This window comes from Dasypus novemcinctus, chromosome 9 (assembly GCF_030445035.2).
Source record: "Dasypus novemcinctus isolate mDasNov1 chromosome 9, mDasNov1.1.hap2, whole genome shotgun sequence".
NCBI lineage: Eukaryota > Metazoa > Chordata > Mammalia > Cingulata > Dasypodidae > Dasypus > Dasypus novemcinctus.
The window spans coordinates 45270-117358 of NC_080681.1; the positions used below are offsets into that span (position 1 = coordinate 45270).

At 40.4% G+C, this 72089-nt stretch overlaps 3 long non-coding RNA genes across 3 annotated transcripts; 1 reads left to right on the top strand and 2 right to left on the bottom strand.

The window, feature by feature from the left end:
- Nucleotides 1-14800: 14800 nt before the first annotated feature.
- On the bottom strand, nt 14801-34252 carry LOC139439637 (uncharacterized). The gene is made up of 4 exons (XR_011649571.1): nt 33365-34252; nt 29380-29466; nt 16160-16208; nt 14801-15090 (listed from the first exon to the last, which is right to left on the bottom strand). It is a non-coding gene; the product is annotated as an uncharacterized lncRNA (long non-coding RNA).
- LOC131279670 (uncharacterized) lies at nt 14977-23241 on the top strand. Its single transcript, XR_009187047.2, has 4 exons — nt 14977-15076; nt 18095-18119; nt 22650-22708; nt 22796-23241. It is a non-coding gene; the product is annotated as an uncharacterized lncRNA (long non-coding RNA).
- Nucleotides 34253-38392: 4140 nt separating the features above from the next.
- Nucleotides 38393-45943, bottom strand: LOC131279671 (uncharacterized). The gene is made up of 3 exons (XR_009187049.2): nt 45723-45943; nt 40450-40538; nt 38393-39653 (listed from the first exon to the last, which is right to left on the bottom strand). It is a non-coding gene; the product is annotated as an uncharacterized lncRNA (long non-coding RNA).
- Nucleotides 45944-72089: the final 26146 nt, after the last annotated feature.

Below are 72089 nucleotides of genomic sequence, written 5' to 3' on the forward strand. Positions count from 1 at the left end.
CAGTTTAATAGTGAACCCTGTGGTGGATGGTGGATTTTTGTTAACAGTACGAATATGAGGACATTCTTTATGTGAATTATAGCAAATGTATAATACAAATACATGGTGCTGATAATAGAGTGTTTTATGGGGAAATTTTTCTCCATAAACTATACCTAATGCAAGCTTTAGACCATACTTAGTAGTAATATTTAGATGTTATTTTATCAATTACAACGAACATTCCACAACAATGCAGGATGCTTGTGGTAGGATAGTATTACCCAAAGGGGTGCTGATGCAAAGTACCAGAAATATTCTGGTTTTTGTAAAGGGTATTTATTTGGGGTAGAAGCTTATAGTTACACGGCCCTAAAGAGTCCTACTCAAGGTACCCTAAGTGGTAGTGGTATTTTCTCACCAAATATCTGTTACTACATGTTGAACAAGATGGCTGCTGATCTCTTCAGAGTTCAGCCTTCCTCTTTCCTCTTAAGACTCCATGGGTCTAGCTTCTTCTGATCTTAGCATAGGCTGGCATAAGACTCATCTCTCTTCAGGGCTCATTTCTTTCCAGGCTCAGTTCTAGTCTCTTCACAAGGTCAGCTGTTTACTATCAGGGGAACAGCTCTTCTCTCTTCCCAGGGCCTCTGCCATGTCTATGGAGCTGTCTCTCTCCCTCTGTGTATATTCTCTGTGTGACTGCCTTTGTCTAAGAGTCTGTTTTATCAGCACCCCCAAGGGAGTGGGGAACTCAACCCTGCACACCCTAATGATGTAGTCAAATCAAAGCGCTAATCTTGATTTAATCAAGTAAATGCAAAGTCTTTGAATTTAAGTCAGTCAAAGGGTATCAAGTCCAGAGGAAAAGGCCAGTTTACAAACATAATCAGTATCCCTTTCTGGAATTTATAAATAATATCAAACTGCCCCAGGTGTTGTATGGGAATTCTGTACGTTACACATGATTCTCTTGTAAACTCCCAACTTCTTTAAAAAAATACAAATGAGAGAAACTATATCATCAATTATTATTAACTACTTTCTATTATTGTTTTAGTATTAATCTTTTGTTAAAGATGGTGACGAGATAATAAATGTCACACTAAACAAATTTTCTTGTGCCTTAAATATATTTGTTTTAATGATCCAGATATTCTTTTGTTTCTGGTACTTTATCATCACAATAAATAATGAAGCTTTTTTGTTACTGCTACTTTACATTATAATCAGTAATGAAGCTGTCATTTAGTAGAGCTTACTAAAAGAGGCAGTAGAGCATTATGACTCAGATTCCATACTCTGGAACTAAACCACATAAACTGAATTCCCACCTCTGCCAATTAATTAGTTGCATGACCTTGGGCAACATACTTAACCCTCTCATCAGTAAATGAAGAACCAATGTTATTTCCCATTTATCTTACTCATTGGCTCCTTTGCAGTTGTTTTAGCATCTGGCCTTTATATGCTTGCTTACTCCAGAAAGGGATGCCATAGTCAAAAGAGAAAAAAGGACCAAAACAGTGCTTTTGAATTTCAGAACAGGTTTTTAAAGCAAATGACAGAATAGTATTGAAAGAAAAGGGCTTTGAGTTAACACAGGCTGCTCATTTTATGTTTTACTTTGTTTAAAAGTCTAAGCTCTAAAGGTCTCAGGGCTTAAAGAATTTTCTTCCCTTTGAACAAGATATTGAGAATAGAAAAGAGGCAGGCTGGCACACTCCCAGACTTGATGGAGTACCCATGATTGTTTATGTGGAGGGAGAAAGAGAGAAAGAAGACAATTTGGGCAATATGTCCTATGTACCAGCCACTTGCATCCCAGGATAAGGGCTGGTAGGAGAGACAGAATGTCCAGTTACTGAAAACTCAGAGCCCTATGCTTGTCTTAGGAGGAAGAATCATGCTTTTCTTGGCATCCAGCATGGTGTTTGAGCATCAGGAAACATGTGACTTGTGCAGTCACACGGGACCCTGTGCATGGTTTAATGCCTGTTGCCATCCTGAGATTCTTAACACATTTTAAACAAGGGACCTCACATTTTCATATTGAACCAGGCCCCACAAATTACGCATCTGATCCTGCCTATGCAAAGGGGCCTGAAACAATTCTGAGTACCCAGCATATAATAGGAGACTAAAATATTATGATGATTTCCTCTACCCAGCAATGAGAGGAGTGAAGTGGTTGACAGACATCTGACAGACCTGATGAATCTTTATACTGGGACAAGGATGCAGAACTCGCCTACACAGACTGAAAAGTAAAGATCAAGTGAAACAGGCAGATGCTCCAGCCTGATGCTTTGATATCCTGTAAGTCTCCTGGAACTCCTGGCCCCCGGGGAAACACAGAAGGAGACCTGCAGTAGCCTGAGACTGTGTTTCCCATATGCTACCAAAAGGGGGCTCAAAATAGAAATAGAAATATTTTTAAATTATGACATATTTGCATGCATGAGGTATGAGCTGTGGTTTTACCCTACAAATCCATAAATAAAAGTTTGACTTATTTTTTAAAAGGCAGAAGTGATAAGAATTCATCAATGAACATTAGCATGTATTTTCCTACCCTTTGTAAATTGACTATTTCATGCTGCTTTGGAATGTCTTTAATGACAAAGCCAAGGACTGCTTCCTTTTATTCTCCTGCTCCTCCATTTTGCTTCTTCCACTCCTGAGCAGCTCACTCTAAACTAGTTGAAAACTGCCTCCATAATACTCTAATCCCTTCCCCAAGATAAACAAAGCACCATTAGTAATCCAGGAGAAACAGCCCCAAGCTACTGACTGTTACTCTCTGTCCTCCTAGTTCCCTGGGGGCATGTTGGAGGAGCTTCTGAATGCCAGAGCAGTAGAGTAAACTCCATCTGATTCCAAGGTGAGGTCACCTTTCTTTGTCTGAGATCAAGCTGTTGCTTTCTTGGTTTCTGTCTTTTTCAATCCAATTTGGATAATCTGACCATGTACATTATAGGTGATATGCACAAAATTATTGGGGAATGTCTTCAATGGGAGTCTATTACTAGCTGATTCCTGTTTCAAGAGTAAAATCACAAAGGCAGCATCAATTTATAAACTATATGGTATTAGGCCCACCCTAAAGAGCAATACTTTTACCTTGGATTAAGAATTTTGTAACTGGCAACCAAAATGGATTTGAGAGATGCATCAATGAGGAAAAACTCATTCCTTTTCCACAGGTGTCCCCTCACCGGTTTTGGCTTTCCTTTGTTTGACCATTCTTTCCTATCTGATATTCTAAAGTCACCAAGAGGACAAAATCCTTCTGTTAGTATTACATAATATTTTATAATTCTTACAATGTATTCTTGTCTGTAATTGCAGCTGGCCTGAAAAGAAAGTGTCAGTGGTAGGTGGGCTGAGGAAAAAAATCTACATGATAATAAATGTGGGTCTTTCTTGCTGGCTTCAGTCAAGAGCCCCCTGATTAAAATTCCCAGGTAGGAACAAGGATTTGGGTATGGGGAAGTAAATGGGTATTTCAGGCAAGAACTGGAGTGATGTTTCTTGAATAGTTGGTTTCTGTGTAGATGGCATGGGTTTGTGTTCATGTGAGTGTTGTGTGTGTATATGAGTATGTGCTGTGATTCTCAGTGTAATGAATGTGATTGCCAATGTGCATGTGTGAGATCCTATGTCTGCTCTGTGCCTTCCTAGATTTCTCTCCTATAACCAGCACAATTACCTGTGCATTTCCATAATAATTTCCTCAAGGACATATACATATGTCCATATTATCAAATTATATACTTCAAATAATATAGTTCATTGTAAGTCAAGTATGCCTCAATAAACCTGGAAAATATCCCATAACAACCCAGGAAAAGGTTCAAAGGACTCCAAGTGAAAATATTATGTTACAAAATCACTGTCATTAGGATTTAATGAGAAGAATTCATTTAATACTGAATACTATAGCATACAGTATAGAATACTGAATACCCTAATGGCACTTTCATTGACGATGATGAAAGAAAAGCAGCCCTGTCTGTCCTTTTGAACATAGGAGAAAAGAGGCTTAGAATCCGAATTAATTTTGCAGAAATGCAAAGTACCAAACAGGAAACTAGGCACTGAGATATTAGGTGGTTTGATACCAAAGCACAATTTCATCATGCCTCTTCTGCCTGGCAATCTCTAATCTTCTACTATGAATTTGGCAACATTTGTCATTTTTAATTCTTGTTACTGAGCACCACACCACCAGGGCACCTGCAGCACAAGTCCATGTCGTCCATTTGTCAAAAGCCCAATTGCCATGTGTGTTAGTAACTATGATACAGACAATGCAGAGTGAACATATTCATCCTCACAAAACATCTCCTGGGAGGCTGCTCAGAGTCTGCCGCTGAACTCATCTAACCCATTGGGCTCTTCTAACATAGACCACATCCACAAGAGTCCAACTTTCAGGGTGATAAGCTTGGAGGCTTGTGCTGTAACAGTCCAGCAAAATGGGAAAGTGAGAGGTTGAGAAAGATTTCCATCCCCACTTCTCTTTCATTTGCATACTGTGTCCAATGTCCTGTGGAAGGTCTCTGACTCCACAGAGCTCAGGGAAGGTCTGAGAACCCGGGGTAAAGAGTTGAGGTGATCTTGGGTGGCCAGCCTGGTCTCAACTGGAAAAGGAAGGGTCTGGTGTGCCATGCTCTCAATTAAAGTTCTTGGTGATATCTGTGTTCCTAAACAATACCTCCAATTGGCTTGTGGATTGGAGGTATGACTCTACCAGCAGTGATGATGGTAACAATCCAAGTAGGTAACAATGCTCACGGAAGTATCCAATGAGAGAGAGAGTTCCTGGGAACAGATGCATTACACCCCTTCTGCATTGGAGATGGAGGAGAGGGGTGTGAAATCAGAAAGTAAAGGAAATATTTATTGAGATCTGCTTTGTTCTTTTCATATTTCAGTAAGATGATAGTAAGAGATCCTATAATGTCATGGTCAGGAAGACATGGACAAAGTGATTGCCTTCTTAGAGGGAAAAGGTGGACAGTCTTCCCTACATTTAGAGTAGGTGAGGACTGGAAAAGGAATTGTGGAGATCTTAGACCAAACTTAGATGGTAAAGGTGAAGCAATCAAGGCCCAAGGAATGCAATGTTGTGATAAGGACAAAATTACGTGCTGGGACAAGTTCATAACCAGGCATGAACAATAGTTCAAGCTCTCCCCTCAACCCTAACATTTTCCTTTCCTTTTACAAGGATGCCCCATCATGGTTACTGCCATGGTACATTCAGTAGCATTCTTCAAGTCAGATGATTCAGCCACAGGGATGACAATCTGCATGTAATACATGTCTTCTGTCTTTTATCATCTATTCCTGCTCATAAACTTCTCTTTGAACCTCTCCCATCTTCTCTTTTTATGATATTCATCTTGAAGGATTTGATCTCATCTAGGAAGTTGAGGTCATGGGTTTGAGAAGGTTTTTAACAACTTTCTACATCCTTCTCAACAGCTGCTTTAGCATTTCCATCATTTCCAAACCTACTATGCAGCATGGACAATCTCAAGTACACCAGAATGTAACAGGACGGGAGCTGGGCTGGGAGTCAGGTGCCTTGGGCCACTCTTTCGGAGGGCACTTATGAACTTGGTTCTGGGCTGCGCTCTCCCCTCACAGGTATGTTCCTGCAAATGGTATCTCTGGACAAGCAAGTTTTTTCTGTTCCTTACAGCTTACTACACTGTTTGAGGTGAAGGAGGAGTCTCTTTTCATAATTTCTCTTTTCCTGGAACCCCGAGAAGGCATCGAAGAAATGAAAAGAGAAGAAGAAAAGGAAAAGGAAATGTGAATGTGGAGGGAATAGGATGAAAAGGGAAGGGAATTAAGTTACACACATTACATTTCTTTCCTAATTTTCTCTTTGGCACTTCAGGAAAATCAGTAAAACTAAGGAGAACATTGGCGTTGCAACAAATGAGGGTGAACATGGAGATGGAGACAAGAACTGGCTGGTAAAAAAATAAGCACAAGCAAGTAGAATATATCCTCATAACCTCTTCTCAGGGAACAAAACCTCATTCCATACAAGCCACAGCCTCCAAAGGCTCCTTAATTTGCAGGAGAGGGCACTAGTCCCTTTTAAGCCTTATGTGCACTCACACTGCATTCTTTGTGAAGATCGCCCCTGGATTAGTTCAACACCTCAGCCCTGCTGAAGTGAAGTTTGCACTAATAATCCATTTACAGTCAACAAAAGCCTCTCCTGGTTATTAATGAGTCTGGTGAACAAGGTGGAGTGAACCTAAATGACACCAATTCAGGTCTCTGGCAAAAGGGTGAATTAGGCTGTCTTAGTTTGCCAGGGCTGCTTTAATCAATACTCGTAACCAGCTAGCTCAAACAGAGGGAGAGTTTGGGAGATTAGAAGCCCAAAATCATGGTTTGGGCTGCACGGTGCTTTCTCTGAAGTTGATGGCAGCTTGCCAGCAATCCATAACTGAACCTCTGCCTCCATCTCTTGGTCATCTGCCTCCTATCTCCTGTGCCTGAATGTGCCTAATTTTCTCCTTATAAGGTCTCCAGTCATATTAGATTAAGGCCCCCCTGATTAAAGTTGGACTCACATTCATTAGTATGACATTTGACGTTCTTAGAAATGAGTTCACGTTTGTAAGAGCGGAGGTTAGGACAAAAACATGACTTTATGGGCGGATCTGATTCAGTCCATAATAAGGACCATGGCACTCTGGGGTCCCTCACAGGCAGGTAGGGTAGGTATTCTAGGCCAGTTTCCATTTTAGGGGGAAACTTAAGTCCTGACTGGCAGTTGCCCAAGCCCTGAGGGTTCTCACCCTCTGTAGGGGCCTGTTCGGATCCCTGGTCAGCTCACGCCACCTTTCCTCAAGCTGTGGTTCTTGAGAAGGTTTTTATGTATGTATAATTCAAAGACACCTGAAAGAATGGTCAATGAAGAGTTCACTTGGGATGAGTGAAATGGGTAGAATTGCAAGTTATTTATGTTCCTTTTATTTTTTACTTTCATAAGTAACTAAAGATAAACATAATGCTTACAGCATCTTGTTAAAAGGAGTGTCTTCTGTAATGTTTTCATGTTGGAATATACTAATGTAAGAAAACTTATGTTTTTAGTACTAGAGCCTAGCTGTTTTTTAACTGGAAAGCACAGGTAAGTTTTGGGGTGTTTTAAAATGAAACTAGTTTTTAGAGAGAAAAAGGAACCTGTCCAACAGTAATGTGAAGATGCAGTCATGACTTGGACTGTGTAGGGGGCAGGGGTTGGGGAAGCAGTGTTATCACTTCCACACCTATCCTTCAGATGTCCTGCTTCTCACCTGATCAGATATATAGGACTCTGCCTTTTCTTCCTGGAGTCCTACAGTAAGACTTACTCTTCAGGCAAGAGTCACTTCAAGGGCACCCATCCAAGCAACCAGACTGAATCCCTTCAGTTGGACATTTACAGACACTGAGACACAGATAGTACCTTAAGCCGAGAGTAGCAAAAGGAATTCAGTGCCATGTGGATCTGGTTCCTAGGTATTGGGAGCCAACTTTGCTTCTCCAGGGTCTATTGCACCTTCTGAGTCCCACAACCTTCATCAGTAAAACCCCTCCTCCATCCGTCTCTGTGTATCTGGTGATTCTATACCCTGTGCTTTTATTGCAGATCCCAACATTGATAGCTACAAAGGCCTTATGCTGGAGGCCCCAGCCTGAGCTTAGAAGAGCTGTAGATCATATGGTGTTTAGAGATGCCTCTGTGCTTATCCTCTTCTACCCATACCCAAATAAATCAATTTCGTGACAATTTAGAATTTGGTTAGATAAATTTAGATTGAGTTTTAGAGAAACATTTTACATTTAATGTTAGATATTACTATATTAATCAATATTTTATCCTACTATTTGTGTTTCTTAATTTATCAAAAAAAATTAAACACATATTTAGATCAGCATGTTAAACAAAGTTAGAGCCAAATTAATTATAAAATTTGGTCTCCCTCCTGGCTCCCACCAAGGTCACTACTCTCTCATAGAATACTCAATGTTTGATAGTTGAACAAGTAACTGAAAATTTAGTGCTTAACTTCTGTCCTCAGGACAATGTCTTCCAGACATTTCATTTACTGAAATCTGTTTACTCACCTGGAAGGGATTATGGCAATAACATCACCCTTGTTCTAGCAGGATAACTTCAAATTCCCTGTCTTTTTCACTTTCTTTTCAGTCTTGCTGGAGATAAAACCATGATTCACATTTCCTTCCACAAAGATATTACCCCATTTTCACATAGCACAAAATATTGTTCTCAAAAATGTTGAAGAGATTCTAATATTCTTTCCATAATGGCACATGCTTTCCTCTAATAAATGGTTTTATGTTTTCTTTAAACCATAGTAATTTCACTAAAATTTGCCTTATCTTTAGACCTTCTATATCAATGCTCAGTGTGTAATTTTAATATGGAGCTTCAAATAATTCTTTCCAGAAAAAATGGAGTAATAATTTTTAATCATTGCTACAAGTATTTGCTTTTAATTTCTCATTCAAACACTGCAGTATTCATATATTGCCCTTTCTATTCTGATCTTAAACTTTTCACATTTTTTTCACAAATCTTTTACATTGTATTAAATTTCTTTTAAGTAATTTCTTCTTTTTAACTTCCCTTTCTATTTAGCTATCACCTTTTCACTATTTCTTCTAGTTTATATGTAAATCATGAAATGACTTTTTCCCCATTTTTTCTTATTCTTAGCTGATTTCTGTCCCTTCATATTTGAGTTTTTTTCCTATCTCACTGATGATATTCTCTGATATACTGTTTCCTTTCATCAATGCTTTTACCTTCTTTTTGAGATAGTACATTTCACTACATATGTACATCAAAATGAAGAGCATTCATTCATGTGGTAGTGTTACTCTGCCTTTTTACCTGTATTGGAAATAACATCAATATTTTTTCTGTTGGTATTTCATATGATTTTTTAAAAATTTGTAGATAGAAACAAGATTCAAAATAGCTTTCCCAACAACACAGATCTGTCTCTTTCCAAATTTTGTTTGAAATTAAAAATATATATAACAGCTTTCTTCCTGATATTTCTGGGTTCTGTACTTCTACCACTCTTAAATATGGGTCTTCACTATCATTACCTCTATTGCACCTGTTATTGTCTGTTTGTTTCTGCATCTTAATAGTGAATATCTCCTTTGAATGTATGCTCCTGTCTTGATGTGGAACAGCTAAAACCACTTTGCCAAAATCTAGTCATTCCCTAAAAGATAAAGGTCTATATATTTCCAGAATCAATTATCGTTAAGGGTATTTTTAATTGTATGTTTTGAAATGTATTTCATTTCTGAATCACTTTGTTCGTATATATTTATATGCATTTTATTTCCACAATTATTAGATTTTGGTTTCTTATACTTATTTTACATTGAATTTTCTTTGTTGTGTATACATTATAGTTGTCATTAATTTCAGTATTATTTTCTTTTTAGTTTTAAATTAATCTATTTTTCAAACATATTTGGCTTTAGCAATGGCAATTCATTTTTAAATAATATTTTAATTTATAGTGTTTTGATTCATAATCACATAAGAAAAATGCTATGTATATCTGGACTACATATATAGCACCAAGTAGCTTTATAACTATCCTCAGGCACATACACCAACAACCCCCAAAGCAATCTATATATTTTCCATGGTCCCCAAAGATTGTCCTTAATCCCTGTCCTTGCTACATTAAAAGCACTATTTTAGAAATAAACTCTACAAACAAAAAAAGTCATTTAAAATGGTTTACAGAATATTAAAATTTAGGACCATGTAAAAATATTTCAGCTATATCATATCATGATCTCATTATGAACACCTGAATACATACACATTAACAAGAAAGATGCCATTCACAATGATTAGAATGTTGGCCTCCTCAAATTAGCTAAAATTCCAGGCCTTCAGAAACGCATTCCCAGACTTCCTGTACCCTGGGGACGTTCTACTGCTCACTGAGTGGATGGCCATTAGTGGAAGTCATTCAACTCCATTAGCAGCTGCACTGCATCTACATAAATTGTAGCTACATGTCTTTCCCTGAGATCAGGAACAAGATAAGGTAGTGAACTTTCATCACTGCTATTCGACATTGTACTGGAGTTCTTTTTAGAGCAATAAGGCAAGAAAAAGAAATGAAAGGCATCCAAACTGAAAAGGAAGAAGTAAAGCTATTTCTATAAACAAAGATGGCCTAAACCTTTACAAACAAAATGCCAAAGAGTCCACAAGAATAGTAATGACACTAATAAAGGCATTCAGCAAAATTGAAAGATACAAGATACACAAGGCAAAAGTCATTTTTGTTTCTATAATCCAGCAAAGAACAATCTTAAATGGAACTTTTTAAAAATTCCAATCAAATAGCCTCTAATGAATAAAATATCTAAGAATTTAACAAAAGGTGAAGCATTTATATACTAAAATTAGAAAACACTGCTGAGTGACACTGAAGACCTAATCAAATAGCAAGATGTCCATTGTTCATCTACTAAATATTGTTCTGCTATCAATACTATGCAAAGAAACTACAGATTAAATTCAAAATCAAAATTGAGTAGACTTTTTTTTACAGAAATGGAAAAGCTGGTCCTCAAATTCCCATGGAATCATTAAATGGCTAAGCTAGCCTAGACAGTCTTCAAATAGTTTCACAATGTAAACACGCTTATCAAAATATCACTCAAATTTATCCAATGTAATATACAAAAAGCTAGGAAAACCTGACCTATTCTTAAGGGAAAACTCAGTCAGTAGACACTGAAGGATTTATCAGACAAAATGGTTGTTCTGTCTATGCTCAATGAGATTAAGGTACATTCTCTTAAATTTTTTTGTCCTTTTTGTTTTTAAAGATACATAGATCAGACAAAGTGTTACATTAAAAAATATAAGAGGCTCCCAAATACACTACTCCCCACCACCCCTACTCCTCCCACATCAACAACCTCTTTCATTGGCACGGAACATTCACTGCATTTGCTGTAAACATTTTGGAGCACTGCTATGCCACAAGGGCTGCAGTTTACACTGTACAGTCTACACTCTCCCCCAGTCCATCTGTCCTCCATCTGTCCCCATAATACCATTCAGGTCAACCCAAAATCCCAAAAATATCTGCATATCACAACTCTTCTTCCATCTCCCTGCCCTCAGCAACCCCTGTTGCCACTGTATTGACATAAAGAATACAATTTCTTCCAATGCTAGAATCACAATAGTTCTATAGTAGAATACCAGCAAATCTACTCCATTCCATACTCTCTTCCTCCATCTTGTGGACCCCAGGAGGGCAAATGTCCACTCCAAGTATAAATTGAGAGGGGGCTTGCAGCCCACATGGCTGATGGACTGTATTATTCCATTAGCAGTTGTAGACTCTCTTGGTACCCTGGTGTGGTGGTTGGCTATACTCACCTCCCTCTTAGCTGACCTGGGTAAGTCCAATGAACTGGAAAGTAGGTATTGCTACTCTGCTGAGGCTCAGGGCCAAGCTGGCACATGGTCCAGAGACCCAAGCCTCCTGAGCACACACCAACCCCAGCCCCAACCACAGGTTCAGTGAAATTGACAGAAAAGGCAATGTGTAGAGAGGTCACATCTCCATCCAACTCCATCAAAGGGCATTCTCTTTAATTGAATGGAAAGATAGGAGTTCTCAGCACAGAAAAAGAAACAAACAAACAAACAAAAAGATGTAAATGACAACTTTAGATCTAAACATAAAGTTATAGAAAATAAAAAAAATTCATTGAGCAATCTCAATTAGAGAAGACAAGTAAGGGATGAATGAATTGGTGAGATGGAATTTAGATGAGTAGAAATGATATAATCTGAGAATAGAGAGCAAGTGAGAAAGAGAGAATTGATCCAAAACTGAGCCTCATGATCTGTGGGGCAATACTAAAAGTTTTAATATTCATTCAAAACACTGGGTTCAGCAGAAAGAGGCTGGTGCCAATAAAAAGGGAAGGGGGAAAAATGACTGAACACTACTCTATGAAATAGAGATCCAAGGAGCTCAAAATCTCACCCTGATACACCATAATCAAACTGCTGAAAACTAAATATGAAGAAAAAAATCTTGAAAGGAGTCAGAAAATTTGACAATTTATTTGTAGAAGAATAACAATTTGAAGGCCTTTGATTTCTCTTTAGAAAATATAGAGGCCATAAGAGAGTGAAAAAACATCATTAAATGGCTAAAAGAAAAAACCCTCAACCAAGAATACTGCATTCATCAAAAGTTGCTTAAGGTTTAAAGGCAAAATAAAGACAGAAGGAGAGGATCGAAAACCAAGTGACTTCATCACCTGATGATATTCTCTACAAAGATGGGAAAGGAACTTCAGGCTAAATGGAAATAATTCAAGAAGAAAGCTTTCAACTTCAGGAATAAAAGACATGGATCAGGAATGGTGAGTATCTGGGGAGAAAGAATAAATTATTTTTCAACTGTTAAATGGTTAAATATATGAATGAATTTTGAAAAATTATAAAAATACAAAATGTTTGCAGAAGTTATACCCTAGACTGGGAACTCAGAAGATCACTTCAGCAAAGAAGGGGATTAAATGTTCCTATGGCTGTAAGGTGTCCACATGTTACTTGGATGGGTAAAAAATTAATTCTTTTAGACTGTGATACCTGTATTATTCTCAAAGAAACCACTAAAAAAGAATTCCAAGGGAACTCCAGAAAAATTGTATAACCTAAATGGTCCTTTTTCTAAGAGATAGGAATAAAGTAGCTAAAGCATCAGTATACAAGTTATTAAGTGAAAAATAACTCTCTTGGACAAATACCTACAAGCAGGATTGCTGGGTCTGATGGTAACTCCATTCTCCTAGCCTGTCCTTCCCCCCACCATAGTCACCTCCACCACAACAGGACTGGTGGCTTCTGCTCTTTAGATCTGAGTGGCTCTCCCCAGTCCCCCAGGAGATAAGGTAGGGGCTTCACAGGCCCTAACCCCAAAGATGTCACCTTCAGCAGGCTCCAAAGCATCTGAGCCCAATGGTTCACCTGTTTCTGCTGTCAGCTCAAGGGAACCCTGTCCCATGTGGATGCCAACTTTGCTGATACCAGAGTAGAGGATGGTGGCTGTGTCTCCCAAGAAGTCCTGTCTCCCTTGTGACAAACTCCATCTTCCAGCATCAGAAAGCCCAGAGTTGCCAGAGGAGCCAGGGGGCTGAGCCACAGCTTTTGATATGCCTGCATCCTGCACATATTTGGCTAAGGAGCAGCTAAGGTGCAATCAGAACAGTCAGAGACAGGTTCCTATGGCACTGGGAGTGCATATACTCTGGGGCTCAGTGGATGACTCTCTTCGTTCCTCCCCAGGCCTGGGTTCTGATGAGAAACCTCCATTCTAAAAGCTCAGAAAGCACCTCCATCCATCCAGAACAAACAGACCACTCCTGTGACCTCATGCACCAAAGCAAGCACCATCACAAGCTCATACACCTGTTTTCCACAGCTGCAGAGGAAGTGGTGTTCAGCCCCCTCCAGGCTGCCCCAGAGGTCCACAAGGAAAGTAAGTCACAATGGCCATTGGTCTAGTTTGTCAGCTTTTGTGGTACCCCAGAGGAAGATCCAGAGAGAAAAGGGTTTAGATGTGATCTCTGGGATAAAATAAATTCAAGGAATTGCTTAATCAAATCCAGTCACCATAAAGGCAAGCTTCCTCAGGTGCCACATAAGCAAGGGAACCCTCTGATGTTCCACCCTCAGGCAATGAGGTCACTATTCTGATTCTAGACTTGGGAAAGAAAGCAGCACTTCACAGACTTAACAATGCATTGGGGGTAGAGGAAGACTGAGTCCATCTTAGACAGGCAACACCATGCAAACTTCTAGTCTTAACTGCCTTGTAGTTAATCCTGTATCTATTTATGGAATCAACATCATGAATTCACGCCAAAATATCCACTTCATCCACCAGCCCACTTCAAAAGGGTTCACTGCAAATCTTGTGTTTTCACATCTGTAACTCTATCTTTTGAATACACAGAAGGTAGATGGGGTGAGATACAAAAAAGGACTGGACGGTCAGTTGAATCCCAAGGCTGTGGTGAGTTTACTGAATAGAACTGGTCATCTTTTGCATTTTATGGAGTGGGCTCTTGATGTGTTCATTTCTGAAAGTTCCCTATTGTCCTCATTGTCTACATACCTGCTGTTGTCATTGCTCCTAAAAGGAGATAAAGCCTTGTGAAAACTCATGGTGGGAACATCATTCTCTCTTGTGAGACTGGGTTGGATTAATTGATACAACATGAAGAGGGCTTTGGCTGAGATCTGGCTGACCTAGATATGTAAGAATTTCTGGGGTCCTCTGAGGGATACTGGCCTTCATGGAGTATGGGGGTGAAAACCCCCTCTTCATGGAGGGCCATCTTTCTTCTCTAAGCCTAGTGGGGACTCTTGATGCAGGAACATGAAGCATTTCTGAGAACAGGGCTGTGTGTTTGTCTCCCTTGGGGATTTGAGATTACTCTGAGCAAGATTGGGTTCTCGAAGGATGTGGACATCTCAAAGAAAAAATGATTCACCGTGTCCCCTCTTCTGTAAACCATAAATCATAATTTCTGCATTGAGTTCAGAATGAGCAGAAGTATCAAAATGCATTCAACATCACTAGTGATCAGTAAAATACATATTAGAACCAAAGTCTCACGCCCATATCTTACAGAAGGGGTACTCTTAGGATGCGAAAGACTTCAGCAGGGAAGGTACAGACTCCACACTAAGAGTTGTTCAAATATTTAGTCAGGGAGATAATTGGGAACAGGGAGACTTCATTCATTAACTCACCAAACTTCAGCCAGGTGGGTGACTTTGCCAGTTGATGACATTAACTGTTCTTCCAGAGTAGTTCAGTTAAAGGTGAAGCTAATTCTTTGCATAGCTGTTATCTGGCAGTTGGTCTGGAATGTCTTAGGTTCTGAGCCAGTAGAGGAGCCAAGCAGACCACTGGTCACTTGGGGTGGTAGGCCAACTCCCAGGAAGACTCACATGAGGCAGAAGGTATTGTGAAGATGCTGGGGGAGGAGGGCCAAAAATTTAGACATACTTGGTACTTCAGAAGGCCTTTATGTAGGGGAAACTACCTCATATTTTATATCAAGGATGGAAATGTAGAGACAGGAGGCTGGGTCAGGATATGTACTCTTCTTGTGGGTGAGTCACCTCCTCCAGGGCATCAATTCTTCCCCTCAGGAACTTTGGGGCAAGAGGATTTTTCAAAGGAACTGTTTCAGTACACCATGGTTGACATGTCATATAACACATACTTGTTGGCTTAAAGGAGTTTATTGTCTCACAGTTTTGGAGGCAGTGACACCAAGATTAGACTCAGTAAGGTCTGTGCCCTCAGTGCTTGCTTCTGCCTTTCCTCCCCACCATCCAGGGCAACACTGGGGTTATGGAGGTGAGGATTTCTGACCCCCCTTTCCCCAGAATAGTCACACTAATATACAGACTCAGGCTCCAGGGTAGCTCACTGTCTAGAATGCCTCTCCTTTACTTCCTTTCCCTGACAACTTGGAGCCATCTGGTTCTCTAGCAGGCCTGTTTTCAAGTGTTTCAAGGTTTGGTTTGGGTTTCTATCCCCATTATTTGTAATGCACTCCTAAGGGATTGGTAATAAACTTTCCTAAAAACAGTAACAACAACAACAACAAAAGACACCTTGGCTGTCTTTAATTCACAAGTATTGTGAAGTACTTTCCAATATTCCATGCTCTGGTCTTCCAGACAGATATTGTAGTATTTCACACTCAGTTTGGGCCTAGTCCCTTGGCAGAAGTTTTTAGCACAACATAAGAACAGTGTGCCAACTAACTATTATTTTGCCCCCAGTTTATCCAGTCTGCCTTTGCTGTCCATAAATATCTATCAATGGGAGGGTAGAAAAAGGTCAGAACTCCACTGTGGGTATTGCTCTTGGAATTTAGGATGACTTTTGTCTCATAATACTTATACATTTATGAATTACCATATGAAGAAAAGTAACTGAGTAAACAAGTGAATAATAAGAAAAAGAACACTGGATATATCAATAAATTAATATGGATTGTGTCTCTGATTTGAGCCAGGACCATTACTTACTTCTGAGGACAGCCGATGAGGCCAATGGTACTTGCTCTGTATTTCAGATCTGGAAATGAGACACAGACAATTTAGTAAATTTCCCAGCTGACATGAAGCAGAGTCAGGAATCAGCCCTGAACATGTAATTCCAATGTCCAAGTTCCCAATCACATTCATCTTCTGGCCTTGAACATCACAGTTGCTGTCAAAAATATGCTGGGTAAGGCATTAGAAAAGCAATTCAAGGCAAGTGTTCAGAAGCACATTCGACCTTTTGACTTTTACAGGTGTCAATTAACACTCAAAGTAGTTATTTCTCTATGCAACTTATACATACTATTTAAGAAACTTCAGATGACACAGCAAAGGGAATCAAAATCACAAGTTCACCATTGAAAAAATACCAATGCTTTTTTTTTTTTTTTTTTTTTTTTAACATACCGGGGTTGGGGATTAAAACTGAGACCTCATATGTGGGAAGCCAGTGCTTAAGCACTGAAGCACATCAGTTCCCCTGAGTTGGTTTCTTTTGTTTGATTGTTGGTTGGTTGGTTTTTTTTTTTTTTTTTTGTAGGAGGCACCAGGAACCAAATCTAGGACCTCCCATGTGGGAAGCAGGTGCTCAACTGCTTGAGCCACATCCATACTCCAATGCTAATATTTGAAAGTATTTCTTCTCTGATCTTTGACCATTAAAACATACACACACACAAGATAAAGAACTCAGTTAACTATCTAACCTGAAGGACAATATAGAATACTGAATATCCCAAATACAGTGCAACTACAAACAACTTCTCAAGTCTTCTTTAAAGCCCCTTGCCTGGAAATACAAAGATGGGACATGATTTGGATTACTACCTGAATCTGTGCTCCCCTAATTGCAACTCTAAGACCGTAAATCAATGCCTTTGTTGCCTTGAAGCTTAGTTTATTTCTCAGTTGACATTATATAGTGTTAGAAACAGGATTCTAAGTAACTACCAACCTGACTCTGGAGCTACTGTTGAGTTTGAGCATGGTAAAGGTAAAAGCCCCTTCAGCTCTGCCATCTCCCCAAAAGCCCTGAGTTCTTGTCTGTGAGTCCTCTGGTTCTGAAAATCCCTTTTTGGTTGAGGTTCTAGATCTTTTAGGGGTGACTTTTGAACTTTGGCATTTTGAACTTTGGTTCTTATGGTTTAGGCTGCTAACAGCAGTCCTGTTTGTATACTTGAACCTTTTTTCTTCTGGTTTGGCCTGGTGACATAAGGCCTTTCTGTACAACAGAAAGGGAAAATTTATTTGTTTGGCAAGTACTTGAATGGGACTTTTAAAATTCAACTTTGATAATGAGCTCTTCTAAGTGGGGGATGCCTCCCTAACAATCAATTTGGCTTTTGTGAGCAAGCAGATTATTTTTAGTCAGCACAGGATGGGCACTTAAACACTATTAGAATGTGTACCACCTTTTAAAGAGAGGCCTTGGCCTGATGGAGGAACCACCTAGTGACAGTGCACAGGAGGAGACCCCATCTAATTCCAAGGCAAGGTTGCCTTTCTTTGTCTGAGAAAATCATCACTTTACTTATTCCTTTCATTTTCAATGGAGTTCAGATATGAAAATTCTGACCGTGTACATTACAGATGACATATACAATTTCCTTATTTAAGAGTATTCTATTACTGCTTCAAGTTGTTTTTTACAAATAGCAACAGCAGGGTATCAAGTATATGGGCTTTTTAATTGGCAGCAGTTTTTCCTTCTAAGAGTAAGAATTTTTTGTGCCAACCAAAATAGACATGAGAGATGCATTATCTAGGAAAAGCTTGTGTTTTTCCATGTGTGTCTGCTACAATTACTTATTGGATCTTTCACTCAACCACTGTTTCCCATCTGTACCAAAAGTACAAAAGACTGTGTCAACACTACACAGCATGATCTGATCCTGAGTATTTTCTTTAATATAATTACAGGTGGCCTCAGGTACAAGAGAAAATGGTAAGTATTTTTGAACTTCTGAAAAAATCTAGATAATTAAAAAACCAGGGTGGAGCTGATGTAGCTCAGTGGTTGAGCACCTCCTTTCCATGTATGAGGGCCTGTGTTCAATCCCCAGGGACTGTGTGCTTGCTTTACTCTGAAGAGCCACCCTGATTCCAGCTTCCAGGTGAGAATGAGAAATGGGGATGTGATTATTTTCTAGTTAAGTGATGGCCATGTTCTACAGTCCTTGTAGGCAGCTGTGTTCCCTTTAGCTGGTGAGGGTTTGTGTACCAGGGCTGGAGGTATCTATTTTAGAGTCTTTGAGATGAGATTGTGAAGGTAGGGGTGGAGAAACTATTTCCCACCTATATAGCACAATTGCCAGTGACAACTTCTCAGAAAAACCACTACTACACCCTTTACATATATTTACTCATTCCATCTTCAACACTACCATACTATGACTGTTTATTCCCACTCTTCTGATGAAGAACTGAGGTGCAGAGACAATTAGCCTACAATTTCAAACATGAGTGTCCCTGATCCTTAAGCTATAGCCATAATCTAGCCCAATCACTTGGGCACAGGATGATTCTACACCTTGCCAGCAATGGAAACTGATCATTTGTGTGTATTCCTGGATGTATCAGACCTGCACAGACCCCACATCCTGTCCATCATTATAAGTCAACTCACTGATCACATGACCCAGACCTGTTATTATTGCCGTTACTGCAGACTATGAATTGACACAGTGTGAAAAGCACTTAGAAATTCCACGTGCCTGTTCAGCTCAGATTCTGAAGAACTGCAAGCACAATCTGGTATACCTAAGGCATTCCTCTACACTACAGCCCAAACAGATAGGAATTGGGAGATATTAGCGTATTTCATAATATCAGCATCTTGAGTCCTAGAAATGCTCGGCACTGTTTGCTGCATGCCTTAGGGACAGTGACCAAAAAGAACTCAAGTTACCATTTCGCTATTGATCTGGGGTATATCATCCTTGCTGCAACTTTTATAACTGCATTAGAGTCTTAGCACTCAATTCATGTCTCCCTTAGTAATGAACTATCAAATTGGTGCCTGGAGTTTATAAAGATGGACATCCAACACATTCAATGAATAAGCATTCAGGGTATAGAAAAGGAAGACTGGAAGGAAAAATACTACATGATTTATAGTGGTCAATTTTTAAACAGCAATATTTAAATATCTTCAAATCTTCTACAACAGAGTATCTTTATGATAAAGGATTAAAAATAATAATAAAACAATGTTTTGCCTAGACTTGAATCCAGTCCCACAATAAAAAGTTATAAATAAAATGTCTTTAAAACAATTACCCAATTATTAAACTTTAGAAAGCTAATAAAATGCTTGTGTACAAATAACAGCAAAATCCTGCATAAACGGGTGCTGGACATTGTATGTCCTGCCATGGCCCAGTGAGTGGACTGGGGGAGAGTGAAAACTACAATGTAAACCATTATCCACATGAGATATGGAAGGATGAGAAGTGAATGAATTTTCCAGTTTCACATCTAGAGAACAGGAAACCATATTCTGGAGATATTAAGTGCTTTGATTCCAAATTCTATACACTTTGTTCACATCTCTTTGGCCTGGTGGGATCTCGAATCGTCTAGGAGTTTGGAACAGTCATGATTTCAGTTCTTATTACTGAGCACCACACCTTCAGGGCATCTGCAGCACAATGTAGTATTATCCATTTTTCAAAAGCCCAACAGCCATTTGTGCTAGTAGCTATGGCATGACAATACAGAAAGAACATTTCCATCCTCACAATACACTTTCCCAGGCAGTTGCTCTGAGCCTGCCATTGGTCTTTTCATTGAACTCATCTAATACAGAGTATTTCCAGAACAGTCAGAATTTCAGGGTGATAAGTTTGGAGGTAAGAGCTTTAATGGTCCATCAAAAAGGGGGAAGTAAATAGTTAAAAGGGGATTCTTTCTCCACCTTGCTCATTTGCAAACCATTTATAATGTCTTATTGAAGGCCTCTGACTCCACAGAGTCCAGGGATGGTCTAAGAACCTGTGGTGATCTTGGGTAGCCAGCAAGCCAGCAAGTGGAGAAGGAAGGGACGGGTGTGCCACATTCTCCACAAACTTTCTTGCAAATGTTTGTGTTCCTAAAGATTGGTTTGTGGATCAGAGATATGACTCCACCAGCAGTGATGAAAATGATAATCCAGGTAGGCAATATCACTCAAGATAGGATCCAATGAGAGTGGGTTATCAGAAACAGTCTGGTAACACTGCTACTTTAGCAACTGAAGAAGGGACTGTGAAATCAGAAAGTAATGGAAATATACATGGAGGTCTGCTTTATTCTTTCCATATTTAATAACAATAGTAAGAAGTATTATGATCATGTTCTTTGAGTGTACTGTGTTTGCAATCATCTTTCCTTGCTGTGCTATTTAAGATTAACTTTCCCATAAGACCAGTCATCAAAGCCTTTGTTTTTCCTTGGTTAGCAGCTCTTGGGAATAAAGCACAAGAGAGTGTAGTTGAGGTTTTGGTGTTGACCTACAATGGAGGGGATCTGGCAGGACACAAGCTCTCCCAGACTATCAACTAGACTTGGGACAAAGTTCTTCTACTGAGTGCCAGGTGGTGGTTGAGAATTAGGGCTTCTCCCTCTGTACTTACCAGTCTGGTAGCACTTCATTAATGTTTTATCCTTTCTGACATAAAGAACATATGCTCTGGGCTTACTACACATGTACCTGGCTGTTGGAAAGGTATCAAAAGAAACATATCCTTGAACATCCTTCTATTCTCTACTGCTCACACAAATCCAAAATCCTGGGATTAGATTAAAACCTGAAATTGCTTCCATTTGAGAGGTTCATGTACAACTCTTTCTCCAACACATTCCAAAGCCTGGCTGGGTTTCTAGAGACCTTGTGTGAATGGCCTGCCAGGCTTGCTTCACATATTGGCTCTTGCTGTCCCTGCTCCTCTCATATTATTCCCATATTACACTGCCACCTTCTTCAGTAAATCAATGGATCAATTAACCAATCCATTTTAAACCAGGGAGCAACTCTCAGAGGCATGGAGTTGAATCATGTCCTGTGGGTGATAGTGACCATTAATCCTATAAATCAGGTGATTGTCCTGAGACTGGTATGACCTTAGGTTCATGGAAGACACTTTGTCCTCACAGCATCCCTATAGGTTTCTGAATTGATTGGAGGGGTTGAATGTAAGATTAGAGGTAAAGTAACGTGTCTGTATCCACTTAGTCTGAAAATGATATAATAGGGGATCTACAGGCCACTTAAATAAGTGTGATCTTTTGGGAATTCGTTAAATCGCTGAAATACTAGCATTGATGGGTGCCTGGACAAGACTGAGGAAAGGTACATGGAGGGGCATGACTGTCAAGTGGGGAACAGGGCAGAGTTGACTGGCTAGAACAGAACACCTGATTCAACTCCATGCTTCTGATAGTTGCTCCGTGATTAGAGTGGATTGGTTAATTGACTACTTGATATTTTGGAGAGGGTGACAGCATAATAAGGGAATAATATGGGAACAATGATTGTTCTCCAGTGTTGTATTATAGAACAATATGATTGGTGGAAACTGACAAGGAGAAAACAAATGGGCAGTAATAGAGAGAGAGAAAAGAGGCAGGGAGGTAGTGAAGGTGGTAAAAAGGAGAAGAAAGACAACATCATGTATAAAAAGACATGGAGAGTATCTGCCTTCTTAGAGGAACAAGAGGATACAGGCATTCCTCACTGGCCACAGTTATAGTATTTGAGAGCTGGGAAAGGGACTCTGGAATCTTAGACCCACTCCTTCACAGCCAAGGTGAATTGACTGAGGCCCTAGGAGAGAAGTGTGGTGGTGAGGACAGAATTGTGTCCTGGGAACAGACCACACGCTGTCATAACCAACAGGAGCTTGAATTCTGCCCTCAACCCTAACTTTCCCATTTCCTTTCACAAGGTTGATAGATCACCATTCCTGCCCTGGTTACCAGGAGGCTTACTTCACAGCTTCTGAAGTATCAGATACAGAGAACAACAATTTGCATATAATTTCCTTCCTCTTTCTGTCTATTTTGTAATCTCTCCCTTTCTTATTCATAACTCCTCTTTATAGCTTTTCTCCATTCTATCTGTTCCTTATTTTATGAATTTTATCCTGAAGGAAGTGGTCTCATCCAGGAAGTTGAGGTCATGGGAACAACAATGTCTACAAATTTCTTCCATCCTCTTTACCTATTTTCTTAGCATTGCCCTGGTTTTAACATACGTGCATCACTGAATCAGTTTGCATAAGCCTGAATGGTCCAGGCAGGGAACTGGGCTGGTTGTCAGAAGCTTTGGGCCACACCCAGTGGAAGGAGCACCTGTGAAGTTAGTTCTGGGGTGGGCTCTCCCCTTGCAGGGCGTTCCTGCACACGTGCACATGGTCATCAAGTGGGTTCCTTTCCTTGCAGCTGTCTACACTGTTCAAGGAAGAGGAGTCTCTTTTCATAAATTCTCTTTTCCTAGAATACACTGAAGACACTGAAGAAATGGATGAAAAGGCAGGAAGAAGAAGAAGAGGAAATGTGAGTGTGGAGTGGATAGGATAAAGAGAGGAAGGGAAACAAGTTCACGTATTCCATTGCTTTCCTAACCTTCTTTTGGCACTTTAGGAAAATCAGCAAAACTGAGAAGAAACTGAGGTTTCCAGTATTCTATGTGAACATGGAGGTGGAAACATGAACTGGCTGGTCAAAGTAAATGCAGACAATCAAGGATCCGAGATGTCTTCTGGGTCCTGTTACCCACTTCAGAAAAACTCCTCCATCCACCTCTGCGCCTCCCCAGTGATCCCTACTACTGACAGCACAAAGACCTTGAGCTGGAGGCCTCAGTCTGAGTCTCAGAGGATCTGGAGATTATATGATGTTTGGAGACTGAAAGGGGATATAATATCAAAGAAATGGAGATGCCTCAGTGCTCAGCCCCTTTTACCCAATTCCCTAATCAGCCAATTGAGGGAAAATTTATTTTTCAGTTTGAAAGACTTACACTGAGTTTTAGAAATAGGTTTGGCATTTAATTTTAGATGTTAAAACATTAAACAATTTCTCTCCAACTACTTGTTTTTCTTCATCCTTATCAATAAAATAAACACATAGATAGATAAGCACCCTGAACAAACTTAGAGTGAATGAATGGACAAATAACTGCAAATTTAAGACTTAACATCTGTCCTACCAATGTCTTCTAGACATTTCATTTCCTGAAATCTGTTCCCTCACCTGAAAGGGATCATGGGAACAATATTACCCAACTTCAAGCCAGTGAAGTTGGATTTCAGTGCTGTTTTCACTTTCATGTCAGTTTTGCTGTTTATAACACCATGATTCACATTTCTTTCCATAAATGTATTACCCCATTTTCTTCTGGCACAAAGTATTATCAAAACTGATGATGAGATGCTATGTTCTTTTCATAATGTCACTTGCTCTCCTCTAATGCTGAAAAGACTTCATTCTTCCTTTACACCCTAGTAATTTTAGCTAGAATATGTCTTGCTATTAGTCATTCTGAGTCAATACTCAGTGTAAGGTTTTATAATGCAGCTTCAAAGAATTTCTTTCCAGAAAAAATAAGGAATTATAATTTTTAATATTTTTTCATGTCTTTGCTTTGGTTTTCTCATTCAGGCACTCCAGTTATTCATATATCATACTTTGTATGCCTGTCTTCAATTTCTGACATTTTTTTCCTCAAATTTGTCAAATACTCACTAATACTTGGCCATCCTGCATTTAAAAGCACTATCTTAGAAATAACCTGTAGAAAAAAATTGCTTTAATTTGGTTTGCTGATTTTTAAAATGCCTATACACATAAAAACCTGTCAGCCACATTATGCCATGATCTTATTACCCAGCATCTTGCCAACATGTGAACTGAAACCATAAAAATGTTGGACTCCTACAAATGGGCTCACACTGAGATTTGACAACTGCACTCCCAGGCTTCCTGTATGTGGGGACATTATGCTGCTCACTGAGTAGACAGCCATCTGTGGAAGTCATTGAGCCCTGATCACAGCTACATCTATAACACATTCTTGTGGTGTATCTCTTAAACAAATGACAAGAGCTACATCATTTAAGCCTCCTTCTTGCACTTGACCTCCCATGCTCTGAAAAAGTGAGTTGTTCCAGTATCTTCCAGTAAAGTTTGGCTGAATTTATGAATTACATAGAATTTGACATGGCAGAAGAATACTGGGCAAGAAATGAGATTCTATCCCAGCTCTACCTTACTTCCATGGCTGAATGTGAGAGAATCTTCGAATCTCTGGACCAAACAGAGATCATGGGTAAAAAGAAAAAAAAAACCATTGATCTAAATCAATTCATCAACTAACAAAAACTAAGAAAATTAAGCTAAGTTCTTGTTCTGCACTTGCTTTCCAAATGATGGCAGAAAGCCTTGATTGCCTCTAGGAAACACAGAACCTAAGACAAGGATATCAAATTCTTGGCTTTTCTGAGGAGAAAGAGAATATATTAGAGATCTTATGTGAGCAAGGGAGTTGAGCCAAGCAATCAGGTGGTATATACTAGGGTAGAGGGGCAGTGATGGGTGATGTTACCTGCCTATCACTCATTCGGGTATTGTCTTCGGTGTGACAGACCCATCCCCTTTCCTTGTCTGACATTTGGTCCCATGGAACTCACCACTTGGCCAGAGGAGGGGACAATGAAGTTGCCATCATCAGTATCTCAAGATAGTCATTAGTATAGGCATATTTACAGAATAAAGGCAAACACTTAAGCAAAATTATATAATCACCTATCAGGTGCTAGAGGAGAGGGTGGGGAAAGAGAAGGAAGAGAAAATACACTAATTTCATCACTGCTCACAATGAGGATTAATACACACTAAAGAAATGGATGATTAAGGGAAAAATTTTTTTAAAAATTACTAGAACAAATCACAAACCAGAAAACATATACATGTACACAGAAACATACAGGTGCAAGAAGTGTACTTTTGAGTACTCTTGCCCTTTAATAATGTGATGATGAATTTAAGTCGTTTCCAGTGTTAAATACAGTTAAAATCAGCATCAAAAATAGAGAGCCGCTCTTTTTCCTTTTGCAGCCATCGCTGAAGTGGCAGGGGCCAAAATGAAGTTCAATCCCTTTGTGACCTCTGGTCGGAGCAAGAACCATAAAAGGCATTTCAATGCACCTTCCCACATTCGGAGGAAGATTATGTCTTCCCCTCTTTCCAAGGAGCTGAGATAGAAATATAATGTTCGATCCATGCCTATCCGAAAAGATGATGAAGTTCAGGTTGTGAGAGGACACTACAAAGGTCAGCAAATTGGCAAAGTAGTCCAGGTTTACAGGAAGGAATATGTCATCTACATCGAATGGGGGCAGCGGGAGAAGGCTAATGGCACCACTGTCCGTGTGGGCATTCACCCCAGCAAGGTAGTTATCACTAGGCTAAAAATGGATAAAGACCGTAAAAAGACCCTCGAATGTAAAGCCAAATCTCACCAAGTAGGAAAGGAAAAGGGCAAATATAAGGAAGAAACAACTGAGAAGATGCAGGGATAAAAGAATCTTATGTACAAATTCCATTAAAAGCTGCTAAAATGAAAAAAAAAGCAGTTAAGAATTCCAGTTTATATTTTATATTTATAAACACCTTAAGCAATGGAATTTTCCACATAGCAGAAGACAGATGTAAGTGCTTAGATGGCTTAGGCACCCCTCTCACTTGATGAGTATGGAAAGAATTAAAGAGCTGTATTGTTTGGGAATGATGGGGAGATAGCTCTATCTCTTTGCAAAGGGAGAGGTAGGCCATGCTTCACACACAGAGAAATTCAGTTAAATCATATGAAAAGGAATTTCAGGTTTTGGTTGCCTTACTGCAATAAGTGACTTTGCAGAATTGAAGATCTGGTTTAAGGTTTTATGAAGGAAACAATTTGGTTGAAAGGCAAGAATATTCTGGTGTGGGAAGAGTGGGGTGGGGGAGTGGGGTGGGGGGTATATGGGAGCCTCTTATGTTTTTCATAATATAACCTTTTCTGTGATGTATCTTCAAAAAATACAATTTATAAAAATGATGGGGGGAAGTGGGTTATATGGGAACCTCATGGTTTTTTTAATGTAACATTCTATGTGATCTACTAACTTTAATATAAACATTTAAAAATAAAATAAAATGATTTCAAATTATAATGATGAACACTTTCATTTTTAGCCCTATGTATTAAGAACTGTTGCAAAGTACCTAGTTATGTGTTATTTCATTTAACCTTTACAACCACCCTATTAAGAAAGGACTCTTTTACAGATGAGAACACTGAGGCTTACAGAGATGGAGTCACTTCTCCAAGGTTAACAAGGGTCTGCCTGCCACACAGTCTATGTTCACAATCATTCCACCCAGACTGTCTCCCTACAATTGGTGCAGCTGATACCATGAGTGCAATCCGCCTTTCCCCTTCTGAAGTGTTTCCAATCATGGCATGTTGTAATACCTATCCTACATCTAGGCCACATATCCCTTTATTGGCCCCCACATTGATACACAGTCCTGCACAGTCACCCACTCTAACGGGTTCTTGTGTTGAGCTACATTACTGGGTTGCTGGAGGACTAAATGCTTTAATACAGGCAATACTGCCTGGCACATGGAAAGCACCTAATAAATGTTATTACTATCACAGTCATCATCATTACCCAGTTCACACCTGGGGCCCCTGAGGTTTTCCTGAACCAAAATGCTCTCTGGTTACAGTGCCTTTCTCTGTTCCAGATAAGCAAGGACTCTGATCCTTGGGATCCCATATAGTGTATTTCCTTTACTGGCCTAAGTATCCCATCAACAAAACCATTTATTTCAGTCAGACTGAGTGAGTCTCTGTTCCTTGTAACCCAAACAGTAAAAAAATATATAGATGGATTGTTTTGATAGGTGAATTTTTAAAAAGTCTCTAAAGTTACATTATTTTTTCAGGAATGAAAACATTTAGAATGAAAGTGTATTAATCAAAAATATATAATTTCATATGCAAGTTTTATTATGTTACTAAGAGGGAGAGATTTTATCATCACTAGAAGTTTAGATATGGGTCCTTTTTGTTTCCAGGTAGCTTACTCAAGAAAATTATGAAGGAAAAAACAATGAATTAGAATTAATCTGTGAAAAGAATTCTTGATGTCCTGACACTTGAAACTTTGCTCAAAAACTCTCCTCCTTTCTGAGACCTTCGTGTTTTCCATGACAACCATTTCATTTGCTTCCTCCTTCCTTATTAGTTATGCGTGCAATTTTTATTATATATTTTCTATATTTGATCTTAAATTGGGTTATAATTATTTTCCTTGAATTTCTTTATGTATTCTCTCTCACCTAGCAGAGTATGAACTCCAGTGAAAAGTGATTCCTCTCTTCATTTCTTTTAAAATGGCAGTGGTGTATAATGTAACAAGCAGGAGATATGAAATAAGATGATACAGATGCTAGAGCATCAAGTCCCAATTCTCTCACACATTGATAAATCACTAAACCTGTCTCAGTCTCCATGGCATTTCTATAAAGAGGAGATGCTCTCTATCTGATTTCAAAGTCCACTGGGTTTTTTACTTTGCTTCTCTGACTCTGGTGGACCAAATTCATGAAAAGAATCCTGAATATTTAAATCCTCAGGTATATGTGGTACCGCTCATATTCAAAACAAATTACTACATGGAATGTGATGAAATGACAGGTAGTGTCAAATGGCAAAGGCCACCTGATCTGAATTGCTGGAGGACATTTACCTTCTGACAGTTTATCTTTAAAGCAGTGGTTAGAATCAGATTCCAAGCCATGGTATTTCATCACATATCATAAGCTAACACAGTCTACCCCCCAGCCCGTCCCCCCAGCAAGTCCACTAGTTAACTTGTCACGACTCACTGGCTATAAACTCTGAGCTTTTACCTGGCCATAGAAAATCACAACTTGGTATTTATAGCTCTGGCATTCATATAATTTAATGCAAAAATCTCATCTGACTGCACTTACAGATTACAGCTTAAATTCTGTCTTCTTTCTCCCCTCCTCCAATAATTTATGACTAAATAAGCAAAAATTAAACAGAAACACTTTCAGTTCACATTTCACCTCTCTTTTGAGAATCATATCAACAAAATAATAATGGTAGAAGTACTAATTTGTTTTCTGTAAATTGTCCAAGTAAAATATTCAGGATTCCAACTAGTGCATCTGAACAGCAGGCTAGGCTACTAAAGGAATGTGTTTTGTAAAGATGCAGAGGCCACCTTAAAAAGCATATTAAAGTGGAAGATCATAAAATAAGTAGTTTTTTGTGCTGCTGAAATAAAATACCTGGTAATTACCAATATCACAGTGGGGTTGTAGAAGTAAGAAGCAAGATAAGTGTGTTTGATGTGTTGTACATTGCATTGGAAATATTTAGTAAGTATATGAAAGTTAAGAGATCCCTCAGTAGGTTGCAGGATCAGACTCCTGCAGCAGCTGGCAATTGCTGGAGAGTGGATGGAGAATATGTTGCACTTTTGGACTCCTAGAGCAGCTGGCAATTGCTGGATAGAGGGTGGAGACTATGTTGCAGTTTTGGACTCCTGCAGTGGCCAGCAATGACTAGATATGGCCAGATGTACAAGGGAACATTCAAGTTTTCCATTGGTTTCATTAGTTTATAATAATAACCTGTTGTTGCCTATGTCTCAGAGGATACACACTAGGAAAAATGAGGTCAGTTTCCACTAAGCCAGGGGTTGAAGGTTTCTTTATCCCTGGGAAGCAGCTACTGAAATGACACAAAGATACTTGTTCAGGGTCTGTGCCAGGCTAGAGAGGACACAGCTGCCGAGTCCCTAACAGTTAGCATAGGGCCTAGTCCCCCAGGAAAGTCCCCTTTAAGGAAATGGCCCTCCTGAGCCAAGCTCAGGAACCACAGGTAGACCCACATTGCCCCCTGCTAGTAAAATGGCAGAGCTCCACCAATGTTGACAGGAGCGCACAGCAGCTTATTCTGTCCTCAATTTAAGGCTGTCTTGAATTTGTGCATCAGTTAGAATATCAACAGAATAATAATAATGGTAGAGGTCATCATTTGTTTTCTATGAATTGTTCAAGTAAAATATTCAGGATTCCAACTAGTGCATTTGAACAACAGGCTAGGACACTAAAAGTATCACAGGATCAAAATCACTTACTTGATATGTCTGACGGAACAGTGGAGTTCTCATAATTGGGGCTAAATCAGGATTCTTTACAGGTACCATTGGATTCAGTTTTCTCACCTGTCATTTAAACAAAAAGCATGATGCCTTAAAAAAATTCAAAAGAAGGAAAACACTACATACATAAAGATATGTATTACAGGGCTATACACTAAAAAATATAAATTACTTCACTGCTAAACAACTGGGAAGTGAATTAGTAAATCTTGATTCTTTAATAAGATGAAGTACCGGGAGCTAATGTGGCTCAAGCAGTTGAGCAACTGCTTCCCCCAGGGAAGGTCCTAGGTTTGATCCCTGGTGCCTCCTAAAAATAAAAAAAAAGGAAACAACAAGCAAATCAACAAAACAAATTAACTCAGGGAGCCACTGTGGTTCAGTGGTTAAGCGCCAGCTTCCCATTGACAAGTTCCCAGGTTCAATCCCTGGCCCTGTACCCCAAACAAAACAAAACAGAATAAATAAATAAATAAGATAAAGTACCATTTAACCCTTCAAAATAGTCATTATCAAGACTGTAAACCAGTAGAGGAAAATATTTGTAACATAACATTGAGTGAATAAAACAAATTATAAAGGTGACTGTATATAGCTACAAATACGTTGTACTAGGTTAAAATGCACATATATACTCTATTAGTAAATGAAGAGCTGATGCAAAATAGCAGAAATTGGTTGTTTTTTATAAAGGGTATTTATTTGGGGTAGAAGCTTACAGTTACCAGGCCTTAAAGGGCAAGCTACCCCCCTCACCGAAGTCTATTGCCACATGCTAGAGCGAGATGGCTGCCGATGCCAGCAAGGGGTCAGGCTTCCTGGGCTCCTCTCTTCCTGAGGCTTGCTCCTTTCCCGGGTCAGATGCTTTGCTCTCTCCACAAGGCCAGCTGTAGATTACAAGGCAAATGGCACATCTCTCTTCCCCGGGCCTCTGCCGTATCTGCTTCTCTGTGTGTTTCCTTCCCAGGCTCCAGCTCAAAAACTCCCAGCTCTGTCCTTTGCCATGTCTTTTCTCTGTAAGTCTCTGTATGTGCAGGGATGCAATGTCCTACTGACATGACCCAATCAAAGGCTTAATCATTGTTTAATCAAGTAAAAGTGAAACCTCTCAATTCAATACAATCTAACATGCCTGGAGGAACAGACCAGGTTACAAACATAAGCCAATATCTATTTTTGGAACACATAAACAATATCAAATTGCTACACAGTCTATGAAAAAGATGCATGTAGGGAGGAAAGTAAGAGCAAAAGGGGCCCCCTCTGGAGGCAGCTGTTTAATAAGAACTGCTCCAATAGTCACAACACCCCTGGGGTTGGGGACTGGACCCTTGGTGTGCAGAAGGAGGAGACAGAGTCCCTCCAGGGAAGGGTCATGTGGTCCCCTGAAGGTGGCTGCCTGGGCCTGTTAAGCCAGGATCTGTGATTCTGAAATGAGGTCCCTCGTTTCCTGCCAATCGCGCATCCCCATCCATGGCCTTGTAAATGGGATGCGCCATGCCATAAAAGGTTGAATAAAGCTGCCCAGTACTTTGGAGGACAGGGGTCTCCATGTAAGAAGTTTCCATGATTCAGTGTCAAAGTAGGCCTCCTCAGGTTGGAGATGGATTCTGAGTCTCTTGTCTCTGTGCTCAAAAATGCTTGTCCATCGCATCATCCCAATCTTTCTAAGTAAAATTGGACTTCATCAGTTGTTAGCCAGTGAGCATCTGACTAGGCAGTAATACCCACCATAGACAAATGGACGTTTTCTTGCTGTCATAAATACCTAAGTTGATAGGAGAGGGGCATGGAGTCTTCAAAAGACTCTCAGTTGTCAATTGGCCCCTTTCTCATTGTCACCCTGAACAAAATCTCCAAGTATGGTTTGACTCTCCAATCAACTAAAATTTGGAACTTTGGTTTTAATTTGGGGTCCTCTTTGGAACCCTGTACATACCAGACTCATAGGCAATTGCCTCTTTCTCTAGGGACTCCCATCCATGTTGGGGTAGGTTTCCACTAGCAGGATGGTGGCAGGATCATTCAGAAGAACCCCTGGCCTGCACAGTTCACTAATAGGGTGTTGCCCCATGATAGGCATCAGGGCTTAATAGGGCCTGAGTACATGGTATGGGCATTTTACCTTTTTTTTCTAATTTTGAGACAACCTCTGTAGTCGTAGGAAGAAGCTGGTACCCTGGCTTGGACTTTGTCTTGCCCATATCCCTTTAGCCACCTTGCCAGGGATTGGACCCACAGTAATCCATGGAGTCAGGGTTGAGAGAGTGACAGTAGCAGAGAGCAATAGCCACAAAGGGGCCACAGGCCCCAGGAACACCACTGCCTGTGGGCTGCCACGTTATACTTCCTGTGGAGGGGGTGCCCCTATTGCACAGTGGAACCCCTGCCTTTGGCCTCTGGGGCACAGTACACAGACGCACTGTTTGTTCCCATATAGTCTCCCAGTTACTTTCAGGCAAAGCCTCGTAATTCCCAAGTACTACCTGCCCCAGCAGCCCTAGCACCAGGGCAGGGGTTGCCCACCTCCTGTCCCTATACCAATTCCATTAGGTCAATGACTTTTGGATAAAATTAGCCAATTTGACTCAGACTAATCATGCCCATTCTGGGGAAAACTGGAAACCAAGATTTCCCCTCTTGACATACAAGGGCTAGCTGTCTATAAAACCCACGGACAACTCAGATTTGCAAAAGCCACCATTTAGGGAGTTTTGGCAAAACCCAACATAAACAACAAGCAGCACAAAGTAGAACACACGTTAAGTCACCGAGCCATGGAACCTCCCAGATAGTAGTAGTTTTCTGAGAACCAGTTAGTAAGCTAAGAGCAATCAAGAGGCATTATACCTCACATCCAATGGCTGTGACCAACACACCCTCCCTGTTGCACCACTTACTTTTAATATGTATTTTCTTAGAGAAGTTGTGAGCTTACAAAACAATCATACATAACATGCAAACTTCCCATATAGCACCCCTTCTGCAACACCGTGCATTTCTGTGGAACTGCACCACTTATTTTGAATGAGTCAAGTTGGGGATTTAAATTTGGGTCTGGGTGGAAGTCAGGTGTGACTCAACTAGAATCTGAGACCTTAGTGCATGATGAATGTTACTGTAGGTGCTAGGGTGACAGGGTTGCCAGGAGGATAGACAGGAAGTGTAATTAGTTAGGTGGCTCAACCAGAAGGTGTGGAACACACAAGTAGAACAAGAGGAAACTGTGAGCATGTGTTAGTCAGCCAAAGGGGTGCTGACATAAAATACCAGAAGTTGGTTGATTTTTATGAAGGGTATTTATTTGGGGTAGGAGATTACAGATACCAGGCCATAAAGCATAAGTTACTTCCCTCACCAAAGTCTATTTTCACATGTTAGAGCAAGACAGCTGCCGACAGCTGTAAGTGTTCAGGCTTCCTGGTACCTTTCTTCCAGGGCCTAGCATCTCTGAGTTCAAGTTTCCTTTCTTCCCAGGGCTTGCTTCTTCCTGGACTCAGGGTTCCTTTCTTCCTGAGGGTGGCTTCTCTTTCCTCTTTATGGGGCTCTGGCTTAATGCTTCAGCATCAAATTCCAACATCAAAACTCCAACATAAAAAAGCCTTCAACTCTGTCCTTTGCTGTGCCTTTTATCTGTGAGTCCCCACCCCTTGGTCAGTGGGGACTTAATGCCCTAATGATACATCCCAGTCAAAGCCCTAATCATAACTTAATCGTGCCCAGGTACAGACCAGATGACAAACATAATCCAATATCTATTTTTGAAATTCATAACCATATCAAACTGCTACATTGCCCTTTTAAAAATTTTTGCTTGAATATATTTCAATACTTTTTATTGCCTCCTGCAGGTGTGCTCACATTCAGTCACTATCTTCAATGATTCCCTTTGCAAAACACCTCTGCAGCATCCCTAAGAAGATATTGGAAGTGGATGTGGCTTAAGCAGCTAAGTACTCACCTACCACATGGGAGGTCCCGGGTTCAGTTCCTGATGCCTCCTAAAGATGATGAGTGAGGCAGGCATGTGATGTGAGGGCCAGGTGTGGTGAGCTCATGCAACAAGATGATGCAGGGAGTTGATGCAATGAAGAGAAACAGCAAGGAAACAAAATGAGAGACACAATGAAAGACATAAGCAGGGACCGTAGGTGGCTCAAGTGATTGGGTGTCTCCCTCCCACATGGGATGTCTGGGTTCAGTTCCCACTGCCTCCTAAAAAGAAGATGAACAGAGAGCAGACAGCAAGCACAAGCAAAAAAATGGGGGTGGGGAGTGGGGGAGGGGATAAAAGCAAAAAAATGTATACTTCAATCCCTGCTAAAATCCCATTTCAGAAACCAAGACTCAGATGCTTTGAAGGGGAAGGCAGGCACCCGATCTCTCCAGAGCAGGTGGGCCAGGGAGTATGTCAACAGAGGCTCGACTCACAGAAATGCCTCGGCCACCACACACTCACCTCCCAGAGGAGGATGCTTGTTTACAAGACACTTGCACACTTTGTGACTTTGCTGTGCATTCCTGCAGGACAGGGGTCCTGCTCCCTGCTTGGCTCTCCTAGAGGCCCAGAATATGGTAGGTGCATACCTTCATTCCTTGATTTGATCTTCTCCCACACCACCATTAGGCAGCAAATTAGGAAATGTGACTGCTGCCAGTGTTAGTCATCTGCTTAGCAGGGTAGATGGAGTCCCTGGCTCCCTGCCCAGGCCTTTCCAACCCAGGTGAGACCTTGGCCACTGCTGGAAGGACAAAGATGTTAATTAGGAGAAAGAACCCTTTCAGTCATTCCTGCAGCAATAATAATTACAATCATCCTCATCATCATCTCTAACTCATGTAGTCCTCACACCAGTGGCACCAGTGAGAATTATTTGTTTTCACAGCAAGGCACAGAGCAGTTAAGTAACTTTTCCAACATCACAAGCCAAGAGGCAGCACTGCTGGGACATGGACTCCATCAGGCTTAAAGCCCAGAGTCCAGAGGCTGCTAAAACCTCAGGACAATTAGCATCCCCAGCTGGACCCAGAGAGGCTGCCAGCACAGGTGGGGTGAGTTTGGGTGAGGGATCAGCGCTACAGGAAATGTGGAGGTCAGTCAGGAGCCTTCAAGGAGACCCACCTGCGAGCTCTGGCCCTGAGGCGACAGCCCAAGCAAGATGAGGCCTGGCAGGAGAGGCAGGCTCGAGCTCCCTAATTACAGGGTTAATTGTTTCACGGGTGCGATGCGCAGGGTCAGAGGCTCCGCCAGCCTCTCAGGCACCGGCCTGGGCTGGGAGCCAGGGAGCCTGACCCGCAGGGCTGACCTTGCAGCAGAAGCCTGAAGAGTGGGTGGGAGTGGGGCAGGCAGAGTGGGAGAGCACCCCAAGGAGAGGACACGGCCTGGGTAGGACCTGGGGCTACCGCGCTCGTCTTTACTTCCCTCTTATCCTTAGAGAGCAAGTGCAAAAGGGAATTATTAAAATTCCCATGACCCTGTCCCACCCCCAGATAGCCTTGGATCCCTCCTCCATCAAGCAGTGATTCTGCCCCGCCATTCCAGCAGCTGTTTGCGCCTGACAAAATGCCCAGTGGTCTTGTTCGATCCTTACAACCACCTGGAGGGAGCAGGTGTCCGGCCCCTGTACAGAGGGGGAAACTGAGGCGGGGGGTGGTGTGCCTTCCTGGGCCGCACAGTAGGTGTGCCTCTCCTCGTCCGGGCAGCCTCCCCCACCCCCGGGCAAGATGCGCTTCCCAGCGCCTTGGTTCTGGGGGGCTGGGGTGTCACGTGACACATCCAGGTAAAGCGCTGAGCAGGTGGAGCTCAAGGCCGGGGCTGCCTCGTGACGAGGAAGCGCCTTCCCAGAGAGCCCCAACGGGGTTCCTGAGTCCTCCCTCCCCTGAGAACCTGCAGCCCCGCGGAGAAGGGGCGTCCTGCGGGCGGGGGGCCCCGGGAGCGGGGACGGGGCTGCGCCGGGACAGCAGCTGGACCCCCGGCGACAGGCAGCGGTGAGCCCGGGGTCGGGGTGAGGAGCTCCGCGGAGGGACGTGGTGGGCGCGGGGGCAGGAGGAGACGGGGAGGCCCGGGATGCGGTCCAGGGGGGCCCAGGCGGCCCAGCGTGAGAGACGCCGCCAGCGCGGGGAGCAGGCGCTTCAGACTGTTTCCATTCTAACACCTTTTTTTAAATGTACTGGATGCATATAATTTCTTTAACACTTTATTTTTTAAATAATTTCAAACTCACGTACTGTGGCAAAAACAATACAACCCCCCCCCACACACACACAGAGGACTCCAACATACCCCACCCAGGCCCACCACCCGCTTTCAGCATTTTCCCGCCTTTGCTGCAGCAGACTCCTCTTCACAGCAGCATTTACCTGGAATTCTCTTCCAGCTAACTTTAATGACGCACCGCGCAGGAAAGGTGGGGACACACGCGCGGTGGGAAATGAAAGCCCCATCATCTGTAACTCACCACCCCCGGCAGCCTGGTCATCCTGTGAGTCTCTTCTTCCAGTCTTGAAAAGAAAAGAAAAAAATTCACCCCCGAAGGGGCAAAAAAAATTCCAAGTGCCTGAGAGATGACTACACGGGGACGTCCCGTGGCTGGAGAGGTCCAGGCAGGCTTCTGGAGAGAAGGTGGGGTTCAGGATGGACCTCGGGGAGTGTGGGAAAGGACGACGTCTAATTTCCACAAAGCAGAAGCCGGAGCCGCTCTGCGCTGAGGAGGGAGGGAACGGACTTCCGGCGAGTTTGGCGCACAGGGAATTTGAAAAGTGGCGCCAAAATGAGGGGGCCAATGGTGAGTGTCGGGGGCGGGGCCAATGGTGAGAAGGGCCAATGGTGAGTGTCGGGGGCGGGGCCAATGGTGAGAAGGGCCAATGGTGAGTGTTGGGGGCGTGGCCAATGGTGAGAAGGGCCAATGGTGAGAAGGGGCGGGGCCAATAGTGAAAACGGCGCCAAATTGGAAAAGCCGCCAGCTGTGGAGGCGGCGCCGAGGCCCAGCCCGCGGTGTGGAGAGGCGGGAGCAGGGACTGAGCGGGACGTGGAGCCTAGTTAGGCCACGCGGAGAGGCTGGGACCCCTGAAGGGCCCAGGCAGTGGGGACCAGGGAGGGCCCTGGTGCTAGGTGGGGGGTATAAGCCTCAGCATTCCTGCTGCTTGGTGCGTCGGTCATTTTATCCAGGTCTGCGCGTGTTCTTGCAAGATGGTTAATAAAGTCTCTTCTCCACACTCGGGGGAGCTTTAGTTTTGTTACAGGTGCGGCCTTCTTTTTAACAGGAGGGGCAGGGGTTGAAAAGAGCACAGGAACAGAGACGGGATTCCGGCCAAGGGGGCCACGCCAAGCTGGGAAAGGAGCTAATAACATGGGGCTGCCGAGCGCACCCCGCGGCCAGCCCTGCTCCCGCCCACGGCCGCGCCCGCGCTTCATCCCCCAGCCACCCGCGGGGGAACACGGAGCGGCCTCATTCAGCACGGGTCCCCGCGGGGGAACACGGAGTGGCCTCATTCAGCACGGGTCCCCGAGCCCACCCACCCCGCGCTGCTGTGAGGGGCTGAGGCTCCCACCCAGGGCCGGGGGGACCGCGGGTCCCCGGAAACGCCAGCTGGTTGTGGGGGGGTGCCAGCCGCGCCCAGCGCCCACCCGGGGGTCCTCGCGGGGCAGAAGGCGCTTCGAAGCCGCGCACAGCGGGGGAAAGGGAAGAGGAAGGGGCCGGCGGGCGCCTCGCGGGCCGGGCGGGCCCCGAGCTGCGCGGGCCTCACCAGGGCGCCCCGGGCCTGACACCCGCCGCGCCTCTGAGGGGCCCTCGGGCACGCGCCTGCCGGCCTCGAGGAGGTCACCAGGCCCTGACTGCTGGTGGCCCAGCCAAGCCCCTCCCCTGCTACCCGGTTAGGGAGGTGGGGAAGGGCAAGGCCTGGCGAGGAAACCAGCGAGGACAATGTATTTAAACCTCTCCCATGGGCGCGCGCCTGCCGGCTCCTGAAGCGCTCGCGCTCCCGTCAGCAGCGTGGGGAGCAAGCCCACCTGGGCTTCCCACCCTCAGGCCACCCATTCCTGGCGGTGCTCAAGCCTGGGCTTCCTCATCTGTAAAATGAAAGCAGGCAGCGGATGTGGCTTGACCGGTTGAGCGGCTGCCTCCCATGTACCAGGTCCTGAGTTCAATCTCAGGTACCTCCTAAAAACAAAAACAAAATCAACTCAGGGGAGCTGGTGTAGCTCAGTGGCTGAGCGCCGGCTTCCCACATTCGAGGTCTGAGGTCAATTCCTGACCCCGGTACCTCAAAAAAAAACAGTAACCCCACCCTTCTTGTCCAAGTTCAGTGCCCCACCAACCTGTTGCCACCTTCCTGCTGGCCCTTTCCTTCCCCGTGCCTCCCCACCCCCTTCTCCAGAGGGTACCACCTCTGCGCTGCACCAGGCACCCGGGCCTCTGCCAGCTGGGGGTTGAGTCAGACCTGGGTCCACCAATGCACCACCGTGCGCTGAGCTCGGACAGCCAGAGGCTCCTTGTCTGGGCTCCCATCCAGTGTGCACCAGGCCCAGGGGACAGCCGGGGGAGGGGCAGGAGGCGGGCGGAGGGAGATCCAAGGCCGTTGTGCTCTGGGACGCCAGGCCAGGGCAGGGGCTCTGCCAGCAGAGAATGACCTCCAACAATGACGTTTCTCCCTGGGTGCTCCAGAAGGCACCAGCCGCCTTCTAATTCAAACCAGCAGGAGGAGGCGCCATAGGCTGAGTCTCAAAAAGTAGACAAGAGCCCTCTAGAAGGGCTCTGGCCAGGGGCCCCCTCCCCAGCCTCCTGAGCCAGGCCCGGGCGCATCCCCCCTGGGGCACAGCACCCCCGCCCCCTCGATCCGTGGCCCTGCGCGGGCTGTGGAGCCTGCGGTCATCGTGGGAGCTCTGGTTTTAGCTGCGCTTATGAGCACCCTCTGAATGCCCGCGTCTGTGCTAAGAACTGCATGTTCACCACCTCTCAAAACCACTCACTCTTTTTTTCCTCCCTTAAACTTTTTATTTTGACATAATTTCAAACTAACAAGACAGTTGCAAAAATAATACAAAATCAACCCAAAGAACTCCAATATACCTCTTCCCCCCACCCCATATCCAGAGCCACGATTTTAACATTTTGTTTCATTTGCTTCATTGGTCTATTTAGATATCTATCATCAGTCCAAATATCTGTTTATTTTCTAAATATTTGAGAGGTTGTTACATCGTGTTTCCTGAACACATAACACTCCTATGTACCTTTCCTAGGAGCAGGATTATGTAACCACTTTAAGTACAGATTTATCAAGTTCAAGAACTTTAGCATCCATATAAAACTTCCAGTCTATATTCCAATATTTTTGTATGTCCTTTAGGGCCTTTTCTCCTCCATTATTTCAACCACCTCTTCTTTTTTTAAAAAACTATAGTTTCATTAGAGAAGTTGTACACTTACAAAGCAATCATGCACATGTGCGGAATTCCCATACAACACCCCTCCACCAACATACTACATTGCTGTGGAATATTTGTTACAGATTATGAGATAATACCAGACTATCACCTCCAACTATGGTCTATGGCATACACTTGGCATATTTTTCCCTACCCCCCTATTACTAACACAGCACATCTTTGACATTGATGCAAGAATATTACAGAATTGCTGTTAACTATAGTCCATAGGTTACATTAATTGTATTTTCCCACTGCTCCTCCACATCTTGCAATAGTGGTGTACATTTGTTCTAGTTCATAAAAGGATATTCTTATATTTGTACTACTACCCACTAACAGCCACCTCTGTGTTCAATATATTATTCAGATCCTAGATTATTCTCTAGCTTTCTTTCAATTGACATTTACATCCCCAGATTACCCTTTTCAGCCACAACCCCATTTATAAACCAGCTGTGTTATTAGTTCTACTCACTATAATGTGTTACCATCAACTCTATCCATTTCCACACTTTTACAGTCAAGTTAATTAAAACTTCTACATATATTAAGGATCAGTACACTTTCTCAGCCCTCCTCTTATCTCCTAATAACCCATACTCTAGGTTTTAACTCCATGCATTTATTCTTCACATTTAGTTCATATTAGCAAGACCACACGATATTTGTCCTTTTGGGTCTGGCTTATTTCACTCAGCATAATGTCTTCAAGGTTCACCCATGTTATCACATGTGTCCCAATTTCGTTTCTTCTTACAGCAGCATAGTAGTCCATTGTATGTATATACCACATTTTGTTTATCTATTCATCAGTTGGTTCCTAGGAAAAAATAATTGTATAAGTGAAACTTATTAAATTTCCCTTGGGCATTCTTTGTCTAAGTTCAGAGACCTTCCAGTATCCCCAGACAGTCCCACCTGAGTGTTGCAATAGTCTTTGGCAGCAGCTGAGAGGTTGAATAAGCGAATGGGAGAACTTTTTACCATCTCATAGAGGTGACCAAGCTCTGAACTGATCAATGCTAAAAGTTCATGTCATTTTTTCAGCCTGGATTATGAAAATCTAGGTTCTGACTACTGATCCTAGAGCAGAGAGCTCGAGCCATTCTAATGGCACATAATTGTGTGTTGCCCTCAGAGAATATTTGCTGAGTTAATATATTCCTTAAGTTTTGGGACCTTGCTCTATCATATCTTCCACTTGAAGATACCTGATAACTAAACATATATGATAAGATTGGACTTTCCTCTCCTCTACTAGTGTCTTCTCTGGAGTACAGCTGTTTCAGCTCACAGCTCGGGTCTGGAGTGAGATGCCCTGACCAGAAGCTTTAACATAGAGGTGCCTGCCCTAACTCATCTACATCCTGCCCCTTTTTAATTCAATCAGATTTTTATTTAATTTTGTGCAAATGAATGTTTTACTCATAATTTAGAGAGATTAGGACAAAGGAGGACATTTTATGCTCAGCATGTTTTTTCTGTAATATGAACAAAATTTTACATAGTGTCATTCTAGATGACACATAACAGCTATTTCTGTTGATGACAACATTTTGACTTAGGACAAAAACTATTTAAGCAAAATATTTGACCTCATTATATTTGGTTATTACCTTAGATTTTTAAAAATTTCTTCATGTGACTTTATGTTATTTTCTAGTGTCCCTTTATTTCAGTCTTCAGTACTGCAGGTCCTCCTGAGCTAGTTTTGAAAAGAGATTTACATTTACTTCAAAATTTAAATATACATTTGCTCTATGATGCAGCAATTCCATTCCTAGTTATTTATCCAGAAGATATAAAAGCATATTTACACATTAAGATTTATCCATGAATTTCATATTCCTTACTTCTAAAAATAGCCCCAAAGAGGAAAAACACCTAAATGTCCACCAACTGGTACATGGGAAATAAAAAGTGATATTACATACAATGGAATATTATCTGGCAATAAAATGGAATTAGCTGTAAATATGAGTAACAACATGGATGGATCTTAAAAATGTCATACAAACTGAGACTGGGTCAGAGAGAAAACATTACTTTCACTCACGATTTCCCATTTATATGGAATTCTAGAAAAGTCAAAACTACAGTGACAGAAAACATCAGGACAGGCTATGGCTTCAGTTGGGTAGAGATTGACTGCAAAGAACTTTTAAAGGTATTGGGTAAAACCTGACTGTAGTGACAGTTGTATAATTGCATAGATATATAGCAGAACACTTAAAACAGATGAACTGTATCCATGTAACACATACAATATAAAGCTGTTTAAAAAAGGTTCTTCCCTTATTGATACAAAGGTTACTGCACATTTCACTTTCCCTTCAACAATATCCACTGCATACATATTGTGTATGGGGCACCCTTTTATCTGCCTTGCCATGAAGTCTGTTTCAAAATTCACCAGTCCCTCAACCATTTAGAGCTGGTGGAGGAACACACTGGGGTTTCTCTCTTGTAATTTGGCAAAAGTCTCAGTTGATGCTTTGGATTTCTGAATCTTGCTTCTTCTGTCCAGCCACTTCCTCCTCTCACCTGTTATCTTCTTATTGCAATGACTGCTCAGTTTAGCCTCACTGAGCCTCAGCTTCCTATTTATAAACTGCAGATAATAGAGCCAATCTCTAGAAGTGTTCTGTAAACTAAATTAATATTTGTAAAGCTTTTAGAACAAATTCTGGCTCATAGTATATTTTTTATGTATGTATGTATGTTAAAAAAATATTGCAGAATCTCCTCACTGTTATTTATCCTACATGCCAGTTGTAATACTTAGAACAATGTTTAATATTGTGGCAAGGGAGACTGCTTTACTCAGTTTAAAAACACTCATTCACTTCCCATTATTTTCATGGTGAAGCCTAAACTCATCACCATATACAAGAATGTCTTTGACCTGGTCTTTATTTCTCTCTCATTTATTTTATATTATTTTATTTATTTTATGATTTTTAATTTTTCAAAAGAAATTTTAGATTACATAAATGTTACATCAAAAATATAAGATATTCCCATATGCCCCACCCCCTTCTCTTCTGACACTTTCCCACATTAACATTTTCCATTTGCATGGTACATGTGTTACAACCGATGAACATATATTGAAGCATTTCTACTAACTATTGACTATAGTTTACATTACACTTTACACTCTGCTGCACACAATTTCATATGTTTTGACAAAATGTACGATGGCCTGGATCCATCTTTGCAAGAGTTTTTATGACTAAGCCATTTCAAAGTGAGTCCAGAGGTCATTCCAGAGGTTACACTAATTCATGCTTCCGCAGGACCTCATTGACTGCTACAGTCAGTGCCTTAAACAGTGGGGCTCCTGAGGTTCTAGAGATATCTAGACACTATAAGCAAGACAGACAAGCTCAGGAATTTGGCATCTTGTCAGTAGGCCTTACTTTGGAATTTATGCTCCCCAGTGTAACAGAGTTAGACTCATTTATACTTTCCCTACACATAGCTCTTCTGCCCCTTTTATTTGAACCTATAATTAGCACTATACTTGTTAAATATACATCCCTGAGACTTAAATCTTTGGTCACTTCATGTGCTGGTTGAGCCCTGCATCTCATCAGAGATGCAACACCTACTCTTCATTTCATTGAACTTACACAGGACAACTAATAAGGAGATGATGACAGACAACGCCCATCCCAAGAAACAGTATTTGTAACAAGCAAGACAGGACCATTCATCTGCCCCATGGGATCTAAGTCCTTTTCAATTAGAAGCAGAGTGGGCATCATCATCCCCAAATCCTCAAGATTGGAGAGTGAACAATGGACTAAAGTAGGTTTATTATTGTTCTATTATAGACATTACTATTTTTGCATTCAAAGAATTTGCATCACTGATATAAAGGCAGTGTCCACCAAAGTTTTTGTGGGGAGGGGAATGAAAGAATAGGTAACATGGGGACATTTTCAGGATATTGGAATTGTCCTGCATGACATTGCAATGATGGATACAGGCCAGTTCTCTCTCTTGATCTCAGTCAGTTAGCAAACATTTTTTGGACATAAACTGCATGCTAATCCCTACACAAGCTAAGTCCTAGACAAGCAAAGGACCAAAAAAATGTTTGAGAAAATTTGCTGTGATGGTAAAAATTTGTCTTCACAATTCTGGTTATTAGAGTGGCATTGATCCATTTCTCAACTGGGTACATCCACTTTTGTATTTTTTACTGTTTATACTACCTTGATTCTTTATCATTTAGAAAATTATATAATCTGAGTTTTTCACATCCCAAATATTTAATTTATCATCTCCATAACATATTGTTTATTTTACAGAAAATTAAAAGGAAAGCATTCAGAAATTGATCTGAAAGTTCATGACATTTATTGGAATGGAAATATAAACCTAAGAACCGAAGAATACAACTAGGTCAATATTTAGTATTTGAAAGGTAATTTTTCCTAGTTTATCTACTTAACTTATGTACATGCTTCATTAGATTCTATTTTTCTGCAGTAACTGTGTACCAGGCATAAAACATGTAGGAAAAGATTTATCTATGAGCACAAACTCATTTTTTAATAAATGTGTTGTGCTCCAAGTTTTATTTACTTTGCTAGGATAAACTGGTGCAGTGCCAAGGCCCAGTTTCACATCATGGGGCAGATACTCAGAAAGCCTAGAAAATCATTACCTAGATTTGTGGGAGCAAAAAATGAGTACAGTGGCTCTGCAGTAGAAATTGTGGTGAATGTAAAGGTATGGAATCCATTGCAAATGTCACAAAAGGAAATGCTTCCTCTATCCATATGCAGGAAAATCCCCGCTTGGTGCAGGTGAGGGTTCCCCTGGAGCAGAGTCAAAGGCATAGTAGTGGCTGAGCAGAGCGTGGTGTGGGGTGTTACTATCCCGGGCGGCTTTGCCCAGAGATTTTCCACTGCAGTGGTTGGTGGAGGAATCCCCTTTCAACTCAGTTTTACGTTGGGGAGCTGGACAATGGGGGAAGGAGAGGGGAATTTTGTCAAGTTTGTGGATGGTGCCAGAGATCCAGGGCCTTGTGGCCAGGGTTTGAGAGCTCCTCCTGGATGGACTCACAGGTTACTCCTTGGGACCTCACACATGAACCCTGAACACAGTTTCTCAGTCTTAGACCTTCTCCCTCTTAGAGGACACACTTACCATAGACCAGCCCTCTCATCTCCCCTCCACACTTCCTTACATAGGGTCTCAAACTTTTACCCATGCCTTCTCTCTCAGATACATGCTCTAGAAATTGCTCTCAGCACACATCTGTAGACATGTCTCGTGTAAATGTGCGCATGTTTTAGAGTTGACACCCCATCCCAGCAAATGTTCAGTCTTATCCTTTATCTCACTATTTTTCTCCTGGTATAGTCCTCCTCCGTTTCACGCCCCATTTACTAGAAGAAGTAAATTCTGCCAACACGTCACATAATGCCCTAACCCAGGGCCTGTGAGTCATCTGATTGTTTAAGTAAAGTTTTGTTGGAACACAGCTCCAACCTTTTTAACATATTGGTCATGCCTGCTTACATGTTACAAAAGCAAGAGGAAGTAGTTTTGAGGGAGGCCTTGTGGTCCACAAGTCAAATATATTTACTATCTGGCTCATTAAGGAAATGTTTGCTGAACTTAGCTTGCGCTTTGCAGGACTCCTAGTGCCGGCTGCCCTTGCCATCTAAGGACTAAGTGTGAGTTCATGCCCTGCATTTCCAGAGTGCTCTCCACTGAGAAACTGCTCTGTTGTGTGTTTCCTAATGCCTATCTTTGTTTAATCCTGCTTTGGGGGATAATATTTTAACTTCAACTTTAACTATGTAGCTCCTGTTCTTTTAATTTTACCTTCCTTGTTTATAATTCCAGAAGCACTGTTGAATGTTCCTTAAATACAAGTTTTAAAAATATTTTATTGTGGTAACATAGATACCACTCAAAATTTTCCATTTTATGTATTTTCAAGTGTTCAATTCAGGAGTATTAATTATTCACACATTGCCCTACTGTCACCACCTCACATTACCAAAACCTTTTCCTCACCCCAAACAGAACATCTATACCTTTAAGCAAAGAATCCACATTCTGACTCCTCCCCATCCCCCAATCCCTAATAATTTATAATCAACTTTCTGTCCCTAAATTTGCTTATCCTAAGTATTTCATATAAGTGAAATCAAACAATATTTTTCCTTTTATAACTTGCTCATTTCACTAAACATGATGTCTTCAGTATTCACCCAGGTTGTTGCATGCGTCAGGACTTCATTCCTTTGTGTGGATGAATAATATTACACTGTATTATTTACTACATTTTGTTTGTCCATTCAGCTGTAGATAGTTACTTGGGTTGCTTCAATCTCTCAGCTATGTGAGTAAGGCTGCAATGAATGTTTACGGACAAAATGTCTGCTTGAGTCCCTGTTTACAGTTCTATTGACTATATACCTAAATATGGGTTTGCTTGATCATATGGTGACTTTATGCTCCTCTTTTAGAGGAGCTGCTAGACTGTTTTGCAAACCAGCTAAACCATTTTTCATATGTACGACTGACATTCAAGTTCTCCACATCTTCAACAAGTTTTTTTTTTTAATTAATAACCATCCTTGCGGGTGTGAATTGGTATATTACTGTGGTTTGAATCTGCATTTCTTTGATGATCAGTGACTAAGAACATCTTTTCATCTATTTAATAGCCCTGTGTGTCTTCCTTAAATAAAAGTTTTAATGGTCATTTTCAAACGCGCATAATTATGAGCAACAGTATCATAACCCACCTCTCCCCAGTCCACGATTGCCTGCCTCCTAGGAACCACCGCACCTGGAGCCAAGCTCCTGAGTCTCCTCTTGGTCATCTCCTTGAAATTTTGTAAAAAAATGTACATACCTTAAAGTGACATAGTCAAACAGGAGACAAAATTGGCCCGTGCTCCAGGCTGTCCTGGTGCCGAAGGCCCGCCGACCCCGGCCCCTCACAGCGGCGGGCGGCCCACGTGGCTCCCTGGCCTTCGCTTCCTGGTGGTCTCTGGAGGGGCGCCTGGACTAGAGCCCCTCGCCAGGTCAGCCCCGCTGCGCCGAGCCCCGAGGGCTGCGCCCAGGGGCGCCCGCTCCGGCTGCTGCCTGGCGGCCCCGCAGCGCCCGCGCCCGCCCCCTCCCCGCAGCCCTCCGCGCAGTCGGCCGTGCAGCGCCCGCGCCCTCCCCGCAGCCCTCCGCGCAGCCCTCCGCGCAGTCCTCCACGCAGTCGGCTCCGCAGCTCCCGCGCCCTCCCCGCAGCCCTCTGCGCAGTCCTCCGCGCAGTCGGCTCCGCAGCTCCCGCGCCCTCCCCGCAGCCCTCTGCGCAGTCCTCCACGCAGTCGGCTCCGCAGCTCCCGCGCCCTCCCCGCAGCCCTCTGCGCAGTCCTCCGCGCAGTCGGCCCCGCAGCCTCCATCGAGCCGTGCTGAGCGCCCAGGCCGCGCCCCGCTGCCCACGCTCGGCTCCAGGGCCTCTCCTGGCCCTGCCGCTCCTCGCGCCGCCGCGGCTGTCAGGGGGTCTCCCCCAGAGGCTGCTGTGGTGGGGACCCAGGGGGTCTCCCCCAGAGGCTGCTGTGGCGGGCACCCAGGTCTGCGCAGAGCTGGAGGCTGAGCTGCTCTTAGGGAGGGAGAGGGCGGCCCCAGGGTCCCTGTGCTGGGGGTGGCCGCGGCGCGCGCCCTGCAGGAAGACAGGAAGGGGTGGGGGGTGGGAGAAGGGACCGCAAGGTGGGGCCTGGCTCCGCTTTCCAGGGGAAGGTGCTGCAGAGCCGTCCTCGGGAGAGCAGCCGCCGTGACCTCCGTTTCCCACGCTGGCGCCTTGAAAAGGAGCCGAAAACACTGGAGCCCCTTAGCTTGCTGGAACTTGGGTCTCCTGTGCTCAGGACCGTGGACTAAAGTCGGGTGAGACTGATGCTGGTGCCTCCCCAGAGGAGCCCGGGCAGCGAGGCCCACCTCTGTCCCTCGACTTGAGGAAGGGGCCTCAGGCCCCCGAGAACTCGCTGCAGGCGCTGGTCTTGGTCTGGGAGATGGGCGTGTCCAGGGGGGAAGGAGGGCGTGAGGAGCTGGGCAGGCGCTGCCTCGAGGCGCCTGTGAGGTGTGGCTGGGCTGCCTCCCGAGCTGCAGTCGAGGAGCTAAGAGCGAGCTGGTGGTGGTGGCTTCTGCAGACCCCTAGAGTTGATTCCCCTTCTCATGGCTTCTGGGGAAGGAGTGCCTTATCTACTTGCTTAGCCGCCTATTTTGTACGGTTGGTTGCTGAGCTCACTGACTGATGTTTGCGATTTGTTTGTAACGCAGGGCACCTTACTGTGGGTAATTTAGCTGGAGAGTCTGTAACCTGAGCACGGAACCTCTTATCTTGTGACAACTGTATATGGTTGATATATGGAAATTCAATGTATTTTATAGTTAAAGTATTCTAAAGTAATTGATGTTTCTAGCAAACTGTTGTGATCTTGGCTAACGAAATTTTCCCACCACCGGCATGAACCTTGTAACATGAAGAACTCTGAAATATGGTTGGCCTGGTTGTTATGGAAGGTTAGAGAGCATTCTCAGAATGAGGTAGAGGGATTGTGGGCCACTGATTAACCACCGTATCCAAGAACATTTACATTAAAAATTTTCCAGAGAAAAACAATTGGCCTTGTGTGAATAGTGGTGTCTGAGTCAGTGAAACAAATGGGAATGGGTAGATCAAACCTAGAGAAAGTGTCATCTACAGGCAGGATCCAGGGATAATTTCTGAATGGGGTGAGAAACCCATTAGACAGCATTCTTAGAACTTCTTGGCCCATTGGCTTAAGAATGATCCTGGGCATTACTTTCATCCTTGGCCAAGACCAGGCAGGTGGGGCAGGCTTTCGTTCTGTTCCGGGTTCTTCTGTTGACAGTGGCGGTACATGCATGGTGGTACATGCATGGCGGTCTAGGGGAGTCTGAAATTCCATGGGCCATCTTCTTTTCAATCCGTGAGGAGAGCGGCCGTATAAAAGCTTGCTCTGAACTATTCAGTTTGAAAATACAACCAAGAAACAAGACCCTTTTGTGGTTAAGATACTCCTCTTCAGGAAGGAAAGCAGAACATTCACGTGGGTAACAAAAGCTTATTAGAAGAGATGATTTTTATCCAGATGTCTCACCCCCACATGGGAGGTTATTTTTTTTTTTTTTAAGATTTATTTATTTATTTAATTCCCCCCCCTCCCCTGGTTGTCTGTTCTTGGTGTCTATTTGCTGCGTCTTATTTCTTTGTCCACTTCTGTTGTCGTCAGCGGCAGGGGAAGTGTGGGCGGCGCCATTCCTGGGCAGGCTGCACTTTCTTTTCACGCTGGGCGGCTTTCCTCACGGGCGCACTCCTTGCGCGTGGGGCTCCCGCACGCGGGGGACACCCTTGCGTGGCACGGCACTCCTTGCGCGCATCAGCACTGCGCGTGGCCAGCTCCACACGGGTCAAGGAGGCCCGGGGTTTGAACCGTGGACCTCCCATATGGTAGACGGACGCCCTAACCACTGGGCCAAAGTCCGTTTTCCCGGGAGGTTATTTTTTATGCCTGTCCAAGTCTTGCCAGTGGCCAGAAAATATGACCAAGCCCATGATTCGGTGAACTTCACAGTTACTCATTTGCTCTACTAGAACGGCCCTAACTATGGCAATTCCCATCAGTTTAGGTGAAGGCTCTCAAGGATGCACATAGAACAGATCAATACCAATAATGCATTCATTAATTGGGTTCATACAATGGAGGTCTGTAGGGGCCATAAAGGACCCACCATAATTGTGTTTGGCAAGAGTCCTCAGATCAAAATCAGAGAGCATTATCAGTTTTACTCTTGGTGTCAGGAGTTACAGGGATCACTGTATACCTGTATCTAAAAGGCCAAGGAATGGAATTTGTTTCCCCCACTCTCCCATTGACGCAGGGCCTTTGTACACCTGGAGACAGAAGGTCCTCTGTGGAAAGGTCCAGGTAGAAAGGATATTGGGCCCTCTAACCTGTCCCAGAGCATATAGGAAGGGGTGGAGGGAACAGCCCTTTGTCTGTCATGAGTCCAACATAGTAGGACCACAGAAGTTCCTTTGGTTGTGAGGGCAGAAGGAGCTGAGAGCCCTGCAAATCAGCTCTTTTCAGGCCAAGCCTCCCAGTGTGGAACAGGGTGGGTCCACCCGAGTCTGCACAACTTTCATGTTTAGCTTGAAGCAGAGGCAGCTCCTGCAAAGCCAGCTACTGGAGACTTTCCTAGCTGGAGGAGAGTTTTCTTAGGTAGTTCATCTCACCTGTTCTTTAACCTTGAAGGCAGGACGTGCTGGTTACCCCAGGAGCACACATGCAACAGGCTTCATTACCCCATTGCTCATGTTGTGAACTTGTGTGGACCCTGCCCCTGACAAAACCTAGGAAGGGCCCCCTCTGCTGCCGCAGCTGCTCAAGTGCCTTCACTGGATACACCTTCTGTGCCAAATGACTCTGGGATGGAGACCCACCCCCCCCAACACTACTGCTGCTGCCATTGCTCTCTTCATGGTGCTGCCGTCAGGGGACTCTGAGGAGGCAGAGGATAGAACCTGCTCTCCTCAGACTGCACCCCCCTTACCAGCATTAACTACATGACCTCTATTTCTGTGCAGGGGAACTAGTTGTCTAAGTTCTCTTTAGGGCTGCTGGTCAAAGTGATGCTGAAGTGTTCTGCATTCTTCTCCTTTTTTGTGGGCCATAGCTTATATTTAGTATGTTTTTCTATACACCCCTATTATTAACACCATGTCTTAGCATTGTGCATTTGTTATAGTTCATGAGGGAACACTCTCATATTTGTACTGTTAACCACAGTCCATCTTCCAGCACATCATCATCATACTCTGTGTTATACAGTCCCATGCCTTGTACAATGTGTCCAAAGTGTGCTCTCAGTGGCTCTCACTTTCACCACAGAGTTGTGTAGTCATTACCTCAGTAAATTTTTGGACGTTTTCCTTAGTCCAAACAAAAGAATTCCATATCATCCTATTTTTAAAAAATTTTTAACAAATCAATTTTTTTATACATATTAATAAAACATACAGTTCATTCAAAGTATACAATCAGTGGTATTTGGTATTTGGTATAATAAAGCATGATCTTGTGCACATCTGCATTCCTAGCCCAGTTAATCCTTCATTCATAACTTCATTCATTATTAGAGCATTTTCATTATTTCAGTAGTAGTAATAATAATAAACAGAAAACAGACAAACAGGAAAATTCTTCACCTCTCATTCTCTCAGTTTCTCCTGCTGTACATAGCTGCCATTTCTGGCTATTCTTGCAAAATTTCTATATTCTTTTTAACTAAAATTTCAACAATTTGCAATTACCATAGGGTGGGAAGCTGGAGCAGGTCTCTTGGGAGTTGCTCAGCTCATGGGTTCTATGTGAACCTCAGTGGTTGACTAGAGAACCATTTCACAAACTTTTTTGTCATCCCTCTGTTGTGTCTCCAATCTGACACAGCAGGCAAGCCCTGCCAGGAAGGAAGGGCTAAAGAGAAGGACAAATATTCCCACTTGGTATTGCAAAGCTTATTCATACAATACACTAGCATTCACCAAGACTGATCACAGCTTTCACTCACATTTCTCCAGACCCAATATTAAGGCTGAAGAAATGTCCCCATGGATTTCACTAATGCCCCTCAAGAAGATTCCATGGATTCTGCTGTCATCCTCTTTATGAAATGAAGTGCCTCACAGTACAGATCGCATCTCTCCAGAATGTCCCATGGGATCCCTAAACCTTCTGCTTTCCCAGGACATCACGGTGCTTAATTGGCTACCTTGCTCTGGGTGCTAATTTGGTCAAGTATGGGCTGAGCTTCTGGGGATCAATGGCAGTCAATTAAAATGTTAAAGTAAACATGTAACTAGAAAGTCAATATTAATCACTTACCAAAAAAGTATATGCCAAAGTACTAACTGAGTAGAGCTGCTGCTTTGTCCCTGTTCCATTTCCCAATGGAGCAGTGGTAGAGAGGGAGATGAGGATGGGTCAGCACAGACATGGCATCATCTCATTGTTGAGGGAGCTTTGAGCAAAAGGCTCCTGCAGTTTTATGGTCCCAGGGTCTACAAGTGAAAAACTGCTGAGAATTGAATCATTTTGGAGAAACTGTCCTCAACTTCTCCCCCTCCTCCCTCTGAGAAGGAGTTCTCAGCAGAGGTCAGAAGTCTCATTTCTGGGCCCCTGAGAAGGAAGTCTCCTGAAGAATTAACTGGGCTAGGAATGCAGATGTGCACAAGATCATGCTTTATAAAACCCATGACAATAAAAATACTCTTAATGTAATCTCACCAGAATCATAGAGTTTTAGTGTGTTTTCTCATTTTCCATGACCTTTTCCTCCACCTCGCAAGTAAGCACTCTCTTGACTGGAAATGCAGGGTCATAGCATATGTGTTCTAATTTAATAAAGCCTAGTTAGACCAGTATTCAAAAGGTGCACTCTCTGAGATGGCTCTCTCTTTGGTGCCCCTTTTAAGAGAGGAGTATAATATCCCAATTCATGAAAGGTAGATTTAGCTACTTCTTTAGCAAATACATTTGAACAAATTAGGAATGTGTATATAAGCTCCAGCATATTGGTATGTTTAAATATCTCTTCTTTCTTCACAGGAACATTATCTTCCCATATTGTGGCTGCTCTATAGCCTGGGCATAATATTAGGATGCTGTGTAGCAAAGCCATTTTCACAAGTTGAAAATAATCTTTGCTGCTTTCATCACCAGTACTTAAATTTTATTGGTTATTGCAACATAACTTGGTCTTAGTTAGCTGGTACAATATCAAATGATTTTTGACTTGTACACATATACCAGTGATATACAAGGACTTTCTTCACTCCAAATCCTCACCAACATTTAGGGGTTTCAGATTACTTTTTTCCAGTCTACTGAATTTATAGCAGTAATTAATTGTGTTGACAACTACTACTCTATTAATTTATTCATTTATTTTTCCATTGTTTCAATGTTCCTGTTCAAAACCTTTATATATATTATATCATGCAATGGTAAATTTTTGTGTAACAGTCTTTTATTTTTTCCAAACTGGAACTGTTTCTGAGATTCAACCACATTGTTGAGTATACTAGTAGTTTCTTCATTTTAAATTGTGGATAATATTATATTTTATAAACATTTCCATTTGCTTACCACTTTTTCTTTGATGGATTCTGATGCCATATCCATGGTTTAGTTATTTTTTAAAAATCTGCTATGGGCAATTTTGTGCAACTTCCTTTGAAAATAATTTTCAGTTCTATTGGGTAAATAATGGAGACTGAAATTGTTCATTCATAGGATAGATGATAATTAGTTTTATAAAGGAAATGCTCACCCTTTGCAAAACATTTAAAATATCTCACATTACCAACAAAATACATGAAAGTTTAGGTTGAGCAAAATCCTCACAGCTTGGATCATGTCAATTATCTTATATTCCTGCTTATTTTTTTCTTCTGTCAGGTCTAATCTGCTATTGAAACCATCTGGGGACTTTTTTTTCTTCTATTGTGTTATTCAATTCCAGTGTTTTAGTTTAGTTCCTTTTCCTTATATTAATTCATGGTTCCCTGAAATCCTGTAGCTCTTTCTGCATGTTTTTGAGCATTTTGAAAACCAATTTTACTTCTTTGTTTGGTATGTCTTCTCTTAATTCAAAATTGTTTCTGATGTTTTATGCTTTTTCTTTGTATGGGACAGCAGTTCATATTTTTGTCTTGTATTCTATTGCTCTACACTATACATTTTCATATTTTATCTTGATCCTCTTGTTATCAAGTTGGGCCCTCCTACAGAAAAGATCAGCCTTAGACAAAACATGCATTCCTTTCTCTATTTTCTGAGCCTGAGTCTTGTCTGTGGCATGTGCTAATAACCTTATGAAGTTCACAGCTTGCAGGAATCTGAATGCCCTTCTACACCTGATGGAATGGACATATGGTATAAGATCAAGAATACTATTACATGCTTTGTGGGAGATACAGAAAGAAAATAGAAAGTGGCAGAAAGAATATTCAAAGATATAAGGCAGGAAACTTCTCAGATGTAATGAAAGACATGTATATGCACAATCAAGGAGCCCAAAGAGCACCATGCAGGATAAAATTATAGAAAACCATGCCCAGAAACATTATCATCCACAGCCAAACACCAAGGAAAAGGAGCAAGTTCCGAAAGCTGCAGGAGTAAAGCAATGTGCTTTGTCCACGTGAGTTCCAATAAAATTAAGCAACAGAATTTCTCAACAGAAATCATGAAGACAAATCCAAGAAGGCAAAACAGCAAAGTGAGATGAAATATTTAAAGTATTGGCAGAAAGTGATTCACTTCTAATAATATATCTGGTGAGACAGACTTTCAAAGTGAGGAGAAGATTATCTTGCATTCCCATATTAAAACAAAGAAACAAAAAACCCAGAGGAAGTTCGTCATCACTTGTGCTGCCTTACACACAATTTTAAGCAGGTTTTTGAGACAGAAATGAAAGGATATTCAGCAGTGGGTTAAATTACATAAAAATTAAGATCTCTGGTAATGGTAAACTTTTTTGTAATTATAAAAGTCAGTAATAATGTATTGGGTTTTTGATATATAACTCCATATTTTATAATTTCTAAAATTCAAGGGCATAAAAGTTAAAGATAGTCTATGTTTTGGCATATACAAAGTATGAAGGTATAATATGTAACATTACAACAAAAAAAGGGGTGACAGAAAGGAATAGAAACAGTTTACATGTGTATGGACTGTGATTAACCCTATAAGAATAATAATATTGGTTTATCAATTATAAAAAGATACCACACAATAATGTAAAATATTAATGATAATATTAATATTTCATTAATATTAATAGGGGGTTATATGGGAACTCTCTTCATTCTGCATGACTTTTTAGTAAACCATAACAGTGATAATTTAAAAATAAAACTGCTGCTAGGACAAAGAAAAACACCATATTATGATAAAGGGGTCAGTTAAAGACAAAAACAACAAATAAATAAATATATGAGCCATTATATATATATACAGTGAAGCTACAAAATATATGTGGCAAATATTGATAAATTTGAATGGAGAAATAGATAATGGTACATTACTAATGGGAGAATTCAATACACCACATTCAATAAGGGATCGACCATTTAGACAGAAGATCAATAAAGAAAAAGGAGTATAAATTATTAATGATAATGAAAACAAGTGCAGGATATATGGAAATTCTCTATTTTCTGCAAGAATTTTTTGATTAACCAACTGCTCTAATAATAACATGACTATAGTGACAACAACTACTAAAATCATGGTGAAGATTGTTTCAAGAGAAAAATTAATTTTAGAAAAATTGTACCTTATGCTTGAGCTTGAGAACTTTCCAATATTTAAAGATCTTGTCTGAAAGGATTGGTGATATTAATAAATATAGTTATTTTAAAATTGCAAATCATTCTGGGAACAAATATTTTGCAGATAAATACTACTTGATGTTACAAATCTAATAAAATAAAAAAATTCATTCCAAATAAGATCTACTCTAGAAGAAATTTTCACTTGTTGGTTTTATTTTAGAGTATTATTATTTTTAAAAAAGATTTATTATTTACTTATTTATCCCCCCCTTGTGGCTTGTTTTGCTGTCTGCTCTCTGTGTCCATTTGCTGTGTGCTCTTCTGTGTCTGCTTGTTTCCCTTTGTTGCATCGTCTTGCTGCACCAGCTCTCCGTGGGCGCAGGCCATCAGCTCTCCATGGCTGTGGGCGAGGCTGCCTTCACAAGGATGCCCTGGGACGTGAGCCCAGGGCCTCCCATGTGGTAAATGTGAGCCCAATCGATTGAGCTGCAGTCACTTCCCAAGAGTATTATTATTTTTATAGAATATTATAAACCATCTTAAAGCTCTAAACAAATATTTCTTACCTTTCTAAATATATAGCTGTGTAACACAATCTTTTCTTCAAACTCTTCAGCCAAACCAATATATTGCAAAAAAAAATGGAGAAGCAGATATGATACTTCAGCTTTTTCCCAGTAAGCCAGAAATATACTTAATTTCAAAAAGAAGGAAAACTTTTCTATTTCCTCAAAATGTATTTTGGTTTTGGAAAATAACATTTTTGAAATACAATATTGCATTAAAATAGAAATCTTTTTTTATTTCTAATAATTTAAATGTTATACATATATCAACTTTAATTTCTAATATGGTAATTTCCCTAGATATCTGCAACAGAAATATAAGTTATGTAAGATTTTCAATAATTTCTAGACTGCAAAGAGACCCTGAAAGAAAAAAACACAAGAAACAATGATTTATGTAAATTATATTAAATCATGTTCTGCCATATTTCTAGGAAACTCAGGGAATATATTTTTGCATGTGTTTTTCCTACCCTTACCTTCTTCCCAGTGCTAGATTTCACGAAAATATTAGTATGGCTTTATTAGATGTCTGGTCATCATTTCACTCATAGTCATCCTGTCCAATTCTTAAATGTATTTTGTTTCTCTCTCAATATCCTTGCCATATTGGGGAATTTTTCTACCTCTAAGAAGCTGAGCATTCCTTCATGTATTTGCTTATTTTTACCGTGAATATAAATATAAAGAAATATAAGAAGATGGAGTGATTATGAAAATTGACAAAGATTTTCTTGGGCTTTGTGAAGTTACCTGGCTCTGGTTAAGCTAAAAATGCCCTATACTAAGTCAAGGAATGCTTCTGATTTCATAGAGTTGACTTCTTATCTCTACTCACCACACACCACCTGCCAACTTTCATGACTGTGTTGAGGACTGTAAGGGTATTTGGAGACTTTTATTTTTGAGCCTTCATTTCCAAGTCTTTCCTTTGAGCTTCTAGTACTTTCCATGTTCTGATACTCTCCTGACTGGCAGCAATAAACAAACATTTTTCAGAATGATGAAAAATGGACTACTTCCCTATAACCTTCTTGTGGGAGCAGTGACTCATGATCTACTCTATTTCCTAACAGTTACTGTCATTGACCATATTCCTTGCACTCTTCCTGCAAGGAGGCACTTTTGGTAAGAGTCTTACTATATGTCCCAAATTCTTTTACTTGATTTTTTAAATAATTCATTCTAAAATGATTCCCAATTTTCTTTAACTTAGTAGCTACAGGCCAAATTTGTTTATCTTGTTGATTTTTTTTAATTTTTAAAAATTTTATTAAAGTGTATCATGCATACATGAATATATATAAATAATAAATGTATAGTAAAATTTGTGAACTTATAAAATAGACATGCATAATAGTAAATGACTTTCCTTCAGGCAATAATATTTTTATAAACCATTAAAATATAATTTTATTGTGGTTGCTTGATTTATGGATATATTTTTATATTAACAAATTATATTTATGACCTAATATAAAATTGAAAATGTACTGAATTACAAGTAACTATGAAACATTTTGAAATACTTCTTGTTTATTAAGTAAAGCAACCAAAAAACTTTGTTAATTTTATTGCTAATAAGCACTGCTAAAATTTAACTAATCAGAAGAGTTTAGAGAAAAATTCCTCATCAATAAGGAGTTGAAAGAAAATTGGCTCCTCTAGATGGGGGAAATAACCAGTCTCCTGAGAGATTTGACCCATATGTATTCATCCTAAATAACAGTCATATTTATAGAGAATTTAGAAGGAGAATTGTTCCTATGATTATTGGTAAATATGAATTTCTTGGAGAAATGACTTGCAAAATTAGAATAAGGGAAGAATGAAGCAAGGTTACAAATTTTGTAAAGTCTTCACAATTGTGCTAAAGAAATATTCATATTACAGAAGATAAAAATGTTTCCTCATTACTCAGGTATATTTGTATGCTTTAATTCAACTGCTTTTTAAAAATAGCTAATAAAATGCACTGAGATAGCCATGATATGTTTTAAGATCATTACCATAATTATTTCTTACTTATATTATAAATTGACACTCATAGAAATTCTGAGTTTCTGATTCTGGTTTTGTTATTGTTGATTAATTTTACAAATGATACCTGATCAAATATATATGATTCATAGGCTGTATTCCAATACTGAAACATAATGATTCAAATTACCAAGAAATTGAACTAGTGAAACCACCATAAATTAAATACTACTTGAACTAGATTGTAAAGGATAGCTAACAAATTAAGAGACAGCAATGAGTTACCATAGCATTTCATATAAACCAATGTTTGTAAGCAAAACAGTCCTTCATATATGGATGCATTTGTAGATAAATACAGTGAAGTTTATGATAATTTTTAAATTTATATTCAGATATTAAGAAATAAGATTTTTATTATGCTCTTGTATTTCATGTGCTTAACAATTGAGGAGTAATAGTATCTCACACATTTTTTTCTACATTAAAAAACTGTGAAGTAAATATTATCTACTTATCCCTGAGATAATAAATAACAGGAAAAACCATGAACTCTCTCTCATTCTTATGGCTAATGCTGTCACTAAGCACTCTGAAGTAGAAAATATATAGTAAATTTATCCTAGGGAAACTTTAGAAATTTACAGACCCAGTGGGAAGATGCAATCTAAAGAGAAAAAGGGCAGGAATGAAATTTCTAAGGATGAATATACATGTGTGATTTGATAAAGTAAATTTAAAAGTCATCTGGAATTTTAGTTATGTTCAATAACCAATTCTTATGTAAATAGCATCAAATTAACTTTTTAAAGAATTATTTATTTATTTCTCTCCCCTTCCCCTTCCAGTTGTCTGCTCCCTGTGTGCACTTGCTGTGTGTTCTTCTGTGACCGCTTCTATCCTTATCAGCAGCACGGGAATCTGTGCTTCTTTTTGTTGCATCATCTTGTTGTGTCAGCTCTCCGTGTGTGCGGGGCCATTCCTGGGCAGGCTGCACTTTCTTTTGCACTGGGCAGCTCTCCTTATGGGACACACTCCTTGTGCGTGGGGCTCCCGCACCCCTGTGTGGCACAGCACTCCTTGCACGCATCAGCACTGCGCATGGGCCAGCTCCACACGGGTCAAGGAGGCCCAGGGCTTGAACCGCGGACCTCCCATGTGGTAGATGGATACCCTAACCACTGGGCCAAGTCCGCTTCCCAAATTAATTGTTTTTGATATCTATTAAAACTTATGTCAAAAGAACTTTCTCTTACTTTTAAAGTTGAGGATATAAGAAATATGCATAATGGAAAAGATTATTATAGTAAGATAATTTACATTAATGTTTTGCATAAATCCTATTAATTATTATGGTTATAATCAATGTGACTAAATCAACACCATTTATATTACACACATAAAATCCTAGTCATATTATATGCTGTTATCCTCCATTTAATTATTCCAATTATAAAATTAAATATTTTTCAAATGAGATCCTCAAGATTATTAGTTTTATAACTGAAAGTATAATTGAGACTGAAATAGGATTTCTTATTATTTGGTAGGTTTCAATTCAAGGAAAAATAAAATAGTTGTGGTTTCAGTAGTTATTTTGAATAAGAAAGTTTCTGTAAAATCTAGAAGAGCATGTAGGCAATATATCTGGACAGAAAATTAGTCTTTCATCAAACATTGGAATTCACGTCTGATGAAAGGAATGATGCTTTGAAGAAGGGAAATATTAGATGGGATGCATTTCTTAGACATTGTGCCAGTTGCAAAGATAAACTTGAAAGACAACAAGGAAATTTTGGAAACACTGAAATGGAAAATAGGAAACAAGTAGATTCTAAAGAGAATCTTCTTTCTTTACATTGCTGCAAAGGATGACAGAAAGGATGTAAAAGCTCAAAGGATGAAAGAAAGAGTGATGAGGCATCATCTCTATTGTCCTTTGGATTAAAACCATTCTGAGTAATACCTCAGGAACTCTGTTACTGAAGCCAATTGTTATTCAGCTAGTCAAACCAGGGTGGTATTATCAATTATTGTAGCCACCTTGTATATGATGAGAATAGTTGTTCAGCGTTCAAACAAAAGAGCTAATTAAGATGCTTTCTTACTATGAATATTTGGAATAAAACTTTGTTAATGCATAAAATGGAAAAATAATTACTGAATGTCTCCTGGAAGAGTTTGAAAAGATAGATTACTAAACTACTATAAACAGGAATTATACCTTAAAGGTTTATTGGCCTTGATTTCATTTAAAATAATGTGATAATTTAGATTGTCTGATTGTGTAAATGTTGAAACTGCCATATTAGAGCAGAGTTGGGAAAGAAAGTGTACAGGAAAATATGTGAATCCATTGATTTCAAAATACTGTCTTAGGTCCATTTCCTCTACGCTGAATTGCTCATAAGATACAAATGCTCATTGATACCCATGATGCTGGCATTTTCCTTGTGAGTAATGTGGACTGTTTCCATTTGATTTTAATATATTACTGTCATTTTGATATTTTGACTACAGGGAAATAGCATATTAGGAGAAATGGACAATCTAACTATCTGCATTGAATTCCACTTTATGGATCTCTCAAACTCCTGAGAGCTCTAAATCCTGCAAGGTCTGCTCTTTCTAGTGATTTACCTGGGAGCCCTGACTGGGACTCTTCTAACTGTTAGTGTCATTGCAACTGACCCTCATCTGCACTCTCCAATGTACTTCTTTCTAGGCAGTCTATCCCTCATAGACCTTTATTGCCTTTCAGTTACTTATCCCAAAATATTTGTGAATTCTCTTTCAGACTATAAACTGATTTCTCTCCTAGCATGTGTTGCTCAGATTTTCATGTCTATTTTGTTTGCATTCACAGAGCTGATCTTACTTGTGGTGATGTCCTATGATCACTATGTTGCCATTTGCCACCCTCTGCACTATGAACTCACCATCTCCCCATGTCTGTGCACACAGGCGGCTGGTGGCTCATGGACAAGTGGGTTCATCTATTCTGCTGTCCACACTGGCATCATGTTCTGGCTTCCCTTCACAGAATCCAAGTGATCCATCAATACTTAAGTGAATTAGCTCAAATTTTGAGGGTCTCATCTTCAGATGTTCAGTTTTCTGAGTTTATTGCCATAGTTCTTAGTGCTTGTATTCTACTAGCATGTTCTGCTTTTGTGCTGAAGTCCTACTTTGATATATTTTCAAAGGTTCTCAGGATGCATTCTGTGGAAGCCTGTAACAAAGCCCTATCCACCTGGACCCCACAGTTGGCTATTCTCATTTTCTTTTTAATTTATGGGTTGATTGCTGCCCTTAGTCCTGTTGAAAATAAAGCATCCTTCAGGAATCTTCTCGTGGCTAACTTCTATTCAGTGGTGCCCCCATTAATAAACCCCATCATCTATAGCCTGTGGAACAGAAACTAAAAGTGCTCTGTGCAGAATGTTCAACAGATATTTTGAACATCAAAGCAGGTTTATCTGGATTTAAAAACACTGAAAATAATGGAATGAAGTTAAGTTATATTTGATATAAGTCCTTATATTTGAATCTATCCCTATTGAATATCCAAAATTTTGTTTTCTGCATAATTTTTTATTGCTTACATCAATGACAGTGAGCTAGGCAACTGTTTTTTAACTTCTTCAATCCATGCATGTGTGTAATACACACATTTTTCTGGAAAAGTTTCTGTATAATTTTATTATTTTGGATATTGTTTGGATGACTTTTTGGTAAAAACAAATAAAAATATCATATGGAGAAGACCATGTATAAGTATCTTAATAGGGCCTGTACACTTCAGAGAACTTCAAGGTACAGGATACTACCACCCTGGAAGAATATTGATTGTTTTGAATTAGAAAATTCAATTCAAATTGCTCTCTTTACTTTCATCTTCCTACAAATGGCTGCACAAAGTAATAAAGTGACTTTAATTGAGACTCAACTGTAGAATTAAGGATGCAGAATAGATCCAACCATGAGATCGCCATTAAAGTAGCTTCCTTCATTGAAACGTGGATTAGTAAATAGTTAATCCTAAACAGAATGTATCCTTTTCAAGATTTTTTCTCTGCCTGTGAGCTGGTTGAGTAGGCACATATAATGCTTGATTCATTTAATCCTTATGCATGGTGAAGAACAAATATTTATAAAGTGGTATGAGATGTAGCAACAAGTGGAATTGGATTTTGCATACAGAATATCAGATATTGCTTATACTATATGATATACTTATCCCATCAAATAAATATGAAAACCTATCATTTCAATACAGAAATGGTTTTATTCATTTTTAGCAACAACTGCACTGTCAGTAAAACCCTATTATATTTTTGTTATTGGTAATTGTTTTCATTCTCTTTTATTTGTGATATATCTAGGAAGGAATACATATACATGAAATTGGTTTTCTTTTCAAGTAAACATTTTTGCTTTACTCACAATTTCATTTTGTTACACTACTTTTATACCATTGTTTTCTATTCTTTACATTATTATTTTCTTCCCTCTACAAATTTTGGATCATTTTGCACTTCTCTACCTGGCTTCTTGAATTGAAAATGTAGGTTATTGTTTTCAGACTTTTTTCTTGTCCGAGTATAATTACTTATCATTTAAAAACTTTTATGTATGCCCTGCTTTATTTCTATTCCATCCATTTTTATGTTTTCTAATTTCTTTATCATTCTATTTAAAATATTTTTTAACATTCTCCTTTTGTGCGCTTTTATTTCCAGATTGTTTGAATATTTGTTGTTTTAATTTCTAGAACTATAACTGTTGATCTAATTTAATCCATTTTTGTAGAATACATGTTTTTTATAATTAAGACTTTTAAGTTCATGGAGTCTTGTTTAATGTCTCAGTATCATACATTTTGCTATATTCTTAAGGAAAATGGTGAATAAAACCATTTTAGTATTCTGCTACACATCTCCAGAATTTCACATACTCTCCCGCCTTTTCTAAATGTCTATTCTGCATGTTTATTTCTATATGTATATATGACATATATATATATAACTGCTGCAGATATGAATTGTTTTATAATTCCTCAGATCATAGGAAACCCATGACAACAGGTTAGCCTTCCTATATAAGAAAAGAGTATTTAGGACCACAAGATTTACAAATATACAAACATGAAAGAAGAGCCTTTACACAACTTCATGTACTTTTTCATAGAAAAGATTTTTCATAGAAATTAAAAGGCTATTATAAAATACCCAAATTCAATAAATGAATATATATACATATATATACTCATATATATACATATATATAAATCATGTCATATGTATATATGTATATATCTATCATGTTTCTGTATGCACGCATATGATGGGAAAACAGGATGCCATAATAAATGAATCAGAGAATAAATCTTTTAGGCCTTACATATATTATGGTTGAAAAAAATCAAAAAAGGAAGAAAAAAATTATTGTATATGGAACTTAACTAAGGACATACAAACATCATTTAGAAAGGAGAAGAAAATAGATAAATGCCAAAGAGGACTGATTTAGTAACACTAACATTTGGAAACATAAGAAAACAGACAGAGGGAGAGAAATATCTCAAAATAATTATTACTAAGGAATACTGGAATCATTCTTTAGAATTGAGATACAGGGGAATAACAAATTTACATACTTAGTCATGATATTTAAAAGCAGAAAAACAAAGTGAATTCTTAAAGAGAGGATCTTAATTAGGAAAATGTGAATGAGTTTAGGATGACAAAATGTCAGAAGTGTCAACTATTTCTTAGACTATTTATTGCCCACTTGAATTTTCTTAGGACACTACATGAATGAAGTTACTATGAAAGAGTCACTTCAAAAGAACATTGAAGGGAAGAATTAGCCTGATTGAGGTATGTGGGGCATATAATGTCAACATTGCAAATTAGCGAGGGAAGATAGGAAGCTGACTGAGAAAGATTTTTACATAATGGATTTTTATAGAATAGATAAGAATATGTTCAATAAATTAGGTATTTCAAATAAGTTAACATGTAAGTCAAAATTGTACAAAAATATTGGTGATATAAGAGATATAATATATTGACCAAGTTATATTTATTGCAGAAATGTATATTTTATTTAAAGTTAGAAGATTAGATACAGCAATTCATGACAGAACTTAAAAGAAAAATATTATAGTATCTTTGCTCATGAGGCATAAAATATATCTGTTACAATTCATTGATATTGACAAATTTAACAAAACAAATAAAAAATCCTTGCCATGAAAAATAAGTAACACTAAAACTAAATTATCTGATTTCAATCTTCAGAGAAATTAGTAAATGCCTGATATAAATTCCTTTGTTAAAGAACTGGACAGAAAGAAATCCTTGTACTCACTGCCTTTCTTTGAGACAAGAAAAGGAAAATGAAATGTATGAAAGTTCAAAAAACAAGTAAAAAAAAATAGCAAATAGAAGCATACACAATTCCCAATATGGATGTTAAAAAATCTGCATAGATTATATGAGACTATACTCGAATCAGATTTAAGATAGTAATTGGTTGGGCAAAATCAACAAAGAAATACCAAACACATATAAACTGGAAACAAAAGATAGTGAAATTTAAAAAGTAATAGTTAATAGTATGAAATTATATGCATATTATATCTATCTACCCACAGATATGTAATATAAGTACAACAGAATTTGTGAAGAAAATTTTAAAAATTCATTGAGGAATTAAAAAAATCTAAATTAACGAATACTTAGACTATATTTATATATTGGAAAACTCAATATTATAAAGATATCAGTTATCTTTATTAAATGTCACCTGCAGATTTTCTGTCAAGAAATTAACAGATTGGCTCTCAAATTCATATGAAACCCTACTAGCATTAGCGCATTTTATGAGGACAAAGTTAGAAAGATTTCCTTAACTTTGCTATAAAAAAATAGTAAGAAATCACTGCAGCATGAGAAAAAGAGAAGTAAGCAATGCAAAAGAATAAAGAATATGTAGGAATAAACAAAGGTAACATACACAGCTAGGTACTGAATTAAGAAGAGCATGTCTATTTCAGTAATGCAATCAGAACTCTTGGTGTCTGTAATTATTCATAATAGAAAATATGACATTTAATTCCTCTCTAACAACCTACCCAAAATAAAGTGAACTAAATAATAATATACAGCAGTCATTTGGAAGCTGTCTTCAGAACTTTAAAGTATGAAAGAATTATTTGGACTGAGATGGAGGAGGACAAGGAAAAGGAAGATCAGCAAGAAGAGGAAAAGATATAAACATATGTACCGTGTCTGTCAGTAACAACCTGTATTTCATTCCTGCTATTGGGTATTTGTTTACATTCTCTTTAATCCTGAAAAATCTAGGCAGAAGTTTATCATTTTTTTTTTGTTATTTTTAAGAAAATCTTTACACTTTCATCAACTTTTCCTGCAGTTTGTCTAGTTACTATATCATTGTTTCTTGTCTTTTCCTTTGAGATTTTCTTCCTTCTACATATTCAAGTATCAATTTGGTCTTCTTTTCCTGGTCACTGGAAATGTTGGTTATTGTATTTAAGCCTTTTGCCTTTTCTATTATTAACACTTACAATTTTAAACATTTCTCCAAGCACTGCTTTACTTTCATTCCACCAAATTTTATATATCACAATTTCATTAAAATTCAACTTAAAATATATTTAAAATTCCCTTCTGATTTTTAAAAATTACAGACTGTACAAGTATATCTTTTTAAATATTAAAAATATTGGTTTGTACTGGTAACTAATTTATTTCTTTTATGGGCAGAGAACATACTCTGTGTAATTAAGTCCTTCTAAATTCATGAAGATACACTTAATGATTCAGTACATCATCAATTTATGTATATTCTCAAGAGAAATGGTAATTAAAGATGTAATGATATTTTATTAAACACCTCCAGAATTTCTAATTTATCAAGGCTGACAACACCAAAGGATGATGAGGAGAATGTTTAACCTAATTTCTCATGAATTTTATGGTAACCTGAAATATAGTCTTTTTGACAAATGACAGGCAGTTCCTTATAAAGCTAATTATAGGGAAGCAGATTTGGCTCAATGGATAGAGCATCCCCCTACCATATGGGAGCTCCAGGGTTCAAACTCAAGGCCTCTTGACCCACGTGGTAAGCTGGCCCATGCACAGTGCTGATGCACACAAGAAGTGCCATGCCACTCAGGGGTGTCCCCTGTGTAGGGGAGCCCCATGTGCAAGGAGTGTACCCCATAAGTAGAGCCACCCCACGCAAAAAAAGTGCAGCCTACCCAGGAGTGGCACCACACACATGGAGAGCTGACACAGCAAAATGACACAACAAAAAAGAGGCAGTTTCCCAGTCCTGCTGACAAGAATGCAAGTGAACACATAAAAACACACAGCATATGGACACAGAGAGCAGACAACTGGGGGAGGGGGAAGAAGAGAGAAATAAATAAAAATAAATAAATCTAAAAAAAGAGAAGCTAATTATAGCCAAGCCTCTTAATCTGAAGGTTTACTGTTCATTATTTACCTAACAAGAAGGAAAATTTATATCCAAAGAAACATGTTCAAGAATATCAATACGGGAAACAGACTGGCCCAGTGGTTAGGGCGTCCGTCTACCATATGGGAGGTCCGCGGTTCAAACCCTGGGCCTCCTTGACCCGTGTGGAGCTGGCCATGCGCAGTGCTGATGCGCGCAAGGAGTGCCGTGCCACGCAAGGGTGTCCCCCGCGTGGGGGAGCCCCCACGTGCAAGGAGTGTGCCCGTGAGGAAAGCCGCCCAGCGTGAAAAAGAAAGAGCAGCCTGCCCAGGAATGGCGCCGCCCACACTTCCTGTGCCCCTGACGACAATAGAAGCGGACAAAAGAAACAAAAGCAGACAAAGAAACAAGATGCAGCAAATAGACACCAAGAACAGACAACCAGGGGAGGGGGGGAAATTAAATAAATAAATAAATCTTTAAAAAAAAAAAAAGAATATCAATACACCTTTAATAATAACAACTAAAAATTGGGTATGACACAGGTGTCCACCAAAGGAAAATTGATTAAAAAATGTGACCTGTTTATGAAAATTATTTTTACTCCAACTTTAAAGGAACAGAATACTGGTGAACCAACTACATGGATCAATCTCAAAAACATTTGAGTTTGAAAAAGAGTCTTAAAAGATTTACTATTGCATAATATAAATTATATGAAGGTATAGAATAGCAAAAATGAACATATGGTAAAATAAGTGATTAAATATATAGATTATGAGTTACTTTTTGGAAGCAGGTGATAAATTTGGATATACTAGGAAGAGACAAGGGAAATCTCTGGGTTGATGGTAGTGTGTCATACTTTATACTTGTGTTACAGGGGTTTTATATTTATTGAGTTTTACTGAATTATATGAGTTTAATTATTGTGCCTTCCACATTTGTAAATTATTATCAAATCCAAATAACACTAAAAAATCATTTTTTCACTGTATCTGAAGTGTTTACAGGTGAAGATTACTTATGTTTGCAACTTACTTTGATATGCAAAGAAAATAAAAATCTAAAATGAAACATAAACAATTGCCTGGATGGAAAGCACAATGGATAGATGACATGGTATATAATAAAATAATTATAGCTAAATGCTCAAGTTAAAAATCAATATATAGGTGTTCAAGTATAATTCTTTCATCTTTACTATTTGTTTAAATATTTAATGAAATGAGATTCACAATTCATCAATATAACATAAGGAATATGTCATGTCCACTTCATGTTTATAAAATAATTTTTGTGATTTTCAAATTGATGAAGAGCAAATTCCTTATAATGACATTTTAAATATAAAAAGTAATTAATTTTATATAACAAAACATGTAAAAGAAAGCCAAATTTCTCCTCAGAAAAATGGTAAAATGTTTTTAAAGGGAAAAAAAATATGTCAATTAAAAATGAATGCATTTTTTCCTGCCACCAATAACAAAAGACATTGAATTTGTGTTCTTGAAAAAGTATATAATCATTTGCCAAATTAATCACTTAGAATATAATTTGAAAATGCTAGATAATGTCATCATACCATAAATACATGAGATAAGTGTATAAGAAAATTGAGAAAATAATTCTATTTTCTGAAGATTGATGTGAAAGTAGAATATTCATAAACATTAGCTTGAAGCAGAGTGATGGCCATCATTTCACAGTAATATGTGTATCCACAGCTTTTTATGCACTAATTGCTTAGTAATATTCATGACAATATTTCTGAAGTAGAGAATAATATGAATTGAGTAAATAAATACAAAACAACAGAATAAGTATGATATTTTATTTTCAATATATACTTAATGATAACACATTCATCACAAAATCAATTGTACCTATTACACATCTTTCTATTTCTATATAATTTGAAATTAGCCTGGAAAAATTACCTATGGGTTTCAAATTGCTGCAGGTTTATCACTTACCCTACTTTGTTATTTGCTGTTATTACTGATTTTAAAATAATAATTGTCTTCATTGAGAATAATAAAATTTAATTTCCTGCTCAGTCAAGGCCAAATATTCTAAGTGTATAAAGTTACCTACCAAAACATTACCCTTAGTATATCTATATACCATATCTATCAATTATCACCTATCCATCTCTATCATCTATCATCTATCTATCTACCTACCTATCATCTATCATCTATCTCTAGCTATTGTATCTAATATTGTTTATGTCTTCCTGTGTATGTATGTGTCATTATAGTAATTTATTAATAAATGCATTTTCTAGCTTATTGTAATACTATGCTAATAATCAAATGTAATAATGAACAAAACAACTAAAAATATCCTTAAGAGTTGGAACAAGAAATACACCTATATATGAGATTGCAGTGCAAGGTCAAAGATGTAGACTGAAATGACACAAAACATAAATACAGAATCATGGAAAATCTAGTAGAGGGCAACTCCTTCTATCTGCATGTTGGAATCAGGCTTGTGTTCAGAATCTTAGCACACCAGACTTTATCCTAAAGAAAATGAAAACAAATAGAGTGTGGAAAGTTTTTTGAGTGGGTAGGTTACAAAATGGCTCTGGTTTTTGGGCCTCTAGGTTCTTTGCTTATGTTGCACAAAAGATTTTAAGGAGATGCCATAGAGTAGGTAAGGAAGTAAAGAGTTTATTTAAAAAGGAAAAGAATGAAAATACACGCAAGGATGGCAGACAAGCAGCAGGGGCCCCAAGTGTGGGCCCCAAGGACAGCTCTTTTTTAAGGTCTTTCCTCCCCCCTTCATGATTTTGCTGTTTGCTGTTCTGATTGGTTGCCCCACCTGTCAGTTCTCAGGGGGCAATGGGGAGCCTTTCAAGGATGTCTGGGGCTTTCCCTCTGGTTCCATTGAGACTCTCATTGCCAGGACCTGGCAGTGCCTTCCAGCAGCCCTCCTCTCAGGACAGTTCCAGGCCTGTCTCGTGGCCATGTGGTCTGTCGTCATGTTGTCTACAGGGCCAGCCACCTTCCTCCTTTCACTACACTAGCCTGCCTCAGGCACTTATGATTCTTTATCACTTGGACTTTATGGAACACTCAGATGTTCTCTCCACTCTTTCCCCCAAAATAATTTTGACATTTTAGAGCTGTCATATGTAACATTCCTCCAGTTATTATTTCTTTCTAAAACCCCAAATCACAGGAAACCCATAATCACAGCACAATTTTTCCTAGACAAGAAAATAAATTTTAGGGTCACTAGGTTAATGATATATGCACAAATGCAAATACAGTTACACCTTTGCATGTAAAAATGAAAAATCATTTCATCAAAATGAAGAGGTTTAAAAATACTTTAATTCAATTAACTCAGAATAGAGCATGAAGAATATGTATGTTTATGAAGGAAGAAAAGGAAGAACAGGGTTCAAAGTGCAAAGACAAAGGAAGAGTGAAACACAATAAATTTCTCAGACTTTACAGACATGATGGTTTAAAAAATTCAAATGCAGGAGAGGCTCCTGCAGGGGCTAAATGCGACAGTCTGCCCCTTCCTGAGGCCTTTATACTTGCCAGCCTGGGAAGTTAAACTGCTCCAAGGTGGTTCTCAGCACTCCTGCCTGCAGCTAGTCTGAACCAACAACATAAAGTCCATTTTCTCACTGGGAGGCAGAGCTGCTTTGGTTGAAAAATGTGTCGGGGCTCTGGCAACTCTGGAGGTGGAGGAGTGGCCATACCCTGCAGGTACTGCTGGAATTCCTCCCTGTGAGGGGCCCACCCCTCAGGAGGTGGTGCTGGTCCTGGAGCATCAGCCTGAACGCCAGGACTTACCCTGCCCTCAGCGCTGGAACCATGGCCACTGGTGCCTGGAATGGCCAGAGGGCCCCAGCCACATGTGCCCTCGCTGTCATGGTCACTGCATCCACTCACAGCCCCCAGTGCCACTAGTGTGCACATGCCCCTGAGTGGCCCTAGGACTTGTCATGGGGCTCCTGCACCTAAGAGCCCCAGGAAGGTCTGGATTCCCCTTTAGCCCTTTTACCTGAGCTGAAGCAGAGGCCCCACCTTTAGTCATGTTGTGAGGGAGTAACATCAGGGACCAGGTGAGGAGGTTCTGTTGGAGATTTGGACCCGAAGGGTATCGGGAATGAAAGAAAAGAAAAGTGGGGAGGACACAAAGAGAAAGAACTAACAAGCTGGGATCAGGCGGTCTGTGAGTAATGACTCCTCAGACAACTTTATTTTCTACATGTGGTGTTATATATACTCAAACTATCAAGATAACAAGCAATGTAATTATACATTAACAATACTCATAAATTAAAGAACTTATCTCAGAGTACAAAGATTCAGTATTCCTTTCAAATACAAAGTGTGTTTGCTCGTATTCCTCCCTGTCCCAGACAGCTTTATCCTGTTGACTGAAAGGCTTAATTGCTGCATTCCTATGTTAAAAGCGTCTCTCTTTGCGAGACCACTATGCCTCAGTTTCCAACATGTTGGTCCTTCCTGTTGAACACATCATGCTCACGCTCACAGTTGGAATCATCTTCCTCTCTGTCCTGGTCAGGCACAGGGAGGCCTTAGGAACTGTCATTTCCCTCCTGCCCTGGCTGTGCTCAGGCATCAGAGGGTGGGGTTGCTGGGTTCTGAACCTCCTCGTCCTGTGAGCTCTTCTTCCTGCCCCTTTAGGGCTGTACCTGGGCCTGAAGCCCCAGCTTAGAGGGACCCCTTTCCCCAGTGGCGCTGTGGAGTTCTTCCGTGGGAGTTCTACTGCCCTCCACCCCATCTATCTACTGTTTAGTGACCAAAACCACACTGCCTGCGGGAAGGTCCTGCCCCTCCTTTGTCTTTCCCTGGTTGCTCTTTCTGTTCCTCTTAGGGCCCTTTGGGGGCAGCTTCCCCCTGCTCAGCTCCTTGTCCTGCCCCCTGGCCTGCCTCAGTAAAGGTGGCTCACACCTGCCAGTTATTTCCACCCCAGAGCTGGATGTGCTGGCGGAGCTTTCCTACACTTTCCCATGTTGTCATCCCTGGGGACAGCAAATGGGACAGGGGGCCCTCCAATTAACAAAGGTCATCTTTTATGCACACTTCAACAGCTTCCCTAGACAGAATCACCTCATCCACATCCTACCTCTGTGTCACATCTTATAACGAAGGATCTATCACCTTTACCTTTTGACTATAGACAGATGAAGTTTTCCATGTCTTGGGATTTTACTGTTTGGGAAGTCCCCTTCATTTGAGAAAATCACTTTCATGCTTCCAGCAGCCCAGTCTAAAAACAGTATAGGCTTGTCTATATCTCCATCAGTTTTCCTGTTCAATATGGACAAAAATATACTGCAGCAGAGGGTTAGTAGTTAATTTTCCCAAACTGCTTCTCTCTGCCTTAAACATTTGAGTTTGAAAGACTTCTCTTCAAACAAGTGTTCCCACCAGGCTGCATGACCTCCCCTGCCTTCTGCCAATATCTGTCTCTTATCATCCATGTTACTCTCAGATAAAGTTCCCATTATCAGCTTGGTTTGTAACAATGCTATCAATAATTATGCATTGAATGAGAACAGGCCAAACCTGGGGCCCAAAAGCAAGCCAGATCTAGAGAAGCTCCCCATGTAGGGGCTCCAGTCTCTCCTCTGGAGTCATTTGGGATCCTTGAACCCTTTTGGGGGTCTGGTCATTGTGGGGTAGCATACAGGCATCCAGGAGTCAGAAAATAGTTTCCCTACTATTCCTAGACCCGACCTTCCCATCCCTACCCTTATCTGCTGCATTATTCATCCTTGTTAACAGTGATATTGCTTATATCCCACTTGTCCGCTCATGGCCAGAGGGAGGCCAGATCCTCAGTCAGCCTATCATCTCCCAAGGAGCCAGCACAGCCCTGGGATGACTGAACTGCCAACCCCTTAACCTCGACTATGCCATGGTGTGCTTTTCAGTGATCCAACTGACTACACCAAGCTGTCATTCAGAAAGAAAGGTACCTAAAGAAATGCCAACCAATTCCAATATAGGTGTTGGTGTTACCAACAGAAGTACATCTCACACAGCACTGGATGGAGCAATGTTTTACTGACATGGAGAGAAGGTAGAGCAAGCTCAGCTTCACTATTGGGCATCAGTTCCCCATAGCCAGAAGGTATCAATCTGTGGCCAGTGTGGAGAGATGTTACATGAAGCACTTCTTCTTGTGCTTGCATGTCCCAGGGGAGAATTCAGTCCCTTCCCCTCTAGAGACAGATATATAGGATAGGAACCAGATGGGATAAATCATGCCCATCAGAATCAGACTCTCTCCATTGAATATTTACATATGTTTGGGGTTAAAGGGGAAGAAATGTAGCAGTGACCCCCTTGATCTACTAGGGCATTATATTTTATCAAGCCAGGTTGACACACCAGGTTCTGAGCACACTAGATATCCATGTGTTCAATTGAAAGGAAACAGGCTGTGCTAATCCATATCACATACTCCACTCTGTACATACTTGTTCTCCATTATGAAGAAAGCTTGAATGACTCAAGAATCCCATGCACCTTTTCAACCAGATCACATGGACAGAGCAAAGACATCCACATAATATTCTGTATTGAGGACCAGGATTTTATAGGCAACTTTTCAATGAGGAAGGCAGCTTTAGTACAGACCTCAGTACTATGATTTTCTTATGTTCTTATTTTGCAGTTATGCACAGTTCTTAACAATTTATTACTTGGTGTGAGCATTTGTATTAAAGGTGAATGCAAAAATGCAATTTAAATTGAATTCTCTAACTCAAGACAGTCTGTATTCTCTTCCTGATTGACAGTATCCAGTTCCTTGA